Source organism: Saccoglossus kowalevskii, chromosome 17 (genome assembly GCF_978046115.1).
Source record: "Saccoglossus kowalevskii chromosome 17, keSacKowa6.1, whole genome shotgun sequence".
Lineage (NCBI taxonomy): Eukaryota > Metazoa > Hemichordata > Enteropneusta > Harrimaniidae > Saccoglossus > Saccoglossus kowalevskii.
In genome coordinates this window covers 12,261,958-12,334,046 of record NC_140657.1, presented here as the reverse complement: position 1 = coordinate 12,334,046, position 72,089 = coordinate 12,261,958, and the positions used below count along the sequence as shown (strand labels likewise).

Below are 72,089 nucleotides of genomic sequence, written 5' to 3'. Positions count from 1 at the left end.
TCAAGAACCCCTATGGAATACCTCCCTGTCAACACCTTCAACTAGTACTCGTTGCGGCCTGGGAACACAGTCTGCACATGAACTAACCATTAATTGTCCCATGTGTAAGGCAGTATGCCACTTACCATGAATATTTGAAAGCCTGGCGAGATATTGTTCAACAGGAAACAGTACACCGACAAACATAACAAACTAGTTATTCCATCACAGCATTTATCGCATATCAAATTTGTGCAGCAACCAAGGTCCTGTGTGAATGACAACGCGTATCAAATTTCACATTGTGCGTGAAAATTTCATAATGAGCGTATAACAACGGCCGGTGGATTCATATAGGAGTCAGTTACACTTACATGAATTTCCAATACGGCAATTTATAGGGACAGCTTATTAAACCTCAATACAGGGGTATTGCCCACCTACTGTCTCCTAGGTAATTATGTGTTATACTCTGTTGTGAGGTTTCTAATGATCAGAATGCGAATCACACGACCACACCTGGGGATATTGAGAAACCGTGTAACGTTTCTAAATATAAATTACACTTTCTATGTAATGGCCAATGTATAAATTGTTACTAATATAGGACGCTTGTATTCATATTTTCGTCGAAATAGTCGTGCGACGGGTTCTCTATTTGCAGTGCAATTTTCTACAAAGGGTTATTATCTATATATTCAGTAAGAATATTAGTAAAAAGTATTTTTAACAACAAAATGTGCACTTTTACAAATAAGCATTTCTATTTTGTGTACAACATAATGTAGCCACCAAGGTAAAAAAAAAATGTTCGTAAACACAGTGTCTACATACTGGCCGGAAAAGGCAAACAAGACATTTTGAATTGTTGGTATCTGTGTAGGGTATACTCAGTAATACAGGGTATAGTGAATAGAACAGGGTATACGGGTTAATACATGGTATATTGAATAATACTGAGTATAGTGAATAATACAGAGTGTACTGATGAATAAAATGTATATTGAATAATACAGGCGATACTGAGTAATACAGGGTATGCTGATTAATGCAGGGTATATTGATAAATACGGTATACTAAATAATACAGGGTATACGAATTATTAAGGGTATATTGATTAATACAGCCAGTAGTGATTAATATAAGATATATTTAATAATACAGGGTATACTGATTAATACAGGGTGTGCTGAATATTACAGGGTACATTGATTAATACAGGTATACTGATTACCACAGTGTGTATTGAATAATCCAGGGTATATTGATTAAAACAGGACATATTGAATAATACAGATATACGGATTAACACAGGGTGCATTGAGTAATACAGGGTATACTAAATAATACAGGATATAATGATTACTGGTATAATGATTTAGTAAAATGCCTCGATTATTGTGATTGCCATGTGGATTTAAGTGTTGTATTGTAGTTGAGTCTAAAGCTTTCACTTTCAGTGTTTAACTGTCCGTAGCTGGCGGATATCCGACCTATTGCGTTGCATTACAGTCAAGTACATTGGCTATGATGGCGTGGTTGCTAACAGTAACATTATTTGCTATGAAAACTACAATCCAATTCAAAACTGAAACAAAACAGAGACACGGATTCAGTTAAAATGTATTCGCTAAACCTGTGGCGTTATCTCTGGCATCTAAGTAAGCCGCCCTCGAATCAAGAACTGCATAACAGAAGACGCAGCTAGTTTGAGTGTGGCCAATGATAAGGCAGCAAGGCGTGGTGTATGTATTCTAATTATTCAATCACGGGTACAGAAGCATTTAGACCAGATAATGACTTTGGCATGTCGTTGAAACCCCGCACTCAATTAAAAGAGCTCCAAGGCCATTCCTGGGTTATAGCATAATATAAATCATGCAAAGCTACATAGGATGCGCCCAATTGGCTAACAATGCCAAACATTTAACCTTCAACCCAATCAGAAGAAGGCAACTTGATTTGTTGTATACCGGGTAGTTCAGAGTTCTGAATTTCATCGCATAAATTCAATATTTGGAAAGCGGCATGTGCGTAAATCCCCGACTATACCAACACAATACAATTTGGCTAAAATTGTTCTGCCCCAGTTTTCCAATCCACGAAGACCAGATTAACTACAAGCATGTGGAATGCGATGGAACTTATAATTAATGCGCACAGTCACGTGATTCATGTAAATAAATGCAATTGATATACACATAATAGGGTCTATTGGAATCTTTCAAGATTACTAAATCAAGGAACTGACTTTATCAGACAAGGTGCGTACTTAAAGCATCGTGGAACCCACTTTTGAGCAACTTGATAAAATGATGAATCATGATTAAATAACAATAAAGTTGTAAAAAATTCATTTTATGAGGCTTGTGAACATTTTAACTAGTCAGTTTGTTGATTCACAAACAATTACAATTTTAATATGTACATTTATTAGGTGTGAACTAACCTAAAATCTACTATAATAGGATGCTATTCACTCTGTTCCTAGCTACATATTTATACAATGGTCACACTGCAATGCTGTGTGGTTGTGGTGAGTACTAAAGATAACATGTGGTATTTGAGGAGCAAATTGATTATCTTCAGTATTCACTGGGAATGATCTCACCGTCATATGTAGAAGTAAAACTGCACAAGTAAAATATGAAATTGAAAACGATAAGCAGACAAATGTGAAAGAATAGTGATAAGCAGGATCGGAGCCCATTGTGCACATGAGATGTACCCTTGTTTATTGTGGACCAAACTAACATTTTATACACGGATTAATATTGAATGTAACAAGATTTGCCGAATTACAGACTATTTAAATGCCAGAAAATGTTGTCATATTATTATGTTAAACTTGGGAACAATTGTGAAATGTGATACGATAATTCTATTGACCGTGAAGTTTTAGCTGAATTTGCTATACATTTGTGAACACTGGTTTGGTTGCCGACATTGAACACTCAAAGTTTTGCCCTGAGTGCCAGTGTTGTTTGATCTGCCATGTGTATTGAACTTATGAAACTAGTGAAGCATGAAATCCCTACAATTTCAATTTCTTTTGCGCAAGCATTTTTTTCTATTATCGTCATTTGAATAAAACTTCAAACAAAATGTGTCAAATGTTAACACACTCTAATTTGTTTCTAGCTCTACTAATAAATTTGTAAACAGTACCTGACTTTTCAAGATTGCAACAATGTAGACAATCCAACAACTCGGATGAAATACTTAAACAATTATGTATCGTGATATCCTTTATTGACTTCAAACCTCAATTTGGACGATGACTTCACAGGTCATTCTTTCATACTTGTGATAATGTTCTTTTTATGTGGAAAGATAATGTCCTTCATATTGTCCCCTCCATGTGGTCTCCTATTGTTCTCTATTGTCTTCGCTATAAGGGAGATATTGTCATCTCTATGTGAGGAGTTATTGTCCACTATGTTGTCCTCTCTTTGTGTGGAAGATATTATCCTTACCATATGAGGAGATATTATCTTACGCGAGGAACTATTATCCTTTGAGATTTTATCCTCTATATGGGGGTTGAATTAATAATCTATAGGAAGTGTGTGACATCGCCATATTCATTATCTTCTTACTGTTTTAGGTATTTCGATGACAAAAATGTCGGAGTTCTCGTCAGTTAAAGTACATTAAAATTTGTGAACAAACTCATCTTCCAAAACGCTTTATACTGACGTTAGATCACTAATGACCTGCTGCTGGCTCGTTCAAGCCGAATATAATAAAAGTGAAAGTAATTGCAATTTTTTGGGCAGGAAGCTGAACACAAGTTTACATATTCTGAATTCAATTATCGTAACCGGGATACATAAAGTAAGAGGGAGAACTCTATATATTCAGAGGAAGCAATGAGATAGAGTGTTAGTGATAGATTCCTGCCCAATATTTTCTTCTGTAAAAGCGCCGATTAGTCTGGTTTTCGGTCGACTAGATACATTTGTGCAATATACTATTCAACTCAATGGGATTGTTAAATTTCGAGGTATAATCGTGAGCGTGTAAGTTATTTTATATTGTTCAGTGACACTGATAGATAGTCGTGTTTGTGGGTATCGGAGGAGCAATATTACACCATGCATCACACAAATGGTTTATGGACACTATTATAGCTTAGTACGTGTTTCATTACAGCTTAATACAAAATTATCGCAAAACAGATATAAAGATTTGGCTGCAAAATAGCAGTACTCGTTCGACGACACTCTGAAAACACGAGCTTCACGTGTATTATTGAAAACATACTGTGTTTGCTAACAAAACCGTTTTTTATATCACGTTTATATATCCAGAATAGCGAGCGCTATAAAAGAGAGTATGGAAGGAAATAGATATACAATCATGTACCATACGAGTTTTAAAATGATGCACCCCCGGCCCATGGGAGGTGCCATGTTGTTTTTTCTTTCCCAAAGAAAGCAAATTCATGGTAACACATCTCGAGGAGATGCTTAGAACGGGCTCAGCATTGCTAATTTTGTATAGTGTTTCAGGTCATTTTGAGCAGCGGTGACACAAGATTCGTGCTTAGCATATCTTGCATTCAGCTCAACGCCCATGTGAAATAATAACTGGACGCCCAGCAGTCCACGGGCTTCAACGTTCCATTGTTATGTTACTATTCGGTTGCGCTCGCTCGCCAGGCAATTTTTTTTTAAAACAATTAATAGTGTAATAATTCTGAACAAAAAATACCCCGATTTTCACTATATTGTATTATATAAAAACAATCCTACATGTTTGGTTTAATTGTGTAAACTGGCACTCTAATTCTCATTAAGTAGTACGCGCTATAGATTTCCTATTCAAATACCAGGGCTAAAACGCATAAAATAGAAAATATGCATAGACGGTGGAGAGGCATGACAAAATCGACAACCATTCTAGTACATTTTAAGGAATTGGCGGTAATACCAAGCATTTATTATTCCTGCGCATAAACAACGCAAAAACACGTAGAAGGCACAATGGTTTTTACTTGTCATACTTTGCGTTTATGTCAATTTATGAAATGGACGACGAGAGCGGCGAGTGGCTGGTACGAAATCGTTGGTCACGTCACACATTCGATGCCACGATATGCTGCAATGAACGCGCACGTTCCTGAAGAAGATTTTTCTCGCAAAATGTGCAATATATTACCATTTTTGGCAATAATAATTCCCCTAGGTTTCCTTATTTTTATCAGTTGATCATACACCTGCACTCGCTATGGGCATTGCTCACAGAAGTGCGATCTCGATTCAGGTAACTATTTAAGCCTGTTTATTCAGTTTTGGGACAGGTTGAAATGTCTTCTGGATATAAAACTCTGCAGCCAATAAGATGTCTATAGACTCGGACAAGCCACGTTATAATCGACCATAATATAGAATTAAAATGTGATAAATGTTGAAAAGGTTAAATGATTATACATAGGTTAATACTAGTTTGAAATTCGTGTCACATTCAATTCGAGTAAGTACCTACATCGATCATCTTAACGACTTCACAATGCATTCCTTATTCCTTATCTCTGTTCTTGAATATGATTACACAACATCTACGGGGAGTGCTTTGATCGTTATCGCTGATCGCATGATGGATTTTTTGGTTAGGATAAGTCTGTGTCTCAAAATGACATACGTAACTATGACAGATGTTAAGGCTAGTGTCACATTCGCGCAACGCTGATAAAATTCTAGCCCAGAATAAAAATACTGGCTCAGTGTTATGACAGGATCGTGTGTGTACAAGTATCTGAAAATAAAAATAAATAATAATAATACTGTAATAAGTTTACACATACAAACTTAAAGTCACTATTATATTATTCGCATTTTTAAACTGGCTGAAAGAGTTTTGGTTTGGTTAGATTTTTTTAATACATATAAATACAAACACGTCTATAATTACAGGCAACTTATTTCCCCGTAGCAAATTTACCATTTCCAATGTCATTTCGGTCTTCAGTTGCTCAAAATAATTTCGGACGACCTATTTTAAATTTGTTTCGTACGACCGGAACCTCCTTAATGTAACTTTTGATATATTGATATATAATTGTAGATTAAATTTTAAATAGTTTTATGTTTGATCAAATTCATTACTTCGCATCACCTGTTGGGTGGTTGCTAATCGTCATTTAATCGCAATTAGATTGTTGCATTTAATGAATTTAAACAAATATATGTCACCCGTATGTATATCTACATTACATTCGTTTCAGCAGTTTTCAGCAATTGTCTTGATTTTAAGAGTTACGGCAAGAACTAAACTGGGACATGTTAATCGAAATCGGCGAAGGTAAATCATAATTACACAGAAACGCGTTGAATTATTCCTGACGAAATGTGAATCACAAATATTGCAATTATTGCCGCTCGTGTACCATTTTATACACACTGGTAAGCAGTTATATATCATTTTAACAATGTTGCACACCAAATACTATAAGAAACATAAATACGCCATTTGATAAGTTAACAAATTAAACTTATATGACTAGTGTAGCCTATGTGCATGACAGCCAATCAGATTCAACATATCCGAAAGATGTAAAAATGTTTGCTTAATACATTTTACTACTGAAACCGCCTCGATGATTGGTCATTGGTTAATGTAGCATTCATATAATTTGAATATTGACTCGCAGTCTGTATTTAGAATCATTGACTGACGCATACGAATCATGGACGCATTTCAGATGCGCACGTTTAAATGTTTATTTCGAAAAAGATTTGTATTTGACTATTTATAGACGAACCATATTTAGATTGTTATTATAACATCGTTGAATTCGAAGGATAGGTACAGTAACTATATGCTAATGTTTTCATTTGAGTTTTTAGTTCTGTTTACGTGACGTTATCGCAACCAGTTCTCTATAAAGAGTAGACCAATTTCAATGAGACTTGGTATCGAATTTAGAACAACCTTTTGTTGTTTGAATGTGTCTCTATCTGTTTTATGATATGCAATGGTTATATGATACATAGGCACCAATTTGGTTGACAGGCGGCCATTTTGGAAATAACATTGTTCAATCCTAATACTTAAATGTGATGAATGGTGAAAATATGAATTTGATTACAGATTCCTGCTTTCTGTGCCAACCCTTTAAGAATTGTAATACTAGTATCTATATCGATCACTACATATTGTTTTAAACTGACAGGGCACTTCAATTAGTGACGGGGACCATGCATGTTTATGTTTCCAAGATAAATAATAAACGACAATGAACTCTTCATGGTACGCCCATGTCATTTAGGGTGAACCTTTGTGTAATTTAGTTGGTACTGCTTTAACACATTGAACAACTCAAGTTTTTTGACCTCTGAGATTGTAATCTACAACTGACTCATGGATAATTACGACTTGTCCAATCATGTAGTATAGACTCATCGGGAAATCGCTACATGGATGCACTATGTATCCGGCAAACGAGGATGTAGATTGCATGGCAGATTGTAAATAAGATATTGTACCCTAAGTATTGTATATTGCCTATGGACATGAAACGGGACAGGATTGCACATTTTCTACCGGGTATCCCGGATGCGGAGTGAAGTTAGCGTGACATTACCGAGAAACAAGAACTAAATATGGCACAATGTTACCGTTTTTGTGATATTTTTGCGATCGAAAAGCATTTACCTTTTTAACACATGGTATAAAGTTCGGAAATGTGGATGACATTAGAAAAGATGTGTGGCATGCTAATTGCTTTGTAGCATATCAATTCAGGGCGACCACATACGGACAAAGGTCAATATTTGTGCAGTACCCGCTACGAAGTAACACGTGGTTTTGCTCATTGATAATTCCAAATGTAGTAGATGATTCTTTCAAAAAACAAATTGGCGAAATTAAAGATGTAATTTTAGATTGTTTACCAATTTCGTAATGCAATACAATACATATGCTTAACTAGACCGCGAAGACAACAGCACAACACGAATACTGTACGTTGATCCTATCGACAGACGTACTGCCTGAGATCATAATTTGCGGTATTCTCGTGATAATGTTATTATTGTACATGTTTGTATCCAAAAATGACGCTTTGTGCGAACGTCAGTTTTGGTGACGTATAGGGAAAGATTTGAAAGTTCAAACGATATATTTTAGTGCATTTTCACGAAAAGGGTACATTCTATTGTTTTCAGTGGTTGATGTATAATTATAAATAAAATATTAATGAAACGTGCATGTTTTTTTTGTCGCAGATTGGAAATCGGCCTGACAATTCGTACGTACAAATGAGAAAGTGCCAGATTTTATTTATCAGTCAAAACAATTGTGGAAGTTGCAATATTCATCAACATGAAGTTAATCCATGTGATGAGAAGACGGTTCACAATTAGGTGAAAATAATGCTGGAGTTTAACAGCTCACGGGCAACAAGAGAGCAAACCGAATACTGAATAATATAATGACCTTCAATGACATGACGTGTAATTGCAAGATGTTTACATTTTTTTTCACATCCCATGTTTTAAAGAGGATTGGAAACCACGAGTTTGCAAAAACCTTAAATTAAAAGTTGTATGAGTGTTCCGGGTAAATACTTGTGGAGAATATCCATGGAAACGTTAATACCAGGTTTCTAATGTTTTTTTCACGTTATCATTATCTTCTGTGTTCTGTGTCGGGCTATTTATTTTATACATCAATTCTCTTTCTAGTGTGTTTGGAATTCTTGCCCATTTGTTTTTAAGGTTAACCCCTGATATACGTATTAGTCATAGATCGCCATAATAGGGACCCTCGCTAGAAGGTGTTGTCTAGATCGAAGACACCATTCAAAATACAGTTTCATTAGCGATTATTTGAATGATTCAGTTAGTCGATAGTAGACGTTTCATGTCTAAGTTCATAAAATCTGACGTGTGGAGAGGATAAGATCAAAATCGCCACAATCGTTTTAGCCCAACACTCCTGAAATCAATAGATGCTTAATATATGTGATCACACGTTATTTGCACTTTGGTTGACGTCAGCAGACACCGGTGATTACCGCCAGTCAGTCACAGTCACGACATTTGATAACCTTCACCGAAACATATCACAAACGTGAATTGCGGTAGGTTAGTTCATCCAATTGCAAGTACCATCACAACACACTCTCGAATTCACAAAACTGTATTTAGCTGTATAGCCCAATAAGGTATTGGACGTCTAGTAACATTAGTAGAAATTTGAGTAATACACAAATATATTCCAATAGAACTAATGTAAATTGCGTTTGAAATAATTATATTTTGCTATGATAATTTTTACCAAATCCAGCGTATATGGTATGTAAACTAATACCATGGTTTGCCGGTAAACTACTATTATATATTAGGTGGTTTGCGTATGCCAGACATAATATTTAATAGCATGATTTTATGCCGATTCATATTGTTGGGAGATACCGTTATCGATAATTGTATCTTTTGCATGCAGAAAAAGATCCAAAACCCCTGGAAAACCCTCAGAACAGTGTCTAGGTTAGATGTGATATAACCCTTGTTAAAATAAACCTTCAGCAATGTATTTGTACAACATAAATACCAACTCAACGAATTATTTATACACCTCCCCGTCAAGCAGGCCCATTGTGTGTTTTTGGTCAAACACACTTAAATATTTTGCTATCATCCCGGAAACACTGTAAATCATCACAGACATATACGACTCATATATTGCCTCAATGTATGCCAGCTTGCGTTAGTTTAATGCAAAATAAAATAACATACAATTATGGGATTTATAAGTTTTAATATTATTAGTAATTGTGATTCTTGGTTTTTGTAGACGACTCTGTTATGTTGGAAAAAAATATACTTTGTTATGCTATGTATATATTTGTGTTAGTTCGTGTTGCTCTAAATTTAATGTGCCGACCGGTCGTGCAATAAAACTGACTATTGGGATATAATGGTCCGGCATTTTACATCTATCAATAACTAAGTCGAGTAATCTATGCAATCTCATAAAATCTATCATAGTCGTCAAAGGAGTTTACGCATTGATTATACACCCCTAGGGAACAGCATTGTAATCAACCACCGCTCTGCCCATAGGCGATGTATAATTATCCACACCGTCTACCGTCTAGAACGTGCATTTTGATTCGTCCAGGAACTTGATAAAGGTACGGTCATGCCGATAGATAGATTTTTCAAACAAATGTCTGGTCAATGTATTTCCCCTAACTAGGCAGGCAAAATGGTGACCGCGATTGACCGCGTTTGTCCATGGTCACCCATAGTGCCCATGGGCGGGGGTATATCCATGGAATTGCATTGCGGGTATGTGCCGCCCGACTGGGGTGTAATTTCACGTTTTTTTGTTCAGAGTGTGAAGCATTTATTTACTTTTTCACAAGTCCTTAAATTCAAAGCCAGATACCGGAAAAGGCTGAATAAAATGCGTCGCCCGGTGCGCTCATAGGGTGCGAAACTTGTGAGATGGGTTGAGTTTTTTTTTCGCGTCCAATGTCTTGTATCGTCATGGGTGATGTCATTCCCTATTAATGTGCTAAGCCATGCACGAGGGGCGTTTATTGAGTAATGCTCCTGACCCATTTCCCATAGCAGGAGATTAATGAAACTTGGCAGTTATTAGTCTTTCTCTACATAGAGACCACCCAGAGTTATGCATTTATCCCATCGTTTGATGCAGCTCTAAACACCATTTTTTCTAGAACACCCCAGGTTGGTCCTCCAACCACGCCGTAACTTCAGAAATCAAGGCTGCATCATTTGGGTAATGCTTTCCTCTCAAAAACAACTTCATGGCTAGGAAGAGATGAAAGTCAGAGGATGCAAGGTCGGGAGAATAAGGGGGATGGGGAGGATTTCATAGCCACACGCTCGTGCTTCTGATCTTGCGACATGCGAGTGTGGACGGACCAGAACGTTGTCCTGCAGGAGGAGTATACGTTTACTGATCTTGCCCCGCCTCTTGATTTTGATAACTACTCTTAATTCCATCAAGGATGAAGCGCAATAGGCTCCAGCAATTGTGGTACCCTTTGTCAGGAAATCTGTCATCTCTACTCCGTCCTGGTCCAAGAAGACTGTGAGTAATACCTTGCCAGCGGAGGGCTGCACCCTTGCCTCAAATTCTTTGAAGGTGGTGAGTCCAAGTGCTTCCACTGCATTGACTGGGCTTTGGTCTCTGGATCATAGTGATGAAACCAAGTTTCATACTGTATAATCAGTCTTTTGAAAAACTTTGACTCAACTTCTTGGCACATCTCCAAATTCATCCTTGAGCACTCGACGCGTTCTTGCTTTTGGAAAGGTGTGAGCAACCTTGGAATCCATCTGTCAGACAACCTATGCATATGCAAATGATCATGAATGATAGTTTCCGCAGACCCTGTACTAATCTTGACCTCTTGTGCTATTTGGCGAACAGTAATGCGTTTATCTTCCAAAATGGCTGCCTCAACTTGGCGGACAGATGTCTCATGCAGAAGAGGGACGACAATGTCTGGGAGCTGATCTGGGCCATGTTTGAATTCACGATGCCAGCCAAAATGTTTCTCTCATTTCATCAAAAGTCTCCTTTGATGTGCGTCCTTTCAAATACAAAAACCGGATCACTGCGCGACACTCAACTTGCTCCGTTTCAGACCTGATTCAGTTCAAACACCTGTAAATCAGAAACCACAATTAGTTCAGAGCCACATAACCCATAGAAATGTTAATCATTACACATACAAAATATCATCTAGATCAGACAACTGGAAGTGGGTCAAGGGGATTACTAATTGAACCCCCTCGTAGGTCGTTGAGAACACTTGTGTTTAGAAGTGGGTATATCAATAAGAAAAAATGGTTTGGAAGTAAGTATGGTTTACGATAGATGGGCTGCACACCCCTATCAACTTAAGGTGAAAGTACCCCCCCCCCCGGAGTATAGTGTGCCCAATGTCTGGCAAGTGTTAGTATTATATATAATTGTACTAAGTATCGTGTTCGAAGTTCGTGTAAACGAACAATGTATTTTACACGCGTCGTCTACGCCGCGTACCATTCGTATCGAACATGTCGTAGTACGACGACTACGGCGCTTTCAGAGTCTGAAAAAAGAAACTCGTTTCTCGATGTTGGTAATTATTACAGCAGTGCCACGATCTATGAAAGAAACTAATTTGAATAATGGTCGATTGAAGCTCGCGGCTACATTCGCCTGACAATGCAGTATGTTCGTATTACATCCGTTGGCTTTATAAACAGGTGCACTGATATCGGAAATCGAGCTAAGAACGTGCTTGAGCTTATCCGTAGCTTCACGAGTGAAGGACGTTCCCGCCCACCATTTTAGTTGTTTCTCCGACAATGACGAGTGAGTTGGAATATCTGTAGTGACACTGATCGAATCGATTCCCGTTTTGATAAAGGAGCGCTGTTTACCATATCGCATGTTTCCGTTGCAGTGGCGTGAAATCAAAACAAAAGGTTGAACGAACTATTTGCTACATTAATGTCGCGTACTGGCGGTGTACGTGATCAAATTTTGTAACTGGGTTCTAAGGGATAGTTCAATGAGACTATTTAGGAGATCAGAGGCCCGAACGATGTCTCACAAAACAGCGTTACCATTGTTCTAGACATGTATATTTGGTGACAGTACAGCAATAAATCCCGAACCGAAGCAACTGCTCATTTTCACTGTTTTACTATATAACTATCTCCCTTCGCACGAGTACAGTAGAGTGACTATAAAGCCAAATGCCATCGAGAGCACGTGCATTTCTTAGGGGTCACATGATACACATAACACCATAAAAAAACAAAACTATACACATAAGATACTGTATGTCGCCATTCACACCAAGTTCAAACGAACTAGACTATGACGTCCACCGTCATTTACATGTTCGTTATATCTGTAAACTTTGAAATGAAATATTTGATGAAACTCCTTTTGTTCTATGGAAACTGAAAACTAACTCAAAACTACTGTCCACTGAAACTACATAAACTATATACAATTGAATTTGCAAAGAACCTATACCTATACCAACAATTTTACAGGATTACACTCAGATGTAGCGCTGAATTGTTCACAGAATAATGCGATATACGTGTACAAACATTCCCTATATGTATGTATGTATGTATGTGTGTGTATCCTTAATAGTCATCACATTAGTTGATTAATGGATATTGCCGAAACGTATTACTCTTCTTTCCTTGACTTTTACAATGTAGCGTGTTCGGAGAAACCTGAACCCCCCACTTGCGTCATTAATATGTACGGTTTCTGCTTGAAGCGGAATTGAACAGATAAATTGGAAATTCTGATTTCTGTTTCCATTTTCCGTATCATGTCGAGTCAAGTGATTTCCCCTTTCCCATCGATTCTGAATGTGAAACCATGCAGTGATGCAAAAATACATTTACATTATCAACTAACAAATGAAACATGAATACGACTTTTATAAATAGTATACGCTACCTTTAATATTGAGGCAAACAAAATAAGAAATGTCAAGTGTTATTTTTATTCAAAGCGGGTTGAAATCAACGTATCATGGATATTTTATAGTAAACTTACAATACAAATTGACTTTATTGAATCGCGTTTCTTTGAGTGAGATTTCCAGCTTGTTAAGTGAAATAAATAATTGCTCGCAATCATTGTGACAACCATCCGCGATGGTTAAACGACAACAAACACAAAAGGCATAGCGATCAATCAATAGAAAATCGATTTCCTGTCTACTATGGTGGATGTATGTGTAAGAATAAATGTCAATGACCTACACGGAATCCATCAATGTAACAGACTGTGATATCGCACAGCACACACGTAGCAACACACTGGATTGGTGAATATTAGCCTTATTGAAGAGTAATATGTGTAAAGGTAAAACTTATCAGACCGCACACTCACTTGATCGTTAGATGCTGCTAACACACGCCACCTGTGCTAGTAGTCATTCACAAAATCGCTATTAAACGTCGTCAGATATATGGAGAGTTATTATATTAACATGCTCTCTATACCCGATATGTCGCAGTGTCGTCATAAACTATTCTTTGAGCGTATCCTACCCTCGGCAAGAAGAAGAGAAGATCGAAAATGCCTTTGATGTGTAGCAAGTTTTGTTAAAATCCGATTCTATCATAATATTGAAAGCGACATATTAAAACTCGGCTGTATTACCGTTGACACTGTGTAGCACTGTGTGTGCTTGATATCGAAATGTCGAACGCGGGTTTGGAAAGCATTTTTGATTTTTTTTTAAATTTACATTTTATTTTATGTACAGCTATAGCAAAATTGTGGCGACTCAGAAATCGCGACTTTTATTCTATTTAGACAGAGCACGACTACAACGTACAAGGCTCAACGAACCAGATATTACTGTAAACGCTGACACAACAGTGTCTTTTCATTTAACAAAATATTTGTAACTTTATAATGCGACCTAAAGTTGCAAATAAAATCGCTTTTTATCTCATATGATATGATTTAGGAGACGTTCATTGTATTTTCATTATCATATAAAACACACCTATACTAGAGTTCCTGGTGAGGGCTAGTTATCACATCGAACAGAATGAAGTTTCATATGTTTTTCCAGGTTTTCCTAAATGTCGATTGAGGGCGCTTGCAAGTAAGTTGCCCGGTCCTTGAATGACATATTCGGTTTCAAGCTACGCCGAAATTCGCGTTAACAAACATTAATTTAACAAATGTGCCTAACGTCTACTAAAACAACTCGTGCTGTTTTTCATATGATGCTCATTTGCATAGTGACATATATCTATATATGCATATGAAGAAGAGGCCCGTTGCATGTTACGTCACTAGAACTCACGAGCCATATTACATGCTATTTTAGTTAGACTAAACGATGGATGCGAATATCTAAACAGGAACGTGCGAAATATAAAATATATAAATATGAGGTTATTACGAGGATACCTCAAAGTATGCACGAAGACAGTACAGCGAGAGTATCGACCGACGCGCAGTGTTGTACTGTCTGATTATAACCTTATTATTATACATCTTTTCCTTCCAAAGATACATACATCATGGGAATGTCGAAATCCAAAATGTTTATAACAGAATTAGCGAACTTCTTTGTGTGGAGTCCGGTCAAAGCCTGGTGGCAATCATGTTTGTTTTTATTATTAGAGGACGCTTACGCGTGTAATCATTCCATATTTGGAATTCGCATTTCCTAATATATACCTATATACCCCCCTGATAAGCTATTTTGAACTTTGTGGTAAACTAACCCAAGTAATGAGAATATTATTGATTCACAAGTTGATGGTAAATTTAAATTGACAATTGATATATTTACTATGCCAACAGATTAAATGGAACATCACATGTATCAGACAACTACAAATGGTTTATCATTTTACGTTCGTTGAAAATGTTATGTTTGTCTAATCATAACACACGCTGACTAAAACGTCAGAGACAAAAGTCACACTTGTTGTATGTTCCTTCGCAGCTGTGCTCCAGATCATGCCTGATTTATTGTGATACCGCACTCCAAGCGCAAGTTTATGGTTTTCGGGCGAACAAAAACTGAAAAAAAAAGTATTGCAGAAAAACAAAATCGTACAAGGAATAGTTGGACAAACTCAGGTAAACCATTTATTGATATTTTTGGAAGAATAATAGAACGAAAATCATGAACTCGTTGTATTCAATAAATTTCACCCTTTATAATTAAATCCCATTGTATGTACGAAACAATGGGAAACTATATGTGCACCTCTATCCTCCCTGGATGCGAGTTATGAACAATTCATCTAACACAGAGAAAAGCTATCTATGGGTAGAGTGCATTAATATGCAGCAAAACCTACACGGATTGCCCGACTACCTACCTACAAGGACACATATTGGTATAGCAAGAGGGGCTATGGGATGGATACCATTTGAGGTTTATATTGATATTTTCAAATTATTTTTTTTCGGTATAAGACAAAAAATCGTTATTAAAAATTTTGCTACCAATCGGTTATTTCAGCTTTACTTTCAGTGAATGACAATTTATTTTTTCTAGATATATTTAATGATTTAAAAACAATATGATAGAGATAATATCCTGCACGAGTATTTTGTGTAGTTTTTTTTAGGGAAAATTTTATTCACACCAAAGATAAAGTAATGTGGGCAAACATCTAGATGGCTGCAAGTCTGTTGTTTTTTATCGGATCAGAAATTGGATTGTTATGGACATGTATTACTACATGCATAATACACAAAAATACACTTTTTCGAAATAAAACACTGAGTGTTTACAGGGACATAAATGTGTCATTAAAGTGTTTATCTATAGGGCATTCGTGGATGCAATCAATTTTATGGCAGCAGTAGTAGCTCAATTGGGTGAAACAAAACTATAGTCTGTGACTTTAAATGGGAACTGGGCTAAACATTATGGCATATGTGCTATTGACCTAACTATACGACCAAAGGTAGAAACACAATTTAACGCATGGGGAAATAGTTTTATGTTTTATGATGTTCGGATCATAAATCAGTTAGCAACATATCAGTACCATTCCAAGCACCAGATTGTGAAGGAAATACTTTTATGTACTATTATATGGATTTGTCAACCTACAAGTACAACTTGAAATAAAGACACATGGCCTAATGGGGTTTGACAATCTGCATTCCGTAAATGGTGGTGGTAGTTCGAATCACGTCACAGCATTCTTACATGTTTTTGTACTTCAGTATTTCAGAAAGCAGAAGCACCAAGGATGTCTCAGCACAAAACCCTAGACTTTAAATATTTTACTAAGTGTTAATGTATAAGACACATTTGTATTCATGTAATGGGAGTTACTAAAACAGTTTTCTGTCAACCTGTTTTAATCTTGAAGTACTTTGCAGAAAAAGCACACATATGCTGTTTCAAATTAACATATCCGACTTTGCATGGTTCATAAGGTGTTTATGTACAGGGCACTTTTGTATACAGTCTTTGGTACGCAACTATAATAACCACAACGATTATTATTGACTGTGACTGCATAGTTAATACAAAAATAAAATATTAGCAAATATATACCATTTTAAAATACCACACATTTCCGTTTTAGGGGATATTTTTTTTATGTGATGAAATCAAACCATTGGAAGGATAGAAAATTGAAAGGTGAATAAGATGAAATTGATGTAGTGCGTACTAAGCATACAGAGAATTGTGGATTATATGAAAATGGGGTTAGAATAGAGTAAAGGCAAAAATACCACAGTGCAAAAAATTTGGTATTTTAATTTATGTAAAAGAAAAACGTTTGAAGATGCTATTGTTTGATATTCACAATATTTAGGCATTGATTCTACAGTTACACGAAAGGTTTCAATTTTAAAAAATACACACTGATTCAGCTCACACTCCTACTTGAACACTTTCCAATACATGCTACTTGTGGAAAAACTTTTCAAAATATGAGCCTAGTAAAACACTTTTAAAAGTGTTGTGATAATAAGCACTTTTCAATATATGCTCCTGATGCAAACACTTTTCAAAAATGTATGTCTAGTAAAGACACTTCAACAATAACAATAACATTTTTCAATACGTGTTTCTGATTGGAACACACACTGTAGTATCATTCCCAAAATATTGCAATCAAAACACTGACACAGGTGTTTGTATCACACAATTATGCGAATTATATTGGGGATAAGCTTAAACACTTTAAATATTTTACACCAAAACAGAAACAAATATTATTTTTCTAACAATACTGTTATACTATAGCTCATTTGCGGTTTTAAGGAAAACAGTTTATGTGGTAATGTTTTTTATTAATTAATTTAAATTTTGAAACACTTTTACAGTGCGTGGAACACATTTCAAAAATAGTACCAAAGAGTTTTATCGAAAGAACTGCGCTCGTGAAATTATAGTAGATAACGCGGATTTTCAATTAAAACCAAACACGTGACAAAAGTAATAATAATAACTAGTAGTCAATATAATATATTCTTATCTTCAATGTTAGCTTCCCCCAAAACGTTCCGGTTGGTTGGTCGTATTAGCATGGTTACCAAGAACACCTCCAGCTCTCGTTTACTGCTTGAATTTTGATCTTAACCACTTAGCATACCTAACTAGTACATTCCAGCTCATATATGTTTTATAATGGTTTCATAAAACAATGTGGACCTTTGAGATATTTACATTTTATATCACCTAAAGTTGGTCGAGCGTTTTTTGATTTACACAAAGAGCTAATTTACATAATAATATTAATGGTTACGAACTTCCCGGTGAGTCTGTCATCGAGCACCAAGTACGCTACGTAGGGTGTTACACGTATTCACATGCTGCCACGTTGATCTTATGATCCCATTTACTTTTAATAAAGAACCTTATAACAACACGTTTCCTTGTAGTCAGTTATTTACCAGTAGTGTGGTCCACGTAGTTTTTTAAACATTGTAGTGTGTTTTATTTCTGCTTAGGGATTGGTAGGGGGGATCGTAACCCCTTGTGGTGAGAACCAGATAGTCTGGTCCACCTGAAGGACCTCTTTGTTTAACGTTCACGTTATTGTTTCTTAGTTAAGTTGCGTTGTTGTTTTTGTCTGACTGCGATTGAAAAGTTACTTCTACTACTACTACTACTAATAATAATAACACTAATAATAATAATAATAATAATAATAATAATAATAATAATAATAATAATAATAAATATAGCTGCAAGCAGCGATTACCGGCTTTCGATGCTATGCCTGTGTTAGCGCTGAATTGCATTTATGCAACAGAGTTATGACATTACACTTCTATGATATCTAGGGTAATGGAGACATGTACTGTGATCCGTTTACTATATACTATAGGCAAATCTATCACAATGTATGTTGATCTAGTCACAGCATGGTGAACTGATTACATTATATGAATTATATGCCATATATGGTAATTGAACATGTTAGTAATTTATCTTGTTCAATGCCTTCAATATAGGATTGATTCCATGTTTGTACTTGCAATAGTGCCTGAGATATTAGTAATATGCACATTTAATGAGTTCTATGACCATATATGGCCATTGAACATTTTCGCAATTTCTCTTGTACAATGCCTTCAATATGGCGTTATTTTCATATCTCTAACTTCAATAGTGATCGAGATATTATAGATATGCATATTTAATGAGTTCTATGACCATATATAGTCATTGAACATTTTAGCCATTTCTTATTTCCAATGCCTTCAATATAGCATTGGTTCCATGTTTGTACTTGCAAGATATTAGGGATATGCATATTTAATGAGTTCTATGACCATATATGGTCAGTGAACATTTTACCCATTTCTCTTGTCCATTGCCTTCAATATAACGCTACTCCCACGTTTGTATATGCACTAGTGTTTGAGAATTTAGAGACATGCATATTTAATGAGTTCTATGACCATATATGGTCAACAAATATTTTAGTTAATTCTCTTGTCCATTGTCTTCAATGTAACGTTCGTTCCATGTTTGTACATGGAATAGTACTTGAGATATTAGGGACTTGCATATTTAATGAGGTCACATGACCATATATGGTCATTTACTGTGTTAGTCACATCTCTTATCCCATAGCTTTAATATTGCACTGATTGCATGTACCTATCTGTGATAGTGCTTGGGATATTTCAAACAGAATGTACAGGGCCCTCCCCCCTTTCCCATGATGCTTTGCATGGTACAATAAAAAAAATTTGAAAAAACATTCTAAAATCATTTTCTAAAAAACGGCTCGTCGCCTGGAGAAACCGTTTGGAAAAATAAATACTATGGCATTTGAACTTTCAAAATATATGCAGGGTTAGTGAATTAGTCAAAAAAATATGCAAATGAGATGCAAAAAAAAAATTCTGAACATACTAGTAAAAAAAGTCACGTGACCGCTAAAGTTTTTTTTGATAATATTTGTAGCCCTTGTTCCACTGCTGCTACCATAAAAAACTGGGAGCACTCAGACCCTCAGAAATGTGTGCAATTCGGCCTATAATCCAAAATGGCGGCCAAATGACGTCACATATCAAAAATCGGAAACTTTGAAGTTTTAGAGAATTGCATATAGATTATTTCTGTAAAGTTTTACGTCAAGTGGGCAAGCCGTCTTTGAGAAGAAGAGTTACAAGACTTTACAATTACAAAAGGCTTTCGATGCAGAAAATCATCGAAAGCCTAATAAATGAGGTTATTACGAGGATACCTCAAAGTATGCATGAAGACAGTACAGCGGAACTATCGACCGACGCGCAGCAGAGTTCGATGCGACGGCATACTGTCTGGGTGCATAGTTTTTGAGGTATCCTCGTAATAACCTTATCATTGTACATGTTTTCGTTCCAAGGATACATCCCGGGAATGCCGAAATCAGCGAACTTCTTTGTCTGGAGTCCGGTCAAACCCTGGTGGCAGCCATGCTTGTTTTTATTATTAGAGGACGCTTACGCGCGTAATTTTTCCATATTTAGAATTTGCATTTCCTTATATGGTAGGGTGAAAATACCCCGTAAGATACCGCAAAATTACGACACGCTGTAACTTATTGCGTTACGGTGACAGATGTATAATAATAATGCTTACGTGCTTGTTGGTCTGGTGAAAATATTCACAATCTACTTCAATAAATATTCTGCATTGGACTTTTACAAACAAAAAATTGGATTGAATAAATTTCATTTTCCTATGATGGCTAAAACAAAAATTGTGAAAAAACACAAAAAACGTAACAGTTTAAAATTTAGGGAGAATTGCTAAAATTTTAGAATTACCTGCCCAAACGCTGGAAAATTGTGTTATTGCAGTTAAGAAGGCACCCATGTCATTTTCATTACTAACATGTATTATTAGAAATATCAACATGCAGCGAACGTATTATACAATAGTATGCTTATTCGAATGAATGAGTACCGAGTAATACTCGTGACTAATTTGATCGATTCATACATTAATCGGCTGATTAATTCATTCAACAAAAAGCGCTTGAGACGCCCAGTTCTAGAAATGTCTATTTTGTTGTGAAAGTTAAATATATATCATGGTGTACTATCGACTCAATTTATTGGGAGCTACAACATTATATCACGTTTCACATTCAGCAATTTTCTATTTTTATTGACATAACAGAAAAACAATATATAAAAACAATTTAACTAAACATATATTACGGTCACATGATATTGACAAAACATTGTATTGTACTGTATTGATATGTTATGTATTTTTGATTATCATTGTAGGTTGATGTTGTCATTTTGGAAGTGGGCATGGGAGGCACCTACGACTGTACTAACTTGGTGAGACGTCCAACTGTCACTGGAATTAACCTAGTGGACTTTGATCATACTCAAATATTGGGAAACACGCTAGATAAAATAGCTTGGCATAAAGCCGGTATATGCAAGGTAGGCAAACAATTTGTAAATTGTAGGAACATCAGGTGTCATAATCTTTGTGTAATGGTTTGATCAATTTAAAAAGCAATTAAGAAAAACAAATTTTGCACCATGTATGCATAATTTTCAATGATCATTGTGTTAATATTACCAGGTTACAATATTTCATAATGTTTAATATATTCAATAACTTTTTATATATTTGATATTTGATGAATGGATGACTTTAAACATTTTTAAATGTTCAACTATGTTATCCCTTAGCCGGGTCGACCAGCTTTTACAGTCCCACAGTCAAAAGAAGCCACCGATACTATAATTGCAAGAGCAAAAGAACTACACGTATGTATGCATTTTATAAAACTGTATCACCAGTTTCTATAATTAATGGTACATCCTGACATACTTATGACAGTACAGGGAATTGTGAGAAATTATCAAAAACAGTAGATAGTTTACCAGAATCCAATAATTGCAATGATTTGAGATACAAATGCCAGACATTGCATAGGCAACTGTTAGTTTCTTAATGTTTTGTCAAATTTCAGAATTAAAGACGGTTAGATTTGGGAGGTAAAAGATTAATTAAGATTAGTAAAAGACGTCCAAGTTGTACTATACAATATTATAGATAGTTTGAAATTAATTATCAGAAATAATGGTTATTGTCTGACTATATTACTCCGATGCAATCTAGTCATTTCTGGATTGTAGCCAAAAACGAAACTAAAAATGAAACAAAAAAATTGAAGCATGAGGTAATGGCACCAAACATTCCCAGTCAGAACAAGAACAAAATGTTATTGAAATAGTATTACAATCAGTGGGTATGCGTGATGTATGGCAAATCGGGATTTAAGTTGTGGTTACTACATCGTGGTTGCGATGAGAATTTTAAATTTGCTAGTAACATATTGTGTAAAAGGGACCGTGAGGCAATGAAGCCCCTGCTTCAAATTAAAAAAAGTCTGGTGCCACTAAACCCATATGATGGTGATGTAATATCTAGTACTGTATATCAAATGATTAGTCCCCATTTTACTACTTTCCACTGATAATTCGCTGCATCACTTGTTAAGTTCTATAGAATGACATGGCGAATAGTAGTACATATCTACCTTAAAAACATGTAAAAGACGAGCTTGATAAGACGTGATTCACTGATTGTCGTATATTCACTTCTTAAAACCACTATGTGCAGTGCAGATGATATAATCATCTTAATAATAGCTTTTATTTTATAACAAAAGTGAGACTCGGATTTGAATAAACAAGCCATGTGGTGAATTTGGATAAGCTTTTTTAAAAATTATCTAATGTATGAGTGATTGGTGTTATATAACTTGTTTATTAATTTATTAAGAATGTCTACAATTCAAAAACGGAAAAGTGACACTAGGACTCAATTTATAAATTAAAAAGAAATAAATTTACATACCAATGACATATTCAGAAGGGGTGCCTCTGTATTGAAAAAAAATGCCCCAATCTTTAAGAGGTTAGTTGACATTTACATCATGTAGTTATTGCCAGATATCTCATAAAGTTCACAAAGAATGTTCTTAATTATAAAGAAGGGGTTTCTTGAAACATAAACCAAACAATTGGATTTTAGGAGAGATATGAATGATACAATAGAGTGGAGTTATCTGTGGTAGAGGTTTGTCTTTTTGAAATGTCCTAAAGCTCTTCATAATTCTGTCATGTTATTATCAAATAATAATTTGTGATTGTTCAAGTACTAATACTTATCGTCATCAAATAAAATATGTTAATGGATGTTTCATACTGACAGGCACCACTTCAAATCGTACCTGAGTTGGGTGACTACGATTGGCAAGAACAAGCTATAGAGCTAGGTATACAAGGAGAGCATCAACACAGAAATGCATCATTAGCAATACAGTTATGCCGTACATGGATCGAAGAGCATGAAGCAAGTATGTGTTTTCGTTAACTTAGTGCTGATACAATTACATATTTAAAAAATAGTATATTCCAACTTCAATTTAAAAGAACAAATTATGTAATTAATATGTAACGATATACAAAATTAACCACAGTTCTGTTGATTATATGATGAATAATGCCATTAAGACGTTATTCAAAATTATAATTGTTAATATTCCTGAGAATAAGTACAATTATTTATAGTCATTATTATTATAGTCCTTAATAATTTAGATTTTACAAATATGCAGTATTTGTCAGTAGATTGTTATGATAATGTAAGAACTGGCAACTTCATCACAGAGGGCAGTAGTTATGAAATATGACATGCATTAATTAAACTAAAGGCATGATATTATATACACGTCTTTCTTCTAATTCTTATGCACAATGTTATCTCCACTGTGTTTCCTAGATATCCTTGGCAAGAAAACAGATTTCGAAATAGTTCACACCGACATCGTGGATACCTTAACAGCCCCATCACTCAAGTTATCAGACACGTTTAAAATTGGTAAAAATTGCAATATTTTAATATACAGTCGACTTAATCTCATTGATTACATTACATAACTAATCAATCCAATGGTGCACTTTTACTTTACCTATTCCCCAATCCAAATATTTGGTCATGATGATCATGCTCGGTATTTATTACCAGAGAAGACCTCTCTTCAGCAGAACAGCATTTCGTTATGGATGTACAAGGACCTAACATGTTAAAATATGTCGTGAATGGATTCTCCAACATGGTATTTAATAACTTGTTATCATTAAATAATTCAGGACTACGAAACTCTCTCTGGCCTGCACGTTCACAGATCATAAAACGTGAAAATGTTACATACTATATGGATGGGGCACATACACAACTTAGTACCAGAACCTGTATCAAATGGTTCGAACAAGCAGCAGAACAAGAAAAAACAATTACTAGGGTATGTATTGAGAAACATTCAAATAGCTGTACATTCACTAACATTATACAATTAACTCTCCATGGACATTAAACCGTAAACATGACGACTTCCCCGGACAACTTCCACTCTATAAAACACTGCACACTGATGACGAGCACTGTGCTTATATCAGTAGGTTGTATAATTAAATTTAAATCCCGAGATGAACATGCTATGGGATTCGTTAATGTTTATTTACAAGTAAATTGGTTTTTTAAACATAATAATTAACAATATAGAAAATATACTAAATTTAATATCCAACATTTTTTTAAATGTAGAGCATAGTTAGCTCGTAGATTTGATATGATAACACAGCAACAATCTTGGACTTGCTGATCACGGAGAATTGTAAACACTTTTTTTCTCTCAATCTGTAGTTAGATGAGAAACGGCTAATTGGCTAAAATTAGACAAGGATGTCTGCTTCATTAATGCGCGGTTAATGACTATTGCCTGGCTTTGATAGACTATATACACTTTTTGAAAATCAAACACGCGTTATACGACGAGCACTGCACTTTATCAATGGACACATTGACAATTTATCTATATTGACAAACTGAAACTTTAAATATGAAAATAAATCTATAAAAATGGCACAGTCCATCATTGACATAATCTTCAGTATCAGCATCATTTTATCATACGAGAAATGTGTTCGTTATGTACCTGTGCAACCAATTCATACTATCTGACAAACGTAATGTCGATTGGCATTTAAATAAATAACATTGATGGTAACTTTCTCAAAACGTATATTCTGTTATTTGCATGTGAACCTAGTAGCAATCATAATGAGAGCAGATCTTCTCAGTAGCCAGTAGCGTTACTTCACTGTCATGAAGGTCACATTGGCAAGTTATCTTATTATTGCAATAAGTAGGAACTCCAGTAGCTAACATCTTGACAGTCTGATTGTAGACAGTATCTTTGGATGGTATAATATTTCTTGAGCAACCTTGAGTGACAACCCTGGGAGATCTTTGCTTAAGAATCTGTCTCTGCAGTAAATCTTGACTCGTGGATCCGGGAACAGCCACCAGTAGCACTGTATACAATCGAAACCTATAGTTAGGCTGCCAACGCTCACACCGGCGAACAGTAAAACGCGGAGACACTTTATAAATTTTTGACCAGTTTAGTATGATAGAAATAATAACCCCAATAGACAGAGTGCACGTCAAGACCGAATAACAGTGGTTCCAGCATTTTATAATACATGCTTTCTATTGATAATTGCACTTTATAATAATATTCATGAGATATGTCTACGTCATAACCTCGTTAAAGTTATTAGCATAGTGTGTACGCAGTGCGCATGCTTCGGGCCTTTTTTTCAATATTCCACAATGCATCATCACACTGTGATAAATTGTAATTTACGTTTTATGCAAGGTAACGTTCAGCACCGTCAATGAGGTTTGACATTCTCACTTAGCATTACAATAATTTATTTTACCTGTTTTTCAATATAGAAGTCGCTGTGTGAGAGTGTTGATATACAATGTAACCAAAGGGCGTGATGCAAAAATGTGGAAGCAGACCATGTGCAGATTCTGGTCACTGGAATTCTCTATCTAGTTGGTTGTGTTATAATGCTTCTTGATCCAGATATTATGACAAAGGGAAAACAGCATGATAATGTTAAGATTTAAACAACATACTCATGAGATTCATTACTCACTGTTTATTAACTCTCAAAGCAATTAAAGACGGCACACACATTTTGCTTCATCTTTTGGTGTATTCAACAATCAATATTACAAGCCGTTTTACTTTAGTTAAGTTTATTTTGATATGTTGCTGGACATAATATTATTTGCTCCGGCACAATGTTAAAGTTTATTCATATTAGAAAAAAACACGATGGTCTCTAGTACATCATTGAAATAAGTCACATGATCTGTGGTCGAGAATGGTTAAGCAATATTAACCTGTAAGCTTTCAAGCATAATTATAAAGTGTAACTATTATCGTATATTTGAAGGGTGTTATATACAATAATGTTTTGACCTTTTGTAGTATAGATGTATATAGTGGTACATGTATTACGTTCGACATAACAAATAACTAGTAAATTAATCTGGTACACTTCCATGTACACATAATGACATCGTGGCGAGACAAATGTTACTAGAAATTGGTTTTAAAAACGTTTGTAATTAGATGGGTTTAGTTTGCATATTACGTGACTGTATACTGACAACTTGAGTTGTCAACACATCAAACTGTTCAAATGTATAACCGTTTTTGTTAAAACATTTGATTTAATGGTTTGAATGTTCTTTACCTCTCTCATTCCGTTGATGTAAAATGATAACCCAAAGTTATTACACGCGGAGGTAGTTATAGGATCAAATATCACGCACATGTTGTTGCCTGGGGTAAGCGGCATCTTTGAAGTTGACTACATTATGATTACTGTAAAACATGTTGAAAAAGCGGCATGCAATTTTAGCGAATTGTGGTAAAATGACGTAATGGCGAAATGTTGATTTCGCGAATCTCTCTCGTCATTGTTGATTTCTTTGTTTGGCGGCCATTTTAAATTGATAATAAGTCTTTAGCGAATCTGTTCTCTCGCTAAATTCGCGAAAAAGACGTACTCGCAAAAAAGACAAATGTTTTACAGTACGTTGTTTGCTCATAATATTCTTGTTAACACATGAAGCATTACTTATTAGTTTTATTTTTCACCTTCAGTCTATCTAGCTTAATGTCTCTAGTCATGTCATGTTAAATGTATTTATTCATTACATTAAACATTTCAATTATGTTTATCTTAACTATTCTTTAGTAATGTATTTTTTGATTGTAAATTCAAATTGAAAATGTAACTTCAGATTATCGATTCATCTTCAGTTGAATTGTTATGTATTATCGGACACATAGAGGAGCTCGTTTAAATTATACGCACATTTTCACAGGTGTGGGGATATCGCCATATTAGATGGATTCAACATTGAAGCTCTGTCAATAGAATTATAACGATGAAGAAAATGAATCTAATGATTAGATCACATGAAATTAACGACTGTCTAGCACTGCGTCATCCAGCTTACTAACTCGAGGATGGATAACAACACCGTGCATGTTTAATTGAATCGGTTGTTAAACTTATGATAGCTACATGGCATGCACGCTCGCAAAATGTATGAATATATAGGGCTGTTTATTACTGAAACATACGAGAATCAATAAATTTATCGCTGCATGCCCAGTACATCTGCCGACAATAGTTACGTGTGTGGTCATATTTGGTGCGTAGCGTAGGCGGCATACTAAAGTGTCCTGTATATGAACACTTATATTGTCTGGTGTTTTAGGTCGTAACATTGCATCGGTGTTTGTTTTTTTAAAATACTTCAAAATAAAAAAGTTTAGAAGAAAAGTGTTTTATTTACTCTCATGAACTCGTTTACATATGCATGTCGGATATATAAACACTTATGAAGCATGCACATTCGGGTGTTCACATGTAAGAATTCTCATATGTGATTGGAACTACGACTATTGTCCACCAAATGCGGAGTATCAAAATCCGTTGGGTCACGAGGTACTTAATTCACCACGTGTCTCGATTTCCCGTTGTACTTCTACGATGTTAAAACCATACGCGTTCATACTATTAATTCTTCCAAACCCTAGTGCTTGATATAAAACTATTGTCTGATTGTGATGTCATGACCATCTAATTATGCTCATAATTACGTCACCTTCAGTGATTGTCTAGTTGGCATTATACAATACTGTTGAGTAAATATCTGGACGTAAATTCAATACTGATGCCACGATTCAGCTGTATATCTTATTTGACAATCAGCTGGCTTGGTATGTTGTTCGTGCTGAACGAATTTATTTTTGATGCTGGCCCTGTTACTAGTCTAGAAATGTACCAATTTACTGGTGATACTCCACTAAAATATATTATATATTATTTTTAAATAACGTTGAAAACAAATCAAAACATTCAACATCTGAATGCCTAAAGAACAGGTGATTTCAATACCCTAGATGTGAACCTGTGTCTGTATGTTAGTTCAATCATAACATGGTCCATCTTTTATCAGATTATCTTTATCAGTTAAATTTGTGCTGACATAATGGTATAAATTAACAACTGAACTTTACAATTGTTATCTGTAACCAAACCAATGACTAATAACAAACCCATATAGTATATACCGTATCGGATTTTTACAAAACTGAACATGGTGATATACGGAATCATTAAAATATAGAAAAACGTATTTCAAGGACGTCATTGTTTTAATCCTTGTGTTATCATGCATTATATAAATATGGAATAGTAGGTTCACGTGATATCATATTTTAAGCTGGCTATATATATATATATATTCAAAAAAATATTTCACATGCTGGTACTTGTGATCACTATATTTCATATTATTGGTTGCTTTAGAGAAGAATCTAAACCGTAAGTATACCTTGTAAATTGAATTTCCTCTCTTGTTGTACAATTTATTGTTGTATGAAGTTCTCAATGATGATATTTTTTTCAATTTAAATGCTATATTATTTCCTTTTTTGTGATAATATGATCATTTGTTCTGACCTTTGTATGTGGGTGAGGTCTTCGCGCCATGTCAATGGTTATGTTGGCTGTTTTATTTTTTTGTAATTTTACCATCACTATCTGAACTAACTAAAAGACAATATAAAAAAAACAATATCAATAATAGTCAATAACGAAACCATATGCTATATTTCCATTGCGATATGGTTGTTTTGCATGCACCTGTGTTAATCCGATCAGCGCCATATTGGTCAAACGATAATAATAGAAGAATAATATAATCAAAAGCTCTTCGACGATAACCACATTTACAATAATAACAAATATCAATCGATACAGCAATATGTGTATGATTGATTACAGTATATTGTTCCTAATATGTTAATTATTTATTATATTACTAGTTTCTTTAACTATAAACATTTATAGAACGCACTACACTGTATCTTCGAGCACTGAGTCATAAACAAACTGGTTACAACCAATAAATAGATACAGTAAACAAGACATTGTCAATGTGATAGTCCGTGTTTGAATTGTAGGGATAAGATATCACATGACTACCGATGCGATATCCAGAATATCGAGCAAATGTATGAATTACATATCCTTAAAACTACAATCGTTTAAACAAGATGGCTGCCGGTCAGTCATTTCATAGTATATGGTGACCTACAATGCATGTATCTTTGTCCGATATGATGTATGTATGAAGTTCAAACTTGATTGGCCTAGGCATATCAGATATCTTGATCCGCATTTTTTTAAACAGTCGGTCAATGTGAACTCGATTCGAAAAATAGAGGGTAAAGGATGTGTTAAATTCATGTACTATTTCTGGTCCATTTTTGCTAATCGACCAACTTCAATAAAATCATGAAACCAATGTAATGTCCAATATAATGTTTGAAGTATGCTTTAAGTTTGAACAAGATCGATCAAAATATGTATGATATATGGCTGGAGATGGACAGACGAACGAAAGCAAGCAGGCACGCATACACACACGCACCGAGGACAAATTCATAAGCTCACATATGTTGAAACAAAAACGTCACTAGCACTGTTTAAAAAAGAACGTCTTAACGTTGTTTTTAATATAATTAATAGTAGCGCTAGGCGAAGTTCCATAGCTGAGGAAAGATTAGCAAAATGTGTGTATTATCTAAGCTTGTCAAAATTATTTTCATAATTCTAGATAAATCATTCGACTCTCATATGTGGTTTTTTCTAAGATGACAAAATCAGTGTGTGTCGTCGGTGCAGGCGTCATTGGTATGGGTACCGGTGTTTGCATACAAGAGAGTCTGCCTGGTGTACAGGTTACCGTCATTTCAGATAAATTTTCTCCAGACACGACAAGTGATATTGCTGGAGGATTATGGGCCCCACACGAGGTAGCACAGACACCAGTTCACCTAATGCAGTAAGTATTGCCAAATATACCAACAATGTCGTAGCAAATAAGATTACTCATTTTAATATTGCCAATTTCTGGATACTTCAGAATAATGTTTCTCTATTTTTACCTTCTTTTTATATAATTTAATTGTTCAATGGTTAGCCCCCCTAATAATGTAATAAACCATATATGTATACCGATGTATTCCAAACAGTGCTGAACTTGATACTATAAAGACGTGCTTCGTTCAGACATTGTTCTAGACGCGTTTTATATGTTCTGTGTTGTCACTAATACTTGTTTTACACTATAGGAAATGGAGTAACACGACATTTAAATACTTAGCAGACCTGGTTAAAAGTGAATATGCACATGACGCAGGCGTTCACCTTGCTTCGGGGTATCATGTTTTTAAAGAAGAAATCAAGGTGACTTTATTTTATTTCCGTCATCGTAAAGGCTCTTACTAACAAAAATGCAATATTCAATAGCATTTGTTATATCAGCTAAGGGTTCCCAGGCTGTAGTCAAGATTTAGTGAATAAAGAGTAAATGATGAAAAAGCATGAGAAACGACACTACAGCTGCTTACAATATTAATATGATGTTTCAGCCACACCCACCATTATGGTCAGCAATTATGGGTTGTAAATGTCACAAAACCAATGTTGCCCTTCTACCTATCTTAAACATTGACAATTCAAGTTGCTTAAGTTCATAAAGGACTGACTATTCACAATATAACTCTATAAAAAAGTGTATGATTTCCACATCTATATAAGAATAGACCAAAACTGGAGGATTTACTAACGTGTAAACAAACTCAAATAAATCCACGGCCTAGTCAATAGGTCGCGGGAACAAGATTGGTATAAGAATACTCGCTTCCAGATACAAATTTACTTCAAAGCACATATAAATGCCAATTTTTGAAAACCTTTTCAGACTAATTTGAGTAAACTGACTGTACCAAAAACAATAGCTATTGCTTATGGTAAAATTATTTTGAACGCTCGGTATCAACTATTTTGTCTTGTTTTACGGAATCTACAAAAAAATAAATTGAGCAAGTGATGCGACCTTTGAAATCAAATATGCATGGCTTGTGTTTTATAGGTTTAAGGTTGGCGTACCTACCCGAAATTAATTGACAACTTTTTGAGTAAAATTATTCTTATAAGTACGTTGAAGTATGAGTATTTTGTGTAGGACCCCGATTGGAAGGGTAGTGTGTATGGTTTCAGAACAATCACAGAAGACTCTGAAGAAATGAACCTATTTCCAGGATATAAGTAAGTTCTAAAAGCTTTTGTTAAAGCTAGCGGACCTGTGATAAGGAAGAAAATGTTTAATTTTCACTGACTCAATTTGTGGTATAGTTTGTCTCTCGTGCAATCGGAGTAGTTTACATTCCTTGTACCATACTTGGTTGGAGCGTTGGTTTTTATTATTAGCAAATACTAATCACTGGATTTTAACAAACTTCAAATCTACAAAAAAAATATTTACTAATATCTAGAGTATAACCTCGTAGGCGTATCCTCATAGGGGCAGCAGCCTGACGCCATTCTCATTTAATGTAATGAACACTTACCCATTGCCGAGCGGGCAGTAAACCTCAAAAGTTGAAGCCAACATTTCCATGATACATGATAACTATTAAACAACACATTTTTAAGCATGCAACTAAACCAATGAGTTATATGTTTCTAGACATGCATGGTTCTTTACGTCTATTATGTGTGAAGGTCCTAGATACATCCCATGGTTAACTGCCAGGTAAGAAGCTTGTACTTATGAAAAAATATCGCTTCATCAACATTTTCAATGTGAATTAATATACCATACCCATAGTTTTTAGCGCAAAATGTGCACTGATAAATTCACAACAGGCACCAACTGTTTTGAACGGTTCACTGACAGGAATATCTACTGACCAATGCATTATTCGACGTACAATATTGCAACAAGACTGTAGGCACATTAACAGTCCCAATGAGTGAGAATGTATGTACTTAACATTAAGCTAAAAGGAATAGCCATGGCCTCCGACTAAGAACTAATTAAGTATATATTTAAGATATCTAACGTTTATTTAAGTTTATACCACACAAGTAAATTATGCATACAGATGATTTTGTCTTAAATAAAGGCACATACACTTCAGAATATACATACTATTTCATAATATACTATTGAATATTTGTGCAGTAAATAAATGCAAAAGAACTTCACTAATTATATGCAGAATATTCACATACAAACACACACAAACGAGAACTAGGACACGTTTAAGTGTGTTGAGGACGTGGGCTGCATTCAACCGGAAAATCACAGTGGTACAATGATGGACGTGGTTAATATATGACGTATGCATCAGTATTTTGCCTCACACTTTATTCGGAGATTCGAATTACAAATGTCCAACTAGTCAGTGTAAGAGCGTATCTGCTTACAGTGGCGAGACGCTTTGGTAGTGGTAGTGGTAGTGGTAGAACTGGATTGGCATACTAGTCCGGTATGTGGTAATAATAAATAGATTGAAAAACTAGTTCCGTATGTGGTAAAAGTGGAATTACAAACTAGTCAGGTATAGGAAAATGTGGATTAACAGACTAGTACATTATGTGGTAAAGTTGTTTTGAACAAATCAAGTCAGGTATTTGGTGATCGAGAAACTAGTCAGGTATGAGGTAAAAGAGGATTGACGTACTAGTGAGGTATTTTGTAAAAGTGGATTTATTAGTGGTCTGGTTTGAAGTAAAAGTGTATTTAGAAACCAGTTAGGTAGGAGATATTTGAGAGATTTGCATACATGTAATGGCTTTCTTTTCATTCAAGATTTCACAGAAATGGTGGAAAGACAATAAAAAGGAAACTAAACACCTTAGATGAGGTAATAGTATATTGTTGTCCGTCTGTCTGTTATGGTATGGTTTAAGTTATAGTGGCATTCTGAATATGAGGGCTGTTAGATGGATGTTGCCCTGTCTTCCAAATTTCTCAGACAAGCAATAATGTTTTTTTTAAACATCATACAATACATATTCACGTTAAATTGTTTTTCAGTCGATCTAAATATAACATAACATGGAGCCAAATCAATATTTGTTCTCCAGCAACCTTAATGGTTATCAGGGTGCATGTTCATATTACTACATTAACATTCTGTCATGTATATTACTTGTTCTCTTAGCCCAAAGTCCGGAATAGGGATGTGTACGTCCGATTGTCCATCATCCTTTCTCGAACATGCCTTAACCTTTTTCAAACTTTATATAAATAGGATTCATATGAGGTGCATATTTGGTTGACCTTTGACCGTCTAGTCACCTTGTTTATGCCAAAATACCAAACTCAACATTTGAACATACATACATTCTCATACATGCCTAGACTGATTTAGCATTGACATCACTCATGGTAGGTTTCTGATGAACGTCAATTTGTTTCGAAAACGGTCGATAAGAAGGCTTTTTTGTCAGTGTTTTTAACTGAATTGGTTTAAATTTGGTACAAGAGCGAGACATAATATGTTGAATGTTATCTGAATGGTTATTCATTGATTGTTATGAAATTTAGTCGACTGGCAGCTGTTTTATCATCAAAGCTTTCTCATGCATGCATGTGTCAAATTTCCAAGTGTGTTATCCGTTTCTCATATTTATAATTACAGACATAGTTTAAATTGTTTTATAATTTTATTCAAAACGGTCAACTGGTGACCAGATTGGTGTTATTTCAATTAGAACAATTTTGCTGTAGGTAAAAATGCAAAACATAATAATATACATTGGCACGTTGCTTTTTTGTGTTTCGATGACTTTTGACAACTGGTAGCCATTTTGTTTATTTTTTATTTTTAGTATTAACAATATTTGTTTTGTGATTTAATTTATTGGTAGATAGGTTGCCATGTTTATTTTTGTTTCTTGTTTCATTTTTCGGATATAATTTGGCTGATATGTTGACAAATTAGGTTCAAAGACAAGCAAGACTTACGTACGTTGGTTTGCTTTGCATTTTAATGAACTTGTGGCCGTTTTTGGTTTTGTACATATCCCAGGCATACCTGGGCTGAATTGATTCAAACTTGGAATGAACCACACAAATAATGTTGTGACTCATTTGTACATAATACAACATTGTACCATGTGATATTAGTACTATCGGGTGTTACTTTGACAGAACAAAACCCGGATAAGGAGTCATGTGAAGTATAACTTTGTTATAAATTTGTATAACACCATATTTGTAAATGCTGAATATTCTCCCAATATTTAATTTACATTCTTCATTGTTTATAATTGACACATTCAACTAAAAACTGGATAGAGATTATGTAAGTGACAATGTCTTTTCAATTCTCCTTTCAGCTAGCGGGAAAATATGATGTAATTGTTAACTGTTCTGGACTTGGTGCTTATTCATTGGTAGATGACAAAACCATGTACCCAGTCAGAGGGCAGCTTTTAAGAGTATGTGTTAAATCATTAACGTTAAATCAGTGTTTGCTAATGAATCCGTTTTAGCGCTCTCATTGTATAAGTCAGTTTATATCACAAAGCAAATCAATATTTTGTATAATTTATGATGTTGTTATTGTTTTAAGTTTTTTGAATAGTTTGTATTATTTTTTCTACAATTTATTTGTTAATTATATACCAACTGGATATAATTTTCATATGGCTACTTGCCTTGATCGGATTTTGTGAACACAAATTGATAAATGTTTATTGAATTTTTGAAAGGTTACACTAGTTTACTTTTGTGTTCAGATGTTTATTTATAATCTACGAACACAATCTGTTGAAATATGTCTCTTTCATCTAACATGAAAATAAAATAGGCAAAATGCAAACGCGATTTTTTGTTTATTTTACAGGTAGGGTAAAACTATAGATATTGAAAGTAGAGTTACCAGAAATACAATTTTTAAACATTTTCCCTATCCCACATACTAATTAGTCTATTCAATGATAATGTTCATTGCGCCAAAAATATACAAATTTCATTTACAGAAAGAACGTATCGACAAAACAAGACCAATGTAGATAGTAAATGTGTTTTTAGTGCATTATTTAGCAATTTAGAACATAGAATATATAGGTATCGTTTTGAACTAAACAAAACAGCTTATGAATGCAGTTGTTAGCCAATTTGATTAAAGATTACAAATAGATTTCTTTCCAAGACAATTAACTAAGATTACATAATTACATAATTTCACAAATTTTATTTCAGGTAGATGCCCCATGGATAAAACATTTCGTTGCATTTGATGATTACATTTATTACATATTACCTGGGTACGTTTTTCTCATTGTTTCATATTTTCACCCTACAATTTTATTGGTCAGGCTTTTTGAACAATGTTCTTTTAAACGAGCTTGCATTTCTACATCGTTCTTTCATTCTAAAACTGATTTATACCACTTTGTATTCAGAATACATGACCCCCGACGCTGAACCCTTGAAATGTAAATTTGGCTTTTCTATATTGTTACATTACTGAGAAGGTACATTGATGCCCTTAAATATGGAGTACTAGGTACCTCTCTGCTCTAATCTGTGAGAAAATATTTTTTATATTCTCAGTGATAAAACCATTGCTTTGGGTGGAACGCATCAGCGTGATGACTGGCGAACAACAAACGATGAGGAAGATTGTCAACGCGTGTTTAAAGAGTGTTGTAAATTAGTGCCAAGTTTGCGAGTAAGTGATGATTACCATAGCAACAGCATTATTTGTTTATTAACTGACAAAATGAATAACAAACGTTAAAAAGTTGATCTTTTGTTTAACTGTGGTGTAACCCCGAGGTAACGAAGTTTACTTTATTTCTATTTGTCAATTTATTTTCTGTGAAGAGATAAATCCAGAAAAAATTCTTGGTTTTCGTAGTTTCCATGATTGTAACAATGGACAAGAAATTAAATTATAGTAGCCTGAAAATTTAATTTACCCTAGTTTGTTTCATTTTAGCCCACACATGCTTGGTGCGATTGGATTCAAACTTCACATGCATTTTCTATATGACTAATGATGGCTGAATGGCCAATGTAATGCCAAAAATGTATCAAAATTATTTTAAAATTCACTTTCAAAAAAAAGGCCACATGTGCATTTTGTTTCAACTCAGTTTAGAATACAATCACTTTTTCTTACCTCGTACCATATCATCACTTCATAACACAAAGTTTCTTCGTTTCGAGTTACTTCGTGCCAAGTCACTTCGTATCACACAGTCACTTACCTGACCACACACACACTATTTGAGTATGCATAGTATTGTACGTTTTAAAGCAAAATAGCATTGGATATTTTGAATGGAGTTATTTTACAACGTTTTTAAAGCAGCATTGGTTTATTTGGTTTCATTTACAGATTATGTTTTCCAGAGAATGATTATTATATTATGTGCATTTAATGGTCACGCGCAATGTTATTCTGTGCGATTACAGCAATAAATTCAATAATTTTTCAATAATATAACAAGTCATGACAGTAATTACGCGCTCCCTTGAATTCAACGTAACCACCTTATTCCCTGTTGGACAAATACAGTTAATGTGGTTGTAGTGTATTGTAAATGTATTTTCTGTTAGTAACACAAAATTCACATTTTCGGTCATTAAGTACATACAGTTAATCAGCTAATAGGTAACTCTAGCAATATTCGATAGTCGTTATAACTGAACCGTTATTTGTTATCACATGGACTAGAATCAAGTGAGCGATTGACGTGAATTGATCGTATGGTACGAAGTGATTTAAGGACAACGCGACTCGGTGGTGCGAATTGACCTTGTTGTACAACGTGATCGTATGGGAGTTGTTTGGTATTAATTCGCGGTGATTCCATTTAGCCATAACACTGACTTTCTTTATAAATATATGAATAGATTTCCCATAATAGTAGTGTGGGAAATTTCTGCTGAAAAAAACAAAGAACAAAATTGTTGCTTTATTTGTTTCCTACATGTTTATTATAATTGTCAAAAATGTTAATGTTATTTAAAATGATTAGATATAATGGGTTAATTTGTTTGTTCGGTTACTGCCAATAGAGAAGTAAGCCGATACTCAAACTGGCTGGATCAAGACCTGGTAGGCCAACAGTTAGATTAGAAAAACAAAGGATGGTTCATGGAAGAAATGAAATAAAGGTAAACATGTGTAACTTAGCGTCCAGGGAAATTTCAGGAAATCTAGTGATATACAGTAAGCTGATATCATTCATTTGATTTGCATTGGACAAACGACATTAATTCCGCAATTCTTCATATCTTGCCATACTTTTTTTTCAAAACAAATTTCAGATTATTGCGTTTATTTTCACTTATCAATGAGAATTGGATGATTATGACGGACTTTATGCCAAATTGAAAACAACATTCCGATATTATTCTGGACATTGTTTTTATCACAATGTGTGCGATACACAACAGTGACGAGAACGCCTTTGCCTCGCTTGTCCTTTTAAAAAACAGTCTACCCTTAACGGCATTAATAACACTAGAGGACTGACTAACGTTTAGTCTTAAGAGCATGCAGTTCCACTAACTCTCGGCAGTATGTATGCCCAAAAACATCGGACTTTTCACAACCCACTCCGCCGAAACATACCGTATATATCTATAGAGTCACTTTCACTTCATATGCGATAAATGCGTAATGCAAATACACTATCCAAACATTATCAATTGGCAATGAGTACAGTGTATAATTCAATTAGACTGTACACGATTGCATAATGATATGTTGCGTAAACGCCGTAGAGTATTTTATGTTGAACCAAAACACTACAAAAGGGGACATCTCACATTTTGACCGACATTCAGCATGAATCGTGGAACTAAATGATTTTAAACGTTTACTGCTGTGTACACAAGGTCAGACAGAAAAATACATAATGTGACATCCCTGGATCAAGGTTCCGTCACAGATTGTGTTCACACTTAGTAATATATCCCCGAATGGCTGAACTTTTAATGTTAAAGATGGATTGAATTCAAGCAGGCCGTTCAAGGCCCGAATCGAAGTCAAACATAGTACATACATGGAACATAATGTGATTCAAATTGATTGACACATTTTACACCTACATTAAACATCATGTGACACATACTTGTGTGCCTATTTCATACTCTTAATATGTTTAGCAATGACGTAATGCAGTGTCATAATATGGACAATAGTATATCATAACATTAACTCATGTGTTCTTTACGTAACAGATTGTACATAACTATGGCCATGGAGGAGCTGGTATCACTCTGCATTGGGGATGTGCACAGCATGCTACTGAACTAGTGCAAGAATACCTGCAAGAAAAAAATACAGTATTTAGTAAACTTTGATAAACAACATTATTTAGTCGTAATACTATATCAGTACTAATGTATGTGTTGAGTTTAAAATACGTAATTAAACTGTAAATTATTTGACTCGTCTGTATGCTGACAGTCTTCTCATCTTCGACAGCGGAGAGTTGTTGTTCAGAATTTACTAGGAAAGTATTTTTATTTGTTATTATCATTATTACTAGTGCAGGGTGTAATAGTTTATCACAAATAATAATAACAGCCATATCTGTGTCATCCGTTCATTATATAGATGTTATGTTGTAAATGACAATTTAGAGCTACAAATTATCTACAAATAATGATATTTCCTTCAAGATAGCTTTTAAAGATTTTTGAAATGTTTTTTTGTACACATACAATAACAATTTTGAGCTAAAATATAAGCAATAGTTTAGGTCTTTGTTGATACATTTCAAAATTACGAGGCGCGGAATGTAAATTTATTATTTTGTGTATACTAGAAGGAAACGTGCTAATAATTCAAAATTACGTACGTATTGGAGGCCGTGGCGTGTGTGTTTTAAAATGATGTGTGCATTTTAAATAAACGGCGTGACTGTGCGTTTTAATGGTGTGTGCTTCAAAAAATCATTATATTAAATGGCGTGGGTGTTTTAAAAAACGTGTGTTTTAAATATGACGTGTGAATTAAAAATGATGTGTGTCTTAAAATGACGTGTGTGTTTTACAATTATGTGTATTTAAAAAAAACGTGTGTGTTTAAAAGGACATGTGTATTTTAAATATAATGTGTTTTTAAAAACATAACGTGTGTGTAAAAACGATGCGTGTGTTTAAAAACGACGTGTGTGTTTTTAAAAATGGCGTGTGTTTAAAAACGACGTGCGTGTTAAAAAAAATGACGTGTGTGTTTTTAAAAATGGCGTGTGTTTAAAAATGACGTGTGTGTTTTTAAAAATGACGTGTGTGTTTTTAAAAATGACGTGTGTGTTAAAAACGACGTGTGTGTTTTTAAAAATGGCGTGTGTTTAAAAACCCATGTGTTGATCAAGTAGTTGCCGTTCTTTTGAATCTCAAGACATCTTTACATAATTTGTTGAAAAAATGGATGGCTAAGGTTTCAACCACTGAAAAGGAGAAAAGAAAAGTTCTTTCACATCCATGTTGTCCAAAAGTATATACAGGTGAGCCTGGGAGACCTGCAATTATAATTGCTACTGATTTGATTAAGACACTGTTGTCAAAATCCTTCAAAGTTGCTGACATAGCTGAAATTATGAATGTCTCGCGTCAAACAATATGGAAATCATTGGCCAAATATGGTTGCAGTCCAAGACAATTCAAATACACAGCTGTTTGTGATGAAAGTCTTGATGTATTAGTTTCTGAGTTAAAGGACAAGGGCCCTCTGAAGGACAGTGGGGAAAGCATGTTACAGGGTATACTAAGAGCTTCTGGTGTGCGTATACAAAGGGAAAAACTAAGGAGCAGTATGAATAGAGTTGAACCAGTAGAAAGAGCATTGAGATGGCCACTGTTAAAGACAAAAACTAAGCACTGCGTATATAATGTCAAGGGAAGACAAAGCTTATGGCATATTGGTGAGTGGATTATTTTATATTCTGAAGATATCTTACAATGTGTATGTATTATTTCGAATCCGTCGGTGCTTATGTATCAGGCAAACACATTTTTTGTGATTTCATAATCGTTTGTTTACTCTTGTATGCAAAGCACAAAATGGGAGTCTGTGTGGGTGTGTGTGTGTGCATGTATGTGAAAGGTGTCAACTGTGGACATTGTTTTTTTTAATATATACTAGTAAACTAACTTCTGAGGACGTTTTTCGTAGTCTTTGGAAAACATAATGTACATTAATAGTTAATTCGATTATTAATATGCTTTGTGAAGCTTTGGTTTAGTAACGAGTGAAGGAATTGTTCAGTTTGTATTAATAATAACATCAGGGTTTTTTCTAAAAAAAACGGTGGTACCAAGTGGGGGAGATAGGGTTCTCCCTACCAGGGTGTGGAGTTTTTGATAATTCTAAATTAAAATGGAGCATTCTTTGACTTCCTTGGAGTGAAAATTACTATCAGACAGGTCACAGTTAAAGACTGTGGCCACATGGGATCCCTGGTCAATCAGAATTTTTTGGTTGCCAGAGGATATGCTCCCCAGGCTAAGGATGGGCATGGCCATGGCACGAGGCGCTGTGCCCCTGTTCTCTTGTTTAAAAAATTCACTGAATGTAATTGTACCATACCTTCCTCCTTTACTAAACCTAAGCTTTGCAAACAAATGTTCAGTCTCGGGATATTCAACTTTTATTTAATTGATATCTAAAAAATTATAAGATTTTCATGAAACATAGATGATAACATAGATTTCAATGGTACATAGATGCTCTGGGATAATACTCAGACCTGATTAGTTTTTGGTTGAAATCTGAGCATATAATGACCTTATTAGCATATTAATTAGCCAATATTTAACTTTTTCACCAATATCTCAATATAAATTTGCACCACGCATCAGATTCAGATGCTTAGGAATTAGCTATATGCATGTTCAGTTTAATGTTGAACTTTGTTTTTACTAAATACCAAATTTAGCTCTGCTATTGATTAGGTCAAGTGGACTGTTAAAAATATGGCTTTGATACTTTCCAGAAATGTGCCTGAATTAGGTTGCTCGTCTTCTCATTTCTTCATAATTTCCATTCAACTAATTCATCCACATTCATCCCACACTGTCATATCATGTCACCCTGACATTCCATATTATTATACCTCATGACCATGATAGCCAATCAGATTTGCATATTACAGGTAGACATATCCATGTGTCGACCTACTGTATGTCACTAAAACTGTATGTCCGCCTCTGTCAGGTGAATATTTACTGTCATGTCTGGGGGACATCTCAATCTGTCATGTCATCCAGACATCCCATACTGCCATGTCACCCAGACATCCCATACTTTCATGTCACCAAGATATCCCATACTGTCATGTTACCCAGACATCCCATACTGTCATGTCACCCAGATATCCCATAATGTCATGTTACCAAGACATCCCATACTCTCATGTCACCCAGATATCCCACACTGTCATGTCACCAAGATATCCCATACTACCATGTCACCCAGATATCCAATACTGCCATGTCACCAAGATATCCCATACTGTCATGTCACCAAGATAACCCATACTATCATGTAACCTAGATATCTCATACTGCCATGTCACCAAGATATCCCTCACTGTCATGTTACCCAGACATCCCAAACTGTCATGTCACCCAGATATCCCATACTGTCATGTCACCAAGATATCCCATACTGTCATGTCACCAAGATATCCCATACTGTCATGTTACCAAGATATCTCATACTGCCATGTCACCAAGATATCCCATACTGTCATGTCACCAAGATATCCCATACTGTCATGTTACCAAGATATCCCATACTGTCATGTTACCAAGATATCCCTTACTGTCATGTCACCAAGATATCCCATATTGTCATGTTACCCAGACATCCCATATTGTCATGTCACCAATATATCCCATACTGTCATGTAACCAAGATATCCCATACTGTCATGTCACCCAGATATCTCATACTGTCATGTCACCCAGATATCCCGTACTGCCATGTCACCCAGATATCCCATACTGTCATGTCACCCAGATATCCAATACTGTCATGTCACCCAGATATCCCAAACTGTCATGTCACCCAGATATCCCATACTGTCATGTCACCCAGATATCCCATACTGCCATGTCACCCAGATATCCCAAACTGCCATGTCACCCAGATATCCCATACTGTCATGTCAGCCAGATATCCCATACTACTATGTCACCCAGATATCCCAAACTGTCATGTTACCCAGACATCCCATACTGCCATATCACCCAGATATCCCATACTGTCATGTTACCCGGATATCCCATACTGCCATGTCACCCAGATATCACAAGTTGCCATGTCACCCAGATATCCCATACTGCCATGTCACCCAGATATCCCATACTATCATGTCACCCAGATATCCCATACTGCCATGTCACCCAGATATACCAAACTGTCATGTTACCCAGACATTTCATACTGCCATGTCACCCAGATATCCCATACTGTCATGTTACCCTGATATCCCATACTGTCATGTCACCCAGATATCCCATACTGCCATGTCACCCAGATAACCCAAACTGTCATGTTAACCAGATATCCCATACTGCCATGTCACCCAGATATCCCATACTGTCATGTAACCCTGATATCCCATACTGTCATGTCACCCAGATATCCCATACTGTCATGTCACCCAGATATCCCATACTGCCATGTCACCCAGGTATCCCAAACTGCCATGTCACCCATATATCCCATATTTTCATGTCACCTAGATATCCCATATTGTCATGTCATGCTACCCTGACATCACATGTTATTATGTCACTCAAATATATTACACTGCATAACCTACATGTAGTACATGTCATGTGAAGATTTTGCAATATACACACAATAATATGCTGAATTTTATATTCAATAATTATTATACTTGCCTTTATTTTTATAGATGGTCTTGACAAGTTGAGATGTTGGAGCCTTATGTTCATGGTGGGATTGATGGGTATTCCCGAACTGCAGTGTATTTGATTTGTGCCCCAAATAAAACTGCTACAACTGTTTTTGATGGATTTTGGAAGTCAACAAAGCAATATGGTATACCATCAAGAGTCAGATCTGATTATGGAAAGGAAAATGTTGATGTAGCAGCATTCATGATAGCAACTCGTGGTGATCATAGAGTCTCATTCATTGCTGGAAAATCTGTTCATAATCAGCGTATTGAACGTCTACACCAAGATACATATAGGAATTGTATCCAGCATTTCCATAAGCTGTTCTATCAAATGGAACAAGATGGAATACTTAATCCAAGTAATGCAGCGGATATATTTTGTCTTCATTATGTATTTTTGCCCAGAATTAATGAAGCATTGCAAATCCTTAGAGAAGGTTGGAATGAACACCCACTAAAGTACTGAAAGTTCTAATATACCAAATCAGCTATGGATGAAAAGTGTACTTGCAATAGAAAAGGCAAACAACATTAAGGACATACTAGATCCTCAACTTGTTGATTATTCATTGTATGGTATAGAACCTACAAGTGATGAACTATTAAGTTGCCAATCAGATGAAAATGAAGACTTGGAAATCAAAGATATGTTGGGAAATAAACTCATCCTTAGTGATCACAACATGCAGATTCTTTGTGAAAATATAAACCCTTTAGGACTAACTTCTGACTATGGAGTAGACTTGTATCTTACCACTTGTAGACTTGTAAGTAGTCTGTTATAGTCAAAACTACAAGGTTGATGTCAACAACATTTCTGCATTTTAAACTTAAACTTTCAGCATTATTCCATTTTGCAGTGTCCAATTGTTTGAGTAATCTAATACATGACTGATACAGAGTAAATTTTTCGTCAGAATACTGTTATTTACCATATCTCTGTCTAGCAGCCTAAAGCCTTTTTGTTTGTTTACTAATGTACTCAAATAATATTTGTCCTGCACTTGCTGCTTTTATATAAATGAATTGGTTAAATTGCGTTAGGATTGTTTTTGTGATGAAATTACAAGCTAAACCTATACCGATAGTATAAATGTACCAAGCAGGTTGTGTTTAACTATTTCACACCACAAAATTAGAAAATTAAAGCAACCTAAATTAATAGGAAAATTAATTTTCAATAAAAGTAAAATTGATGAAGTGATTTTCTCTTTAATCATGGGCGCTACTCAAAATTAGCATATTTTCCCATGGGAAAATAATACATTTTGATAATGAGTGTTAGATTATGTGCAAAACAAATTGTCAGTTGACATTCATACACTTGCAGGTAAAATGTATAACATACAAATTTCACACTCTCACACGGGAAATAAAAATGAAGTACCAGAAGCAATCAAACTACATATGAAATTGTGTTTAAACAAATAACTTTTATATATCAAATACAATAATTGTATTGAGTTTACACGTGTCAAAATAGAAGACGAAAATGCAAGTGATACTGTAATTGCTCTATTATTAATGCATATACACTTATAATAAGTAGTATAGGATTATTATGTTTTATGCAGTCTATAATTAATGCATTTGTGTAAACATGCTTGTATTGTAGATTTGCTACTACTGAGATGAGTCAAAGGTCTGAATTATCCTGCACTACATTCCTTGTGCATCACATGTTCATAATTCGCATAAATAAACAATGCGTTGTATATGTCACTATTGGACCATATCAAAAAATTCACAGTTTGTTATAAGATAACTTTAATCTGTAGTGCCTACAGTTCTGTCATAATAAAATTCTTTTAATTATAAATCTGTCTGGGTCAACTGAACACATGCAACTATGGAAATCGGTTTGTTCACAACATATTACATATATGTATAACTTACAAAGTACATTTGTTTCCATACTTTGGCAGTATGTAAAGGAAACAATAGTCTCTATTGTGCATCACATACAATTTTTGAAAAAAAAATCTTGTTCATTCCTCCCATCAGAAGAGATAAAAGTAAGAAAACAAATATTAGGGTAGCAAAGATACATGTACATTTTTTACTGCAATTTGGTATTGAGAAAATTTGCAAGTCATATTTAAGGTTCTTCCTAAGGCATGTCAATTATTAAATTACTCTGAGAGTGTATAGAAAATTGAAGCTGAATTATAAAGTTGTTGTTACTATTACCAGAATATACTTACCCATTATTTGTTCATTATTTGAGATGACCCTGACCTGGCTTTGAAGATTTTGGAATGTTTTAGTCCCTCCCACCATCACTGTTCAATATCACCCTTATAAAATCAGCAAGGGTATAGACCTTCAAATGACATTGCCCATCCAGTTCATTTTCCAAAACAATGTGTATAGTTGCATTACTACTGGAATCCATGCATTATACATAACGTATTGGAAAGTGAAAAAAATAACAGAAAAATCATAACTTCAAAACACTTGAGAGAGGACCAGTCCATGGCAGGCGGTTTCAGAAAAGAAGGCAAAAATAGATACTTGCATATGGTATCATGAAAATAAGTCTGATATTTCAAGTTAACAACATTCATGCCAAATTGCAAAGCAATCTAAAAAGAGGTTGTGGAAAAAATCTTTTTTAACCATAGATGACAAAAATATTCCCACAAAATTAAGGTTAAGGTGATGTGTTGTCGTGAAACAAATCTGACAAAGAAAACAAATCTGAGATAGGACCATCCCAGGTAGTAGTGCAATGAATAGCAAGACAATCTAGTCACTTGAATGAAAAAAAAGTTGATGGACACCGATAGGTATGGTCGACCCATGAGCTCATCTTCGGTTGATCATTTTTGATGACAGCCAAGCATAAACAAAATTGAATGTAAAACTTAAAACTAAAAGTTCTGTGCAATATGTAAACCCTTGCGTATATTACAAATGTGACATTATTTAAAGTCACTTGTGCGGCTTCAAGAATCAATGTATTATAAAAAAACAAAACCACTATGTATGGTCTTCAATACACGTGTCGTGTTGAGGATCTTGTGTTGTATTTTTTCTTTGGTGCATGTGTGTTAATTGAAGTTGTGCAATCAGTCTGTGTGTCAGTCTCCAAAGCTGTATAATTAGTCTGCGTGTCAGTCTCCAAGGTCGCGTAATCGGTCTGTGTGTCAGTCTCCAAAGTAGTATAATCAGTCTGTGTGTCAGTCTCCAAAGTTGTGCAATCAGTCTGTGTGTCAGTCTCCAAAGTCGTATAATCAGTCTGTGTGTCAGTCTCCGAAGTTGTATAATCAGTCTATGTGTCAGTCTCCAAGGTCGCATAATCAGTCTGCGTGTCAGTCTCTAAAGTCATGTAATCAGTCTGTGTGTCAGTCTACAAAGTTGTGCAATCAGTCTGTGTGTCAGTCTCCAAAGTTGTGCAATCAGTATGTGTCAGTCTCCGAAGTTGTATAATCAGTTTGTGTGTCAGTCTCCAAGGTCGCACAATCAGTCTGAGTGTCAGTCTCTAAAGTCATGTAATCAGTCTGTGTGTCAGTCTCCAAAGTTGTGCAATCAGTCTGTGTGTCAGCCTCCATGGTCGCATAATCAGTCTGTGTGTCAGTCTCTAAAGTCATGTAATCAGTCTGTGTGTCAGTCTCCAAAGTTGTGCAATCAGTCTGTGTGTCAGTCTCCAAAGTCGTGTAATTAGTATGTGTGTCTTCAGGCATACATGACACTTCTCTGACACTTGTACACATGTGGCTGACTGATGTCATTATATCATCATTTGTTATCTGGTTTAAAGTATTGTGAATACTGATGTCTGAACAGTGTGTTATCTGCATTTCCTCAAGTCGGGAATCAATACAGTCTTTTATTGATGTTAATAACTTTGTACATAATGATCCATTCATAGCTGATCTAAGTGCTAATGGAAACATAGAAAATGCCTTGGTAAGAAAATCACTGTGCTGACAATATGATTCCAATATAAATCCTTGCTTTATACATTCGTTAACAAAAATATTTGAAAGTTCAGCAGGATTGTAATCTGGAAAACCAAGGTGTACGAAACCTTCTTCTTAACCCAGGATTGGAGTTAAGAAAAATTTCCATTTGCTGAGTGTAACCACTCAAAATTATGATTGGAAATGACCCACTATATGTCGGGATATCATTATTCATGTATTTCATTAGGGTATTTATGGCATCTACCCCAAAATCATTGACACGTCTAGCCTTGAAAAGTGTGTATGCTTCATCTATAAACAGTATACCACCTTTGGCACTGTGGATAACCTTGTTTGTTTTTTCCTCTGATTGCCCAATATGCGCCCCTACCAAGTCGTCTCTCTGGACTTCAATGGTTACGTTCTTATCAATTATTCCTGCTAAGCTGAGGCAACCTAATAACAAATACATAACTCCATGTCAAGGATTACAGAGTATTATGAGTATTGAAATTGCTAAATTGAATTAGACACAGTTCTGAAATTTAGGAAAAAATGAAAAGACATTTGCATTGATCAATAAATTAAAAAAAATGATTGAAAACTACGTATGAATTTCAAACAAACATTTAAAAAAAAGTCATTAGGCCTCAAGACAAAATGTTGTTAAACTTTTCACCACTAGAATTTCTTGCCTAAATTTTTCTGCACTTTTTTTAAAATTTCTTCTGGAAATGAACCCTTATTTTAGAGCCAACAGACAATATTTGACTATTTTTGTCACAATCTTTTAAAGGAAAGTGCAGACTATAAACGGGACTATTTTATAAATTTGTGATGAAAAAAGGAAACTGGAGGTGAAAAGGTTAACCCACGAAAATGTACATGTAGTTTAGTTCTGCCTATTAAGAAAACATGTCAACTTCATCAAACAAATTGTTCACAACTTAATATTATGTACGCCGCAAACACCAAAGCAATGTTATTCACTAGATTTTATTGTGGATCATACTTCAACAAAAATCATGGAAAAGTCATGTCATGAAAAAGATCTTTTTCTTATGTGAAAAGTGATGTCCTTTTGACTATAATAAAACCTTAATTGTTTTTAGGTTCATTAAATTGCAATAGCCGTTATAAAGTTAACTGAAAACAATTTAAGCTAAATTTGAAAAAAAATCAATCTTGGAGTGTCATTGAACCTTTAGTTCTGTGTGCTTATAAACAGCGCCATCAATGACAAAATATTGAAATCATTCATTTTTATTGCAAGATCTTATATACTTTCTCGAAAACAAATAAAAAACTATTTATTTTAGGATTTTAGTACAAATGGAATGACTGAAGCACATTTCATCTGTTACATCATTCATCATTCTTTTAGCAGTTAGCATATTTATAGTGTAAGCTAGTTTGCCTCTCATACATTTTTCAATTAAATTAGTTGAATGTTGAAATTGTTACTATCTTGAGAAACAAATAATTAACATGGTAACATGGTTTTATTTGTTGCCACTGAAAATATGTCATGTTTTATGGCTTAATTTTTTTTTCCAACTAAGTTAGGCAAAATTGCAATTATAATTGAAATAATTGATGAAAAGTCATATTTACACCTGCCAACTTTCTTGCTACTGTGGTCTAACATGTGCCAGGGCCACCCAAAAACAACAGGTTCCTCCCTTGGATTACCACCAACAGCCTTTCGTAACAGATTTAAAGAATGTCTTCTTATTATTGACTTTATGGATTTCTTTATTGATTCCAACCCAATAATATCCTTCAATGTTTCATCAACTGCATCAAAAACTTCTTGAGTTTTCACTGTGTAAAATATAATTAATTGTGATGCACATAGTTTAAGACAATTTGATTTTTTATTGTTCTCTATTGTTTTATCATACATGATAATAGCAAATTGATCTATTAAAGCATTCATGAGACACAAATGCCCAAAATTGTTGCCTGTTTTGGCAACAATTCAAGATTCAAATTCAAGGACTGGTGGAAAATCTGATTTGAATTGTTAGTTTGCTGTCTGAAGAAGACAAACATGGCAAATTTCAAAATAATTGGATTAATGTGGCATATAAAAAATATTTCTTGTTTAGAAGAAATCAAAGATGGCTCCCAAACTATGTGACCAATCACACAGACCTTTATAAAAAGCATTATACATAGATGCGAAAAAACTACCGGTAATCTCAGATCAATGTGTTTCAAGTGTTTTTTGCCATCTTTCCAGAAAAAAAAACAAGACTGAAAGGGTTACATGACTAACTAATGTTTGTTTGATGTTGCCATGGCAACAATTGGCCAGAGATTTTTTTTCAGATTTTACCACTAAACTAAAGTGAGATTATGAAAGAACTAACCAAGTCAACAAAATCGGCCCTGGCAAAAAAATAATGTGTACTGGTGAAAATTCACACTATTTTCTCAGTAATGAAAAACGATATCATATAGTACCATTGGTGATACATTTGGCGAAAAGCAGATCAGATTTTTGGTTGTTGATATGGCAATGTTAGGGCAGCATTTTTTTCAGATTTCAACATCAACCAGTAACTAAAGTGAAGGCATGACCTGTTTGAGGAAAATCGCCCCAGCCCAAAAAATCTCAGAAGAATAAATACGTGAAGACACTGGAAATCACAAACACTGACAGACAAAAGTGATTTCAAGGGCAATCCTAGCAGAGTTAATTACCAATAATGATACCACTAAAAATTCAAAATGCCTTGACCCTCAGAACGGGTTCAAAATAACCACTTCCTGTATAACTTCACTCCAAAATAGCTACCAAACCAGTTAAAAATTTGAAAGTTAGGTGCACCAGTACTCATAGTCCTCAATGTGCTTGAGAAGGTTCAAAGTTAATGCACAATAGTGTTCAAGTTCTAGGGTTACGAAAAACTGTGTAAGAAGAAAAATAATTGTGTTCAAACAGACACTAATAAACTGAACCGCCTCTTCTAGATCTCAACCAACATACATCTAACTGATTAGAACTAGTTTTCAAGGCTACTCCTCTTCATTATGTCATGACAATTTGGGCTATCAATGAAAAACAATTTTCAACATGCTGTTTTCATGGCAACCAGATTTCTCTCTATAACAAATTTGGTGAATTGGTTCACAATCTCTCCTGAGAATCAATAACTCTTTGAGTAATCCTGCTTGCATACTTTTTTATTACTAAATTATTAAATGAGAAAGATTATACACTTACAACCAGTCCGTGATATCCATGACTCAGATGCTACTTTTAACTTCAACCTACCGGTAAATAGAATTTTTTTATTTGGATTCCTAATAATTTATGATAATGATTAATCAAGAAGTATTATCATCAGTTATATAACATTGTCATAAAGTGAACAAACGTGAGAGAACCATGCTCACAATTAGTACCAATGTGAAGTATTGAAATTGGTGAGGGCTAGAAAATGCAATATTGAAAATGAAGACGAAGATGACAGACATTAATAAATTAACCATCTTAATAAGTGTACCTCACCTTTCTAAGGCAATTTTCAGTGCCTCAAGATCGACAACTGGTTCAGCATTGAATACATTATTCAAAGCATAACATGCAGCTAGTGTTTTAAGTTAAGGTTAAAGACATTCTTAATGAGACATAATTGTAAACTTGAACTATGGTTGACCTTGGCATGACCTTGAGGGTAATATTTTGGTCTGTTAAATAAATTGTGATAGTAATAATCCTTGTAAGAACTTTGCAAAGAGGCTGCAATTATGCTCACAGTCCTGTGTGATTCGTACTAACAAAACTGTATATAAATCTCTAGTAATGTCACCAGTATACTTAACAGCCTATAGAGATAATATTTATAATAGCTGCAGGGCGGTGAGGGTACATGAATTTCATTGTCGTTGGTAACTATGCCATTTGGATAATATTGGGATAAATCTGAACACAAGATGCTCTGGGCTTAATGCCCAAGATAAAAAGGATATCTATTGAATCATTACGATTGCCACCTTGGAGATACTTCCACAGCTCACCTGTCATTGTGAAAACACATACTTTTGAATCATCATACATAATCCTAGAAAAACATCCAAAACAAAAATTTATTAATCATTTACTTCATGTATTAATACATGCATATAACATCAAGGGCTGATATCTCTCTGCTATAGTGTGGAAGATCTCACATTAGGACATTGATATCACATTTACAGTACCCTATGAGCCAATTAATGCACAAATATATCATAGAATGTTAAATTTTAATATTAATGATGCAGGCAGCAAAATAATTATCACAATCTTCAACTTTAAGTTCTCATTTTATATGTTGCTCTTGCTAAACATTCAAGAGCTATTAACTGACACTGATAATTCTGATTAAATTTTCTTTCACAACGTATTCAATGATCTTTACTGCATAATTTTAAACATAGTCAATTCAAAAAGTCTGTTAAATATTTATTATAATTTTGTATTTATTTGACGATTGTTATTTGTTACACACAAATGTTAATTTTACAGGCAAATGTATTATTCATAGACATGGGGGTACCCAGAGGTTTCCCTGGTTGTTGAAACAAAGGAAAATATATAATAATAACAAATCCCCATGATGAAACACTCTGCTGAATTAACTCGTCAAAACAATTTCAATACCTAAATGTCAGCTTTCTGACATTGTATCCTGTTTGTTACAAGAAACATTATTTACATACTATTTCATTGTAATTATCGATCAAAAGTGTTATATAGCAACCCCAATACAAATTAATTATTACGTACCATTCTGACATATTTCTTTTTGTTAATACAAAATAATGGTTTCTTATTTCTGAATGAACAACTGCAGCAACTAAATGCAAATTAGTTGTTGAATAGTGTGCCATGAAGTTCATAGCACTTTCCAAATCTTCACATGGTAGCTCTTGTGGTACACATACAGAGCTGTTATTCTAGATTAATGAAAAATTGTATAATATTAGATAAGGTCATAGAATCCTGCAGAGACCTAATTCACTTCTGTCACTACTTTTAATTTAGTTTCCACCATGTCAGGACAGCCTGTTTTGTTTTACAGATGTAACCATTACGAGTACTGTCTATATACATCATTAAAGGGGAGCAGAGGTGTAGCGTTTGGCACTCTGTACATGAAATCTGAGATCTATGAATGAATTCTGTCAATAAAATTAACTTATATGTGCTGCGAAATGCCCTAAATATCGGGTATAAAATGGGCTGTGAAGCAGACGACAAACGCCCGCTTTGCCTGGCGTCATTTTGCCTCTAGAGGGCCAGTCAAATGACGTCATCGGTGAACACTGATAATTGAACCCATTCATGCTAGTACGTCAATCCCATAGAAATGCTACTATGAAAGACCTTGTTAAGGTAGCGAGAAGGTTTTGTGACGTTTTTAAATAAAACACTCTCTGTCTGTTGTCTCGTTCAGAACAGTAATTTAGGTTATATATATATCAAAAGACTAAGTATAGAGGTGCAAGTTCGCACAAACTGGACAGACATTGTTTACATAATTATCACGTGACATCAAAAATGGCGAACCTTGTAAAAATGACTAAGTACGCGATTGCGAGAGCACACTGCGGAATTTCCTGGTGAAATTTAAGTTATGCATTGTCCGTAATCAAGTCCATTGAAATGCGTCTCCGATAATCAAAAGACCTATTATTCCGATTTCTATGCAGGTTTGTTTTTTTGTCCCCAAATTATTTCATACTTGGCACCTTTAACAGACTATTATTCTGTGACAAAGCATTTTCTTTAAAAACCCAGACATATTTCGCACCATCATTATCTTTTGAACGATAACTGCGAGTTTGAATGTCCTAGTCCGAACGCACTTGATTTGGCGGCGGTCCCAATGAGTCGTTCTTGATCAAAACTTCAACTCGAGAAAAACGCGAAAAACAGTTTTGGTTAATAAAACACTGTAGATTTGCTGCATTATTATAAATATACACTAAAAATGGCCAAACATATTAACCACTGATATCATAGAACTCATAAGGAGTGTCAGATAATGAATAATTTCAAGCTCGAGCGCGAAAAATGAAGAAAACTGCTGGCATTTGAGTCCGTACTCCAGGAACGTTCTGGTTTTCTATTGTTATGCAAACGAACAACGAGGGATAATTCTCTGACAAACATTACTGTCCCACTGTACACGCTGACAGTTTACAAACAAGCTAATCCTTCAAGTGTCTCAGATAAGACATCTAATAAAACGGTTTTCATGGTGAAACAAAATGGCCGATGTTTGAAAAAAAATTGCTGTGTCAGAGTGCGACACTGAGTGGCAGATTTTTCTTTGCCTCGTCTGTCAACGCTTTCTTTCTTTACTTCGCCATTGCGTTAGAAAAAAAATGTATTAGTAAAATAGAATATTGACTTGGAAAATAAAACGATTTAAAAGAAAGTTGTGCAAAGTTACAGTACTCCTTTCGCACAACCTCCCGCCCGCTTCCGCTTTCCAATCACCTTTTTCTCTCGCTTTCGCGACCGCTTGTTGAATTCGACGCTTTATTTTCGACCGCGCAAACCCCGAAATATCACCGCCCACCTGCTCGCTCGCGCGCATTTAAAATTCGGACTAACAGAATAATTTCCAAGGTTCACATTGTCTTATAATTGTCTTTCTGGTTTTTATAGATGTTGAACAGCTGACAAAAGTTCAAATACTTTTTGTTTTAACTATATATAATTATATGCACGCAACCTGACCCTTTGACCTCGATTTGGCTTGGACTGAATATTTTATTTTAAACAATATTCTGACGTGAAATACAAATTGTATTTCAACACAAGTACGACAGGGTTGTCTGGGGTTTCTTTCCTGATTGTTGAGTCTTCGCAATGTGTTTTGTATAATTATTGTTGTTTTCCCCCGATGCTGAAGCTAAATGGCAGTTACATGCATGGGCTGAGTGAAAGAAAATATTTCTAAGGCTAAAATAAAACCTAATATTACACCTCTTTGTGTATTTGTTAATTTTACATATGTTTGTCGTGACAGTATGTTTGTAAATATCTAGAAAAATCTCGTCTTTCGTTGATAATTTCGATTGTTTGTTTGGAATGTCGATTCCCGTTGGTTTCTCCATACTGAGTTTAGGAAGGGCGTCGATCAACACCGTGACAATCAGCCGAGAGAAGACAAACATTGACTGTAATTCATGGAGATCATGTCCGTAATTTGTGGGCTGAAACCCCAAATAATTAATCAAGTATTATTATTTTATTTTACATCGCAAAACTAAACCATGCCCAAAACAGAGCTAGAGTTGTTCGCGGTGAAACAACCGCATTGAAGACGATGCAACTTCAGCTAGCCATTTCTTACCTTGAAATAAAAAAATAAAAATTCGAAGAGCATCGGGGAAAATATTAATAATCATCCTTATCAATCGCTTGCTTTATTTTATTCGAATCCATGAAATTCACGATTTTTTTTACATTTGTTGGCAACTTCCGCGCTAAAAATGATTGAAAATGTGGGTGTGGTTATTTTGCAAAGTCCTGTTGATAATACGGACAAATATGGTTCTGTGACCCAGTTCGTGCTCCGATCAGGTGACTCTCAGCCAATCAATGATGTTGTAACAAAGCATATTTGACGCTAATTGAAGGGTCGTCGTACAATCCAATCACCGGCGTCGATTCACATAGTTGTTTGTGCTGTGACAGGCTTCAAAATTATTCGCTGAAAAACATATATTTTGACAAACTGATGGAATTTGACCTTAGTTCAAAAAGAAAATACTAGGCTAAGATACATTAGAGCTCACGCGAATCAGTTTTCTCTGCAAGTTGTGAAATAAAGTAAACCAGAGTAGCGTCGATGATTTTCAGCCCTGAAGGACTTTGAATTGTTCATCGACTGGCCACCAAATAGTTATGGCTATAACTAAATTTGACACGTTTTTCATTTAAGCCCAATAAATTATTCATACATGTCAAGCTCTGTTCGATTTTTTTTTGTGGCCGTTTTTAGTCGAAAATATTTTTTGTGGGAACACTTTTGCGGTACGTATACCGTATAGACCGAGCTCATTCAATGATCGTGACTTAATTTTAAAAATTTAATGTCAAATTTTACAGAAGTGTCGTTCAGAATGTAATAATAGTTAATACTAGTTGTATGTTCACACTTTACTATCAAAACCACCATTTCGACCACCCATGTGCCAGTTTTCAGTGTTTGGGCGAGCGGTCAATGTTTTCAATGAGCGAGCGAGCGAAAAAAAAAACGCGATTAAAATGCGGTCGGTTTCCGGTCGGACAAGACCGCGTGGTCGGAAATTAAGCGATAAGCGGTCGATGTAATAGCGGAAGGTTGGGCGAAATAAGTACTGTATGACCATGTTTCTCCGACGAAGTCTCGACTGACAATAATGCTGACAATGGACGTTAGATAAACACGCATTGTTTGCAACTGGAAGCTTATCACCCGTTATATCAGAATCGTCAACAACAGAGTATACAGATAAGATGTTATCATTTAATTCCTTCCAAAGATAAACACTATGCAAATATCCACGAAACGGCAGTTGTAGTCTTTTCTGCTAGTGTTTTAAAACACTAATTTGAGCAACGTTATTTCGCAATTTCGATCTTTTGTAAACCTGGGGTGATGTATCAAGGTCTAAAGTAAACGTTTTATCAATTTTTGAAAAATCAAGAAAAAAGTGAAAATTTCCCTTCTCGCTACCTTAACTGACTACTTAAAAGTTGAAACATGGCGAGGTGTTGTGTTATGAATGCCATAACGATTCATGTTATGTTTCTCTAAATCCCAAATAAAAAATCACGTTGTTGGTTGCGAGAAATCGGCGGAAGAACTAACCTGAAAGTGAAGACAGTACATCGTTCTGGCTATAGTAAACAGTGAGTGAATAAATATTGTACGAGTTAAAACTAAATGAGAAATATGCTAATATCACTTGAACCACAGTACTCATTTTGCCCAACTTCCCACTTTTTAAACGATGGCTTAATTTCCGACCGCACTGTATTTTCCGACCGGAAAACGACCACATTTTTACCGTTTTTTTTCTCTCGCTCGCTTATTGAAAACACTGACCGTTCGCCCAAACACTGGTCACCGGCACAGGAGTAGTCAAAATGTTTTGGGATATACAACGAATGTTAACTATTATAAATTCTGAACGGCTCTTCAAATCTATACCACTCTGTATCATTCGCGAACAACTTCATCTGTGTCAAATACTAGAGCCGGTACAATATTGTAAACAAATGCCATGATATCTCAGTCATATAGCTATTATATACACTACCTTTTTTATTCTGGTTTGCACAAACGTTGCATAGCCGTCAAACATTCAAATATATTTAGTTTTTAACTATCTATTATACTAATTATATGCACGCAATTTGACCCTTTGACCTAGATTTGATTGGGATGGAATATTTTATTTTAAACAATATTCTGACGTTACTTACTGCCCCAAAAATGTTTCAACACAATTGCGGTATGACTGTCCGATTTACAAGTGCATCAGGTAATATATTAATAACGATTCCCACCAATCGCTAGCTTATTTTTTTAGGAGAGAGTAGGAAATCAAACAGCCGCAGGTCGCCCGCCTTTTATGCATAGATTTCATGACGCCGTCTGACAGCGGTCGGGTACGAAAAGCTTGCACAGCAATTCACACTTACTGTCAAGACAATGAATGAACAGAAAGGACTGGGAAATTAAAAACATTATATTTCCACAAAGTTAAATAAATCTGGCTGCATCAAAAGCTTGGAAACTAGTTATAATATTTTGCAAAAAACTGAGTGATCAACGACATCATTTTGGGATGCAATTGAACTTTAAATACTTCATTGCGTAACTTACGCGCGGCGATGCTGACATCAAGTGTGTGTTGACCGAAGTTTGACCCCAAAGTCACGCACTGAACCGTCGCGTTACCTTAGCAATCTTTTTCTTTCATGCTTCGCGCATCGCTCTTGTAAAATTGTTATTAGTTCCGATGGTGCTGTACGCAAACTTGTATATTTTGAAGTCGTTTACTTAGTGCGCTGCTTTTCTAATTACGCCAATCTGTTTACAATGTTGTACCGGCTCTAAAAATTTCAACATTGTAATATATCGATTTCATAATAAATACGCAAACTCAGTTATTTAATATAGGACACAGGTGAAGTTTCGTCCACGAACGATACAATGTGGTATAGATTTGAAGAGTAGTTCGGAATTTAAAAATAGTTAGGTAGTACCCGTTGTATTCCCAAACTGTATCACTCAAAACCACTATTTCGTTCACTCCTGTGCCAGTGACCAGTGTTTGGGCGACCGGTCGGTGTTTTCAATGGGTTGGTGAGAGAAAAATTACGATAAAAATGCGGTCGTTTTCCGGCCGGAAAATACAGTGCGGTCGGAAATTAAGCGATAAGCGGTCGATTAAAAGTGGGAAGTTGGGCGAAATGATTACTGTAGTTCAAGCGATATTAGCGTATTTCTAATTTAGTTTTTAACTCAAACAATATTTATTTACTCACTGTTTACTATAACTAGAGCGCTGTACGTGTCTTCATTTTCAGGTTAGTTCTTCTGCCGATTTCTCGCAACCAACAACGTGATTTTTTATTTTGGGATTTCGAGAAACTTAACATGAATCGTTATGGCATTCATACGCACAATATTTCGCCATGTTTCAACTTTTAAGTAGTCAGTTAACAAGGTCTTTCATAGTAGCATTTCTATGGGATTGACGTACTAGCATGAATGGGTTCAATTATCAGTGTTCACTGATGACGCCATTTGACTGGCCCTCTAGAGGCGAAATGACGCCAGGAAAAGCGGACGTTTGTCGTCTGCTTCACAGCCCATTTTATACCCGATATTTAGGGCATTTCGCAGCACATATAAGTTGTTTTTATTAACAGAATTCATTCATAGATCTCAGATTTCATGTACAGAGTATCAAAAGCCACACCTCTGCTCCCCTTTAACTGACGTTTTCTCATGTTTTTTCCCCAGAACATGTATATAGTTTTATTGAAACATGACAAGTGGGATGATATGTCAGAGGAACAGACATTTCACACATACCAACATACTCATACAAAGAGTAAAAGGGAATACAAGCTATCTTATAAGCACATTGTGGTAACGAATTCAGCTAATGCATAAATAAATCAAAGAAAGCTTAGAAAGTCCTCATGTGTGCTGAGAGTATTGGAGACACATTAGAAAATTAATTCAAAATTACTTGTACTTAAAGAATTGAAGCTGAAAACTAATTATGCAAATCAGGTAATTAATAAGAACAGACTTGCCGGTCACTGGTAGCATAGTGGCACCAGACTCATGATCGGTAGACCCAAGACCCATCCTAACTTAGGCTGAACATCAAAGGGTCGACCCCTACCCTGGGTGAGTGTGCCACATACTCAATGGGGAGGCCAATTCCACTGGCCAAGATTCATTCACTAACGAATGCGTTTTTGGTTAAGGTCCGCAGGTGCTTGTGTTCGACCGGGCATGGTTGACACCAGGATAGCGCATTACAAATTGCCATTTGACAGAGAGATGGCCACACAGCCATCAGAACAGACTTGAGTGTAAAACTATTAAGGTCTGCACAATTTAACAGACCATCTATGTACCAAGTTTCATTAACATATGATTAGAACAAAACAATTATGAATTATTACACTAATTTGAAATTGTCATCAGTACTATTGTTTAATTATGTAAATTAGGTGATTAATATGCATAAATATTTACCACAACTAATTGGGTCTCTGCATATAGTCCTAGATTTATTGAAATCTGATGATTATTATTCAAAAGATCAGTGGAAAAACTGAAAAATAACTAATTATGCAAATTGGATAATTAATATGCATAGTCCTAGAGTATCTATGTACCATATTTCATTAAAATGTGATGATAAGTACGTGAGATATCTGTGGAGAAGTCATAAATTGAATAAACATTATGCAAATTAGGTAATTAATATGCACATTAATATGATTTTTACCCAAAATATTCAAATCTGCACATTAGTTCAGAGCTTCTAGGTACCAAATTCCATTAAAATACAATGAGTGGTGCTTTAGATATGAGTTAAACAGACGGACAAACACACACATACATGTCACACTAACTGCAAAGACTGTGTGCTTCGCACATGGGAGTCAAAAATAGATGATATTCCAGAATTGCATGTATAACAAGCAGCCTCATGGCTGAAATAGCTCCACTGTTAGCAATGCACATTTCAGTTAAAGCATTGAAGGATATCTTTAGAAAATGAACAAATCTGAAAGAAGTTTATCGGAGGTACCTACATCAAAGCAATCAGACTTGTGGTTTTTAACAAGAATTCAAAAATATCAATTTTTAACGAAAATATTCATCAAAATTTGAGAATTAAAGATATCATGTAATGAACAAATCAAAGGTCTGTCAAAGGTACATATACACCAAGTATCAAAGCAATATAAAAATGTAACTTTCAAATCTAGTCGAAAAATTTAAAAAGTTGACGACGTATAATCGCTCATATGATAAGCTCCACTTGATAAAGTTGAGCAAAGCTAATATAATTGACTTTTTGATTGTTTAAATTATCCTCTCTATCCAATAACATATCTAATTTTTTGGGATGTGTGTGCCTTTGTTTTTATACCTCAAGATCAATCATTCACAAGACACCTTCTAATATTGATCAAAATATTCATAATGCCAATATAGTTAATCAATATAGTTGTAATGAACCGAGTATCATAAATATCAATATTACCTTTCCAGAAGTTACTTGACGTTCAATTATAACACAAAATAACCAAGGACATTCAATCCAAAAATCAACATATTGCATCAATGAATCTGAAATAAATATAATATGTTTTAATTAATTAATTATTAAAATTAAAATCATCATCAATAAGTACAATTTAAAGAGTCTGATTAAAATAAATTTAAGATTAAATCCAATGTAAACAAGCTGCCTGTCAGATAATATGTTACAAGTGAACAGAAAGAGCATCTAGGCATCCAGTTCATCCAAAAACCATCATGTGGTTCTTGAGGTTTCTGTGGAACAGACAAACAGACACACATACAGACACACTATATACATAACTGCAATGACTCATAATGTGTGCTTCTTCACGAGTGTCAAATATGACAATGACACAAATGGAGACAATGGGAGTGAGATATATGTAGTAATTATTGGAATGTAAATAGCCTCAATTATGTAATCAACAGATACCTTCGGACACTGCAACAGAATTCTTCTTAAAATCTTCTTGTACATGATTTGCCATATCAGAAAATAAATAAAATTTTCTCTTTGTCAAAACAGCATTAAGCAAACTAAGTAGTGATGGAAGCATTCCTTCAAATACAAATGGAATTTGGCAAGAAAACCTGGGTGGTGATTTAGGTTAAGGATTATATATTGCAAGCTAATTCAGCATTAATACATTATACATGTGATAGTGTAATGCATGTGATTTTACCTGTGTAACAACCTTAAAAGTTCCCCAACCCGACATAATGCTTGTTAACACACACTTTAAAATAAGATTGATTTATTAACAGCTATATCAACCATTGTCCATGGCATAACTTTATAGGGTAATAATAATGTTACATTTGAACAATAGCTCAGCCCCAACCCCAAGGGCGCCCAGCTACCATGTGCCATTCAGTTGGGAACATGTATCTATGATCAGACATGTTATATAAAAAATCGGCATTGAAGTATCAATGAGAAAGAAATGCCTAAACATTTTTGTTAATAATACAAAATGGCGGCCAAACCAATTGACCAATCAGTCTTTTGGGCTCAAAATTGAAAGAGGTAGGCATGTAGATGGATTGTGCCAAATTTCATGTCAATCGGTCTGCAACTTTATGATAAGAAGTTTTTTAAAGGATTTAGCCTCGTTTTTGAAAAAAAAATAGCGACAAAAGTCATGTGACCTCTTATGTTCTTGAACCTCATTAAAGATGGGCATGGGTTACAGATGCAACACAACAATTTGGACTTCTAGACCGCCAGAAAGTGGTCAAAATGGCCGTTTTCGATTTTAACTAATTCCAAGATGGTGGGCAAACCACGTCACTGATCGAAAATATTACGTTTTTCTCATATGCAGCTATGACCAGACATGTTATACGCTAAATACGCAAATTTACACATATGCTATGCTATAAAATATCAACCACACATAATAATAACATACCTCACTTTCTCTACTCATGACATCAAGAAGTCTACCAAAAACTTCATCAAACTCCTGATTATCATTAACATTCAATTTGTCTAACAAAGAATCCAATGAATATTTAAAACAGGTACCGGTACTATCCATTTCCCCTCTGAGTGACATGATCTAAAATACATATTAATTCATAAGTAAATCATGAGCAGATCCATTACAGCATCTTTGTAGGTAGTAATTATTGTAGATCAATTGTATAAAAAGGAAAGTACATGCAGCTGGCATATAAAATGTTTCAAAAAAGTTTAGATAGATCATGGAGGTAGATCTACTATGTTGATTAAAATTAACTACAAATTTGTGATTACTATTATAATAGCTCCTTGAGTTGCACAAAATAATCTGACTCACAGTATTGAAGTATATAATACTAACAGAAATATAAAAACAAAAAATAATTGCATTGCATAGTCCCTGTTAGTTATCAATAATATAAATTCAAAAAACGTTGATAATCGTTTCTCAAGATGTCAGTGGGACAGACTAACTAACAGTAAAGACTCCCATAGTTTGCCTCACACACATGAGTCAAAAATCAATGTTTTCCTTCAGCTCCAATGGCAGAATTATGATCACAAAATAACACTCACCGCAATCAGTGATGAAATGACTGGTTTAGTATCCAAATCACTTGTATCGCAAGTGATGTTCATGAAGTTTGGTATACACTGCAGAATTGTTATGACTGTGTTTAACGTACAGTTGTTTATATTTAGCATACCTATGGTGTGATATGTATATAATTTATAAAATGGTTAGGCAAGGAACATTTAATGCAATCATAACTGTAATCATACTGAAAAAAAACATGATATCTAACCATCATGCCAATATTACCGGCAATAAATGTTAACTGATGTCAAAAACTTAAGTGCTAACGTGAAATAAAATATACATACCATATTTTGGCAACAACTCATCAGATATACAAATATCTCTAAATGTTTGTTGGTGTGTTGGACTATGTGCAGTAACACTGGCGAAGCTTATAATTTCTTTTGGTTTCACAGATGTACCACTCACACCTGCCTCATTTGTATTTGTGTCAGAATCAGTATCAATTACAATTTCTGTTAGTTCACAAGTAACAGTTGTTCTAGTACCGGTACATCCATTTTCAATATCATCATTGTCATCAACACCATCCTTGTCATCAATTCCATCATCGTCATCAACTCCATCATTGTCATCAACTCCACCATTGTTAATGAAATCATTTAATATCACTGAAGGGGGGATTGGTGATGTTAACATTATATACACAGTTTTACATGAAGATTTGATTGACCATACCCCCTGTGCACTGTACGTGAATATGTTGGAACTTATACGCTTGGAGACAATACGGTCACCTCTTTGCTTGTAGTCTACATAAATAAATTTATCTCTATAACCAAGCTAATCAAGCAAAACATCAGAAATTTCTTGAGTAACTTTGATTTCATCCCATGATTGCTCAAAACAAAAATCAGCTGATAAAACAGGTCTTCCTGGCCATAAGGATTTATTCTTATTCAAAACTTCTCTTATAAGAGGTAACACACTTATTTTTAAGTTTAGTTTTTTCTTTTTCTTAGTGGGTCCAACATTCCCTTGAAAACTTCTCCGACATGCCCTTCTACTTGATGATACTGTTGGTGCCACTTGCCTACTGAAGACATTCTGTACTGCACGCTGTATATCTGGGCTTCTTAAATTCTGTATGACAGTTTCCTGACTAGCCATTTCTAGAGCCGATGAAAACATCGAAAGTCGCAAAAAGAGCACAAACTCAACTCTGAAGTAATCAAGAGCAATCACATTTATATATTTTGTACATGTAGGGATATCATCTTGTTTTTACCAGGCGGGGATAGAGGGACTGTGATCCCATATAGTGTTTAGAAGTGCTTTAACAGGATCGTGATTGTACAAAACAGCGTGTCTTATGTGGTAATGCATACGCGGTTACAGGTCAACTCGCACCAAAATTAACTAGCATCAAAACAACTCGCACCACGTCAAACCCCAAACGTTCTGAACGCACTATTATTACCAGCCACTATACCATTTCCATTCGATTCGATTCATGTAATTTCTATCATATATTATTTACCCATTAGTAATTTCAAGAACTCCGATGTTATGTAATTTCTATCGTTATTATTTACCCGTTAAGATACATAAATTGAAAAAAAACAAACATGATACTAGTTTTTGAATGTACTACAGTAGTATTTCCCCTTTCGTGTTCTGTCGTCGACCTCCACCACGCACGCACCCCGTCAGAACCCCGATGACGGACTTCTTGTAGGGTTTTTAGTCAGTTTCACGTTTTATCGTGATTAATTCGATATAAATGCAATTCTTTAATCGCCAGTTCGTTTTCTTTGAGTTTAAAAATGACCTAAAGTAGGATCGGCATAGTTAGTCAGTCGCAGGTACATTCGCCTACTACTCATAGGCGGATGTACCGTCGACTGACTAACCATGGACGTACTAGAGATGGACGCTGCACGGTGATTCACACCTGATAAGACGCATTGTCTTTCTATTGTACTCATCTTAAATTTATGAATAGGCAGACGTACTTTCATCTTGGCTGAGTTGCCGCCCGATCTTAGTTTTGATTTTTCACGACAAGATTCGAATCTTAAATTTTATATTATATTGGGTCAAAAAAAATACAGGCCTTGCCTGTGAGCTGGTGCAATGTTAAGTTGTAAATCTAGGGTTTAACGCAATTCTGTATGTTCTAGGCAAGTTTACTAGCATGTTTGTACCGATCTTCTGCATTTGTTAACAATTTTAATTTAATATTGCCAGTAAACCCGGTGTGAGCGGATGACGATTTTTTATCTATGTTCAATTCGAGTGAAATTTCCAGATGGCACAAAGCTCAAAATGTTCGGCCGCCGTAATTCGATGTTAAATATAGACTTAGCTTTCACGTTCACGGTGGGCTCTCGCGAGAAACAGTACTGCTGTTCGTCCTCTTCAGGGACGGCTGAGTCGACAGTTTCAGTGTCTTCAATATCAAAATCAAAATCAAAATCAAAACCGAAACCAAACTTTCTGTTGCCTGTTCGTTGCCATTTTGTTTTCTCTTGACGATCGTAAACAGATCGTCGGGGGCGTTCGGGACAAAACGTAGATGAACCGAGCTATAATCGGGCGTGTTCGTCATAGTTCCCCGTGGACAGGAAATTATACAGACACGATCTGGATTAACAGTAATCTGGTGGCGGCAACGCACATACATCAAAGCGAGTAAACACCGTGCAGCGTTCATCTCTAGTACGTCCATGGACTAACTATGCCTACTTTAGGTCATTTTTTATTATCCAAGAAACGTCCCTAGCACGGGACATAGCGAAACACACAAATGCTTAGAAATATGATCTTGGGCGAGTTGGTTTGATGCGAGTTGGCATTGGTGCGAGTTGGTCTGGTGCGAGTTGGTTTTGGTACGAGTTGCATCGAAATCTGCATGGTTTGTTTAATCCTCGGTCAACTGTGTGCCACACTTGTTTGACAATATCTCCGATTGTCATCATTGTAGACCCAATTATTTTCATGCCATGAGCTGAAATCGCGAGTATGTATCTGTCCTATCAAAAGCTATATGACAATTGTAATTATTAAAGAACTGGAAATTCATTAAAATCTTACTTTGTTTGTCAAACAGGCAGTATACAATTCGGCCACAATCCAAAAACATGCGCCAGACTACACAGAAAAACATATAACAGCGCCCTCGTACGTTCGTTCTGGTGCGATTGCCGTCCCGTGTCATAGCGTACCAAGCCACAAGAGGCCGGTAACTAGTAACGAATCCGGCATTCTGATTGGTCCATCACTTTCTCGTTGCTTGTTCTATTTTCCTTGGTCACCTGACGTCAGCGCTTACGCTCGTGGCCGTTCAGGGGTTTCCTTTTACTTTCGAAAGTTGGGCGAATAAAAAAAAACTGTTTCTTTTGTTATAAGTGTGCACAGAAATAGCGAGGAATGTCAGAAACATCTCAAATATGTAAGTCTAAGCAGGCAGGATGTATGAGCATGGCTTTATTGTAGTATTACAGACACGTTACGCAGAACGTAACTTGGAATGTTTTCAATTTACGTCACTCAGTCACGTGCCTTCCGGCCTGAAAACCGAACAATACGGCGTCCTACCTGCCATTCGCAGCGAAATAGTCTAGTCACAGACCCTCTGTCAGGAACAGTGGCCTAGTATATACATGCATACGTATTAAATACAGTTTGATCTACCCGATTGCTTAAAACCGTACTCACACTGCATAGATCACACAGTGCAATTAAATAAAAAGGAAAACTGTAATGACCATAAGAAATCTACTAGTAGTCTCGATATAGTAGGACGGGTAGGAGCACAGTCACTTGTTATCTATAACAATTATTTTATCAACAATCGGAGGTCCGTACCTCCTTCACGACACATATATATATAGTCTATTTATATACGAACGGACCTCCGATTGTTAATAAAAGACTTGTTATAGGTAACAAGTGTCTTTGGGTGGGAGTGACCTCTTCGGTATAAAGGCTGAGTCCGGGGGCTGAGTGTAAACTGGTAGTACATTTGGCAACATTGCAAACTTGTTCTGACCAATCGCAGGTCCGCTCTTGTTATCGGCAAACACAGGAAGTCGCAGTTATGAGCACACCATACGCCCCCGTTATTTTCAATGGCAATGTCAACAAAACAACAACGCAAGCTAATGTATATAATTCTTAATTAATAATAATAAATCAAAAATTCATTTCAGCTGTTTGGAAAAACTGTAGTTGTTGCAATATCTTTCAATTTCGAAACCAAAATACATCTGGACATGGACATGAAGGTGAAGGTCCTTGCGTCTCAAGGGAAGATGTTTTCATTGGTCGTAGAAACCATTTGGTGACGCCCATTACCTATGAATTTGTCATTGACCAATTTACTTTCAAATTATTTAAAACGCTCGCTTGAAATTACAGTGATTCGTCTGTTCCAAATAAATTTACGATTTGTGATATTACTGTTATGACAAAGCTAATTGGCCGCGTTGGAGTTCTATGTTCCACTAACGCCAGCCCTGTGATTGGCAAAGCGTTTTCAATCGCTATTGGAAATTTCTAAACGTCTATAAATAATTTATATAAAACAAATTCTCGCATTCATTAAACGATTACAATAAAGGATACTAAAAGAAGAAGTTGAACAAAAATTAAATTTTTGTTTTTATTCTGCCTAATGGTCACGTGCAGCACATACGGTAAATTGGGTAGGAGGTGTTCTATGTTCCCATATAATCCCTTATAATCTACTGTATAATCTATTTAGCGGATGCGAAAAGTCTTGTGAAACACCCTCTAACCTGTGAATTTGGCAGGGAAATATAAGGTAGGTTATATCACAACCCAGACCTCGTGGGGTGACTGAGGTTACCCACAGTAGCATGTCCCAGTTTTGTAACGTCTATTATAAGCCGGTAATTTTGAATTTTGAACAAACTCGCTCGTTTTCCTACACAAAGCAATGACTAACCCGAGTGATTGCAGTTAAATAAAGCATGAACGTTTCTTTCTGATTGGCCAGAGCATACATTTTAATGCCCTTTATGTACACATATACATGTGTTCGAGTGTATGAAAATTAATCTCAAATACGTCTGATATGTATCAGTAGGATTTAAATGCAGGCTCGGACACTGTCTAGAACCATCGCGAATAGTTGCCGGGTAGTAGGATTTTGTATAAATTACGTGAGTGTTACTACGTCGGTGATATCTTATATTTTCACCGGGGTTAGTGAGGGTCTTAATATCTACCCAGGGATTTAATATGGGTATTTGCACAGCATGGTGTAGGACAGTGCCAAAGAATCAACATATGTTCATATTAATTTTCACCCATAATTACATAGTGCCATAAAAATTAAGTATATCTATTCATGACATGCGAAGTAAAAAACTACTGTTGATTCGAACGTTTTATTGAATTGTTGAATGAATAATACATTCAAATTCGTGAAATATTAATTTTTTTAGAAAAACCTAACCGGATTACATTAACGGAAGTGTAGCACGTATTGTAAGCATTTGTGACCTCGGTTGTGTCTTGTTTTGAACATTTCAATATTCTATAAAAACAAAGAAACAATAGTACTACATTATCCACTGCATTCATATTCGCATATTACTGATGTAACACAAACAGAAAACCTTTAGTTTTTTGGAAATTTTATCAAATATAATAACTAAAATTATTCCTTTAGCATATTTTTGACAGGCACTTTTAAGTTCCCGGCTGACACCTTTCTGTCAAGTTTAGTCTAAACGGTGTACTTACGCGTATCTGCATGATGCAGCAATTCCCTTTTTTATTTTTTTTTAAATTCTTTCGACATCTCAAATGCCCACTGTCGAGTTATGTTTACAACCTATTACGCATATACGTTGGTTGTTTTGGTACTCACAATAACACCCTTGAATTAGTGTAACAGTAAACTAACTTTTCATCCAAAAATATGTTCTGCAGAAATAACGTTCCCATTATATGATAAATTAAACTCTACTATTTTCATCAAGCTAGCCGTTAGGGCTTTTCGAGACGTATAGATGTTATACCTCTCTCACACAATAGTCATGCAAACGGCTAGTGGCCTATATATAATCCGGAATTAACCCTTAATCATTTTGCTTACTGACTACACAAACAAATGTTTTTACTTATCCCACAAAACTTACTGGGCATTTTTGTTTCAGTTTCCGTTCTTCTGAATGTTGTTCCGCCCATAGCAGACAGCCAACAGAAAGTAGACGAGGATAAGTTCAGCGGGTAATTTCTGTAAATATATTGCGGGTGCGTGCATTTGCAGATGCGAAGTTAGTGGGTAGTGTTTCATGGTTTTCTCCCCGGGGGTTGTCTTTCCATTGTAGTTTAGCTACAAATCGACCGTCTTTCCGGGTTAAATTATGATTTGTATAATGTTGATACGGTTCATCGTGGGTTGGTTAGCATCGTGAGCTGAAGTCGTTTTGTGTATCCCGATATTTTCCAAATCCCAGTAAGATGCTATGTTCTTGTCTAGCTGTTCATTGGTAGATTTCATCGCTGTGAGATGCAAAGTTTGTATGTGAGTTCTTCGTTGTTTACCAGTGTGTATATATTCCAAAAGTAAATAGCAGAGAGGACTCAACTGCTACAGGACCGTTGCCATGGATAATTATATTATTATTATTATTTTGTTTCCTTCATATTCACCAAAATGTACTTCAATAGTATGTAATATTTTTGCATATTAAAGGTCATCGATGTAAACTAGGCCAGTTAATATGTATGAATAATTATGATGACATACTCATTTCAGAACCCATCTCATAGCTAAGACTAGCATAATGGTCTATCACATTTTTGGTTATTGTGACGTAACGCAAGGTCAAAAATAGGTCAAACTATATATTTTTGATCTCTTCTCGATGAGTAAATTGATATGCATCTTAAAAGGATTGTACCATTTTTTTTAAATTTTGACCCAAAAATGTTTTTTTTTGGCAAAAAATGGGCAAACAATGGTTTTTAATTTTGGCATCGCCCCTGACGTGAAACTATATAAAGACGTGATTAAGCATAGATGCCTGCTTGTAACACTTTTCTACCTTCTGCTGACTGTCTGTAGCTATTTCTCGGACATGCAGTGACCGATTTATTCCGAACTTAATAACAAGTCACAAGTCTGACAATTTTGGCCGGTTATTTTGGACACAAAAGTGTGTTACTATAATTGATTGCAACTAGTTCTCTGAAACAACTGGAATAATTTCATTAAAAATGGTTACTATGACACGTTATTGTTTTTTAGTAATAAATCGTTGAATCATATCACTTAAATGTGTTCACAACCGGTTCTTCGAAATGATTGGGTCAATATCAATAAAACTTGTTATGGTGACATTATAGGTATATGTTTACATGTCTGTATACCGTAACTTGTCCATGGTATATGTTACTTGTCCCACATTTCAGTAAACTTTTCACTTTTATTGATCACGCAATCATGGGAAACTAAAAAGAGTGTGCACTAATACAATCTGGTTAAAATCTGATGTATTGTACGGTGTGTATCTTACAATACAATAACAAACAAAATAATTAAATTAAAATATAAAATAAAATAAAATAAGATTGGCATAAATACTATTTGAGTATTCAAATTCGCCTGTGGTGGAAATAAGAAAAATAAAAAAAAATTGCAATGTCGAGAATTGACAAGTCTTCAACTATGACATCAAAGACAACCTATGGACTTTAATTAATCAATTGAATAATTTCTATAGAAATTAGGTAATTTAAATTCCCTACTAATAAGGTTATCACAGATACGTACCACGTCATTGAAGCTGTTCTTGAAATATTCATGCATAAATACATACAGGGTAACGACAAAGACTTCTTTTGTGTGCTTTGCTTAACAGAGTCAAATGGCCAAGGGTGGGGTTTAAACCTATAGCAACAGTCAAAATCGTAGAACCTCTTACATAAGCTGTTTGGACTTTGATAGAAAATAAACAAATTAAGTGATTACTTAAGCTGATTCCGTATAAGCAAATTGTAAAATCTTCAATAGTCTCTTTTGCAATCATGTAAATTAAGTTTGGCCATTAGGTGTCATACAGGAGAGTCCATCTGTGCTACCAAAAACCTTATCCTGTTTTTGTGACACAAGTTTTTCATTGTTTGCTTTGTGTTCGCAATTATTAAAACCTTACTGTTGTGGGTATATATCAATGTTAGAATAGGATTTCAATATAGATGACAAGAACAAATATTAAATGAAAATGATAAAAAGCCATTTATTGAAAAACAACTCATACAGATTATCATTATTGTATTTAAAACAATACTTCAATGTCACATTTTATGAAGCAATAAAAACAATCAAAGAAAGCTTAGAAAGAACTCCTGTGTGCCGAGAGTATTGGAGACACATTAAAAATTAATTCAAAATTACTTGTACTTGAGATATTGTTGGAAAAGCTGAAAACTAATTATGCAAATCAGTTAACTATTATGAACAGATTCGAGTGTAAAACTAAATAAGGTCTGTGTAATGTAATATCTATGTACCAAGTTTTATTGAAGGTTCATTGAAATGTGATGATTAATACTTGAAATATCAAAAGCTAAAAATTAATCAATTATTCAAATTAGGTAATTAATTTGAACTGATATTACCCTAAAAATTATCAGTGTCCTATGACATTCTATGTACCAAGTTTTGATGAAATGTGATGATAAGAACTTGTGATATCAGTGGAAAAGCCAAAAAATGATTAATCATTATGCAAATTAGGTAATTAATATGCATGGGATTTTTACCCACAACTAATCGAAATAAAAATGAGAGCAACTTGGTGCACTTGTACTGTAAATTAATGAAAAGATTTTCAATATCTGAAAGAGGACTACACAAAGTGCCTACATATTTGCTGTTTAAGTATTTTAAATATTGATAAAATACATGGCGTACTGCCTATCACTGTAGTTTTGTAATCATGTACAATGGAATACTGTTATTTTTCAATTTATGATTGCCTTAAGCTTAACCAGCATTCAGATGACTTGGTTATTATTTTATCAACAACTGTTACACTATATCTATTAGAAGTTGCAGTGTAATTGACAACATAACTGATAAATGTGTCATATCAATATCACAGCTACATGTAATCCACATCAAACACTTTAATGGTTATTTGTACATGTATAAGGAAAGTGCTTGTAATGAAATAAAAAACTCAACCGGCTGGTGGACATTATACCATGAAAATACCAATCAGAGGATAAACAGCTAAAAGGGTGACATATACACCAATCATAGGGTTATCACGACTGAATACACATTATACGAGTAATGATTGTAATTTGATATGCATAGAACTTGCCTAATGGGGATGTGTCACTGAAATGGGTCTTGTTTTTGGGATTTTATGTATTTTGATTTTGCCACTATCCAGGTATAAAATTGTGTTCACACTTTTGAGCACTCAGGGGCACCTCCCCACCCAGCTATAGGGTTACACATATTTATTTATTTGTTGTTGCTTCCCTTTTGTAACAGGGGCTCACTATGTAAATTAGAAGCTGCACTAAATAAATAATACATTTCACTCAAAAGATAATGAAAAAAACATTTGATATACCGGTATGGATATGCACATACCGATAGAACAGTCACAGGTGCTCGGAACGTTTCTTGGATAATAAGAAATGACTTAAAGTAGGGCTGGCATAGTTAATCAGTCGCCGGTACATTCACCTACCACTCATATAATACTAGTAACAGACGATCGATTGTTTCTACCGATATCATGCTTGAGTTGTGTGAAGCGGATAGAAATCCAATTTTGAAAATCGTGTTATTTTCGGACCATTTCGGTGTCATGGTGTGAACGCTTTCCTACCTTGTGTTATCATATGAGTGGTAGGCTAATGTACCGGCGACTGATTAACTATGCCGACCCTACTTTAGGTCATTTTTTATTATCCAAGAAACGTTCCGAGCGCCTGTGAGACCAGTACGAGTACTTTGTTCTGCCCCATTGTACTAGACGTCCTCAGCAACCATCCACACGAATAAATAACCAGGTCTCTGAGGTATACACAGTGTCGGTAAACTTATAGAGCAGAATGAATAAAACGTTCGTGCTGGACAAATTTCTTATTA

General features: G+C 35.1%; 2 protein-coding genes and 2 pseudogenes across 4 annotated transcripts; 3 read left to right on the top strand and 1 right to left on the bottom strand.

Moving 5' to 3' along the window:
* Positions 1-15,809: 15,809 nt before the first annotated feature.
* Positions 15,810-24,704, top strand: LOC144344838 (folylpolyglutamate synthase, mitochondrial-like). Its single transcript, XM_085491869.1, has 7 exons — positions 15,810-15,902; positions 21,233-21,397; positions 21,653-21,730; positions 23,184-23,328; positions 23,754-23,852; positions 24,125-24,276; positions 24,678-24,704. The coding sequence occupies exons 1-7, from the start codon at positions 15,810-15,812 to the stop codon at positions 24,702-24,704; spliced, it is 759 nt and encodes a 252-aa protein (XP_085347995.1).
* Positions 24,705-28,662: 3,958 nt separating this feature from the next.
* LOC144344840 (D-aspartate oxidase-like) lies at positions 28,663-39,284 on the top strand. 2 transcript variants are annotated; one of them, XM_078006653.2, is made up of 11 exons: positions 28,663-28,738; positions 30,073-30,263; positions 30,553-30,667; positions 31,449-31,531; positions 31,953-32,018; positions 33,081-33,135; positions 34,616-34,717; positions 35,484-35,548; positions 35,838-35,955; positions 37,311-37,409; positions 38,481-39,284. In XM_078006653.2, the coding sequence occupies exons 2-11, from the start codon at positions 30,073-30,075 to the stop codon at positions 38,601-38,603; spliced, it is 1,017 nt and encodes a 338-aa protein (XP_077862779.1). In that variant the 5' UTR covers positions 28,663-28,738; the 3' UTR covers positions 38,604-39,284. The 2 variants fall into 2 exon arrangements, with proteins under 2 accessions (XP_077862779.1, XP_085348284.1); XM_085492158.1 differs by lacking the exon at positions 31,953-32,018.
* Positions 39,285-39,376: 92 nt separating this feature from the next.
* Positions 39,377-44,999, top strand: LOC144344839 (uncharacterized; annotated as a pseudogene). The gene is made up of 2 exons (XR_014926839.1): positions 39,377-40,171; positions 43,175-44,999. The product of XR_014926839.1 is annotated as an uncharacterized LOC144344839 (transcript).
* A 2,142-nt stretch (positions 45,000-47,141) lies between these two features.
* Positions 47,142-62,635, bottom strand: LOC146732641 (uncharacterized; annotated as a pseudogene).
* Positions 62,636-72,089: the final 9,454 nt, after the last annotated feature.

Coding starts and splice junctions, on each gene's coding strand:
- LOC144344838 (XM_085491869.1), top strand. CDS start 15,810: ATGCAGCAAAACCTACACGGATTGCCCGACTACCTACCTACAAGGACA. Junction 15,903..21,232: donor TGGGATGGATACCATTTGAG/GTTTATATTGAT, acceptor TTATCATTGTAG/GTTGATGTTGTCATTTTGGA. Junction 24,277..24,677: donor AAGAAAAAACAATTACTAGG/GTATGTATTGAG, acceptor CTCAATCTGTAG/TTAGATGAGAAACGGCTAAT.
- LOC144344840 (XM_078006653.2), top strand. CDS start 30,073: ATGACAAAATCAGTGTGTGTCGTCGGTGCAGGCGTCATTGGTATGGGT. Junction 31,532..31,952: donor AACCTATTTCCAGGATATAA/GTAAGTTCTAAA, acceptor ATATGTTTCTAG/ACATGCATGGTTCTTTACGT. Junction 32,019..33,080: donor ATCCCATGGTTAACTGCCAG/GTAAGAAGCTTG, acceptor TTTTCATTCAAG/ATTTCACAGAAATGGTGGAA.